The sequence below is a fragment of the Ruditapes philippinarum genome, unplaced genomic scaffold (genome assembly GCF_026571515.1).
Source record: "Ruditapes philippinarum isolate M1 unplaced genomic scaffold, ASM2657151v2 ctg7245_1_1_1_1, whole genome shotgun sequence".
NCBI lineage: Eukaryota > Metazoa > Mollusca > Bivalvia > Venerida > Veneridae > Ruditapes > Ruditapes philippinarum.
The window spans coordinates 1-72,089 of record NW_026860005.1 but is presented as its reverse complement, the minus strand read 5'-3'; the positions used below and the strand labels follow the sequence as shown (position 1 = coordinate 72,089).

Sequence of the window (72,089 nt, the reverse complement as noted above, 5' to 3'; positions counted from 1 at the left end):
TGTACAAGATATAATTAAATATTCATATGTGACCTTGACAGTCAAAGGTCATTTACAGATGAAAGCCATACTGAAACTGTTCAACATGATGGTGTTGTCATGAATATTCTTTGTCCAAGTATATAGTTTTACATTGAAACTGAGAAAATATTTTGTAAATATTTATCTAGCTAAATTATTTTAAGATTTTTATTTCCAGATTCCTTTCAATTTTCATGAAAATTTTGAAAATGTATAATAAAGTAAAATATTGTGAAGCTGACAAAGAAAATAACATCCACTTTGCAAAGGCACTTTCAACCCATGTAAATTACAAAAAATGGTCAAAATATGCAAAATCAACTCTTACTATGTTAGTAACGCAGTAGAAATATGGTGAAAATTATTGAAAAATCGGCCATTTATCTCAAATAGCATAGACATTATTACTTTTATCTTCAGTCTTTTTAATTTTCATAAAACCTCAATACATTTTTCTCAAGTTTGGTTTTCTTGAAATATTTGGCTCATCTTGATGCATGCAGCTTTAATGGATTTTCTCTGCTTTGAATTTGGAACAGTCCATTTGAATATATTTAACAATTTCAAAATACAAAAAATGACAACAGTATATAGCCTGATCAGTCTGCACATTTATGAAGGCTGGTAAGGCTTTATACTGGTGGAAAAGGGCTTATCACTTTCAGTTTTACATAGCAGGTTTAGTGTAAAAAAAGATATATCATGCACCAGTTGGATTTTTTAAATTATGTAGGATCATCTGAAGTTTCGTCTTCATCATTTGGTTTTCGCTGTTTTTTGTAGTAAGGTTGAAATTTCTGCCTTTTCTTCTTTCCTTTCTTAGGCCCTGTATGAGTACTATATGGACTTGGACAGTTTGTAACTGGGTGGTTTGCAGGTTCAAACCCTGCTGTTGAATTATTTGCAGATTGACTGTGTGCAATCCTGTCGCCTGCATATGGTTGGTTAAGGCTAGCAGGCACAAGCTGTTTTGATGTTGACGGATAAATAAATAAATCAGCCGGCTTTGGATCCTGATTTCCAATAGCAGTATTAGTAGCATTGACATCAGAGATGCTTCCCTCTTGTGACGTTTGACCAGTTCCTCCAAATGAATATTTAATTACTTGACCAACAGCTGGACGAACCTTGCCCAACCATAATTGTTCATCCGTAGGAGTGCCAGCAACCTGTGGTGCTGATCTTGAAGGAGACAGGACTCTTTGGTCATTATCTTTGGCCTTCTTTGTCAAGGAAACAATATTTCTTTGGGACTCAAACATAGTATCTCCATTCTCGAATTCAGTGTTATGACCCTTTATCATTACAGGTATCAAAACACCATCATTGTTTTTCACCCACTCAATACCAAGCATGCTTGTGGCTGCTACCAATTCTGACATTGCAATGGGGACATTAGGAGAAAACACTTTACCTCTAGCCTTCATATATGTGTTGATATGACCTGCGATATCAACAACTTGGGTCTTCCTGCTACCGTTCATATACTCTGGAAAGAAACAGTAATTATTAACTATGTAATTACTTTTCATCTTTAAGACGTTTAACCTGCATGCTTTAACCTGGTGAAATTTACTACAACTGGTCAAAACTTTTTATCTTTTTATGGATTTGAGAACATAAAATATATACAAGAGCGATCTGTAATCACATGTGTCGCCTCATGATGGCCAATTTCATGTTGGGACAAATTTTGTGACAGACGGACAGACAGACGGACAGTGCACAACTAGACTTGGTACTGATCATTCCTGTAAAGTTTGGATGAAATTGCACCTATAGTTTTTGAGGAGTAGTCCGGACAAGCTTTTGTGTATCTGGCAACACACAGAAAAAAAACACCTTTTTATCAAAGGGCAATGACTCGGCCAAAAATCATTCAACCGGAAAACCCGTGCAATATGCGCAAGAACTTGAGCTACAGATCAATCCTGTAAAGTTTCATTGAAATTGCATTAGTGGTATAAGAGAAGTAGTCCGGACAAAACTTTAAAAATTAAAAATTATTAAAGGGCCATAACTCTGACAAAAATCATTGAACCGGAAAATGCTGACAATATGCACAACTAGACTTCATGCTGATCATTTCTGTAAAGTTTAAATGAAATTGCATCAGTAGTTTATGAGGAGTAGTCCGGACAAGCTTTTGTGTATCTGGCAACACACAGAAAAAAACACCTTTTTATCAAAGGGCCATAACTCGGCCAAAAATCATTCAACCGGAAAACCCGTGCAATATGCGCAAGGACTTGAGCTAAAGATCAATCCTGTAAAGTTTCATTGAAATTGCATTAGTGGTGTAAGAGAAGTAGTCCGGACAAACTTTAAAATTAAAAATTATTAAAGGGCCATAACTCTGACAAAAATCATTGAACCGGAAAATGCTGACAATATGCACAACTAGACTTGGTACTGATCATTTCTGTAAAGTTTGGATGAAATTGCACCAGTAGTTTATTAGGAGTAGTCCAGACAAGTTTTGTGACAGACGGATGGACAGACAGACAGACGACGGAGAAGTGATCCCTATATGTCGCCACTACTCCGTAGAGGCGACACAAAAATTGATAACAAAATATGCAGATTTGTTTTGACTAAGTCTGAATTTTAATGACATATAAACAACAACAACAAAAAAATGAAACAATTAGGATATGTTGCCCTGCTTTTTTTAACTTTGTCTTTTGACGTCTTATCTGTGATATGCAGGCTTCATAACCTCTGGGGCCCTTTTCATAATTTCATTTTATTTAGTTCCGCCCAGTGTTTTCTCGTTTAGAGCACACGCTTTTTATAACATGGGGACCATACGCCCCTTTTCATGGAATGGCACTACTGTGTTACATTGAAGGTTCCATGATAACCACCGTATGAACAAATCTGCGGATGTTTCCAAATTTAAAATTTAACCATTTCATGTTTAAATGATGAATTCTGTTTAAGCCGGTGCTAGGGGGCGTGGACGGTAGTTAGCACTTGACAGTACTGTCCATGAACAGGCTCAATCATACCTAGCCTGCAAAATCTAATTTTGCTGTTTTTGGCCTTTCTTTAGGGATTCATATTTTCTCTATTTGATATATATTCAGACCAAACAATCACTTATAACCAAACTGACATTGTTAGTAATCAAAATATGACCTTAGCCTTTAATGACCATGACTGTTTCTGTCAAATATTGGATGTAGCTGAATTTATGTAAGGCTTATATTGTCATAACTTTGTTATTTATATAGGATATGATTTATACTGATGATCATTTTATTGATTCAAAATCTCAAATCTTCTTTATAACTAAGAGTTTACTGCTACAGGCATGGGAGTTGTTGCTTCTGTTTCTTTTGTGTGTGTGTTTGTTTTTTGTTTGTTTTTTGTTGGGTTTTTTTTTTTTTTTTTTTTGGGGGGGGGGGGGTTTCGTTGTTTATATTGGTCATATAAATTCAGACTCAGTCAAACCAAATCTGCATTTTTTTGTTATAAAATTTATTTTTGCTGCTGTTAACAAGAGTTTCAAGTTAACGTATTTTACAATTTCAGTCTTTTTAATGATATACTGAATATCAGTTGAAATATACAAAAACGTACAAAACAGAACAAACCTTCTTCCATGTCCAATACATCATTTAGAATGTCAGGTGATGTTTCAAACTGTATTCTTGTTGTTACATTTACATCTGGTAACAGATCAATATCACCATTGCTTTCTACCTGTTAAAAATACATGTAAATCACATGAATTATGAATATACTATGTCAATATTTTAGTGATTTTTAACTATTCCAAAAGATTGTTAAAACTAATGTTTAAGAATTCTATAAATAAATGCACGCATATCGGCTTGGATAAATGTATACTTATTTATATAAACAAGTCTCATTTTTAGAGGCCCATTGTGCTCAGAAACACTTTTATTTTATTTTAAAAAAACTTTTCATTTTTGGTGTCCTGTTATATTTCCCAGAAAGTTATTAATTGGTCAATTACCTTAATCATATTTTGCTTCAAGTGCCTTTTGGCAGTAAGTACATTTATAGTGACTAGTGACATGTGGGTTTTGTTTATCAAATAGTAAAGTAAGTTACAAAGTTATGACAATTTTAGCTAAATTCAATAATTTGACCTGGACAGTCAATGTCATGTAATGGTTAGAGTTGGTATTAAAAACAAAAACGTTATTTCATATTAAGCATTCTTATGTTATAAATAAATCAAATTTGTAAATTATTAACAAAGTTATGACAATTAAACAAAACACTGTAAAAATGAATACAATGTTTAAATAAATAATTGATGGTCGATTTAAGGTCAAGGTTCTTTTTTATTTTTCAAAAGTTAGTTTTGTCCCCAATAAAAATATAAGTATGTATCTAAATAACAAAGTTATGACAATTATTTTCAGCAATCTGACATTGACTTGCTATTTCTATGTATGAAGATCTGCAATTACAAAGTTATATACAGCCAAATGTTGCAAAAACAATGAAATTTCAATTATTTGACCTTCAAGGTCATTTATAAGTCAAGGTCAAAGTTTTATTAGCTCTATTTTCAAAACATTTTCCTAATGAAAGAATTTATAGTCAAATATTGCAATAATCAAGAAAAATTCAAGTTCAAGGTCATTTATGAGTACAGGTCACGGCCAATTTGGTTTATTATATTGAAAGTCTTGTCCAAAAGATTGTTGTGGCCAGGTATGAAGACAACTTATTCATAAATTACAAAGTTATAGTCAATTTTGAAAAATAAATCATGCAAAATTAAAAAAAAATTGACCTTGGAGGTTAAAATTATTTATGAGTCATGGTCAAGTTAGGTCTAGTCTTTTTAATGGGAGACACAGGCAAAATTTTCATTTCTTGGTTTTGAATGTTTCATTCATTATTCTGTTAATGTCCTCAAAACAAATACTCTAGGCAGTCACAGGAACAAAACTTTTCTCCTAATAAAAAATAAAATTTCACCAAAGTTGTCAAAGTGAACTCTGGAAACGTTAAAGAACATGTCAATTGAACGACTTAGACTTGTTTCAATCATATAATAAGCAACATATCTGTTATTGTAACATCCATGGTTTTTCAAGTCAAACTAGAAATGTGTCACTGTTTTGTCAATCTTATGATTCTAGGTCAAATATTTTTTGAAAACTAAAAATCTTTTACTAAGTTAAGGGCAAGAACTTTACAAATACTGAATAAATCCACAAGCAAACCCCAAGGTGCATAAGTACACATGCTGACCAACATTCTTGTAAACTTTCAGGCTTACAAGTGAAATACTTTTTGAGCTATGCAAGTTGAAAATTGCAAATTTATACTACTGTAAGACAAGGGCAATAACTCTAACAAAACTGAAAAAAATCCACATGCAAAGTCCCAGGTGCATAGCTTCACAGTGATGTGAATCATTATTCCTGTAATTTAGTGATGTTGATCATAATTCCTGTAAAGTTGGTTGATTCTAACTTAAGCACTCAAGGAACAAATAACAACATAATGAAACGGTTTTTACTAAGTCAAGGGCAATAACTCTAAAAATACTAAATAAATCCAGACAAAAATACCCAGGTGCACAACTACACATGCTGATCAACATTCCTGTAAAGTTTCATGACTCTATGTCAAATCCTTTTTGAGTTACATGCGACACAAGTTGAAAATTGCAAAATTTTACTAAGTCAAGGGTGATAACTCTAAAAATACTAAAAATATCCAGACAAAAATACCCAGGTGCACAACTACACATGCTGATCAACATTCTTGTAAAGTTTCATGACTCTAGGTCAAATACTTTTTGAGTCACATGCGACACAAGTTGAAAATTGCAAAATTTTACTAAGTCAAGGGCAATAAATCTAAAAATACTAAAAATATCCAGACAAAAATACCCAGGTGCACAACTACACATGCTGATCAACATTCCTGTAAAGTTTCATGACTCTAGGTCAAACACTTTTTGAGTTACGTGCGACACAAAAAAGAACGGACGGACGGAAGGACAAAAATTAAGACCTTGACCTTGAACCTAGTGACCCCAAATTCCACCCAAACTTAAAGAACCACATGAATTATGTTCTTCTAAAATGAGACATGAAACAAAATACAAAGGCTGTATAAGAAAAAGTGTAAAAATTCTATTGTTAGCACAATTAAGTGACCTTGACCGTGTGACTCCCAACACTAGGCCATCCAAGGTATATTAGTAGTGGATTCTCACCATTATATACTACTTATGTTCCTTCCAAGTAAGACAAATATCAGTCTTTAAATAAAGGCTGTATAAGAAAATGTTTAGAAATCTATTTTGGCACCCCTGACCTTGACCCACTCACTCCTTACTCAATATATACGAATAAGGTCATACAAGTTATCTTACTTAATACGAAAGAAATATGTCCTTCAAAAGGATGTCTTCATGTAAAAGTGTAAAAATCAATTTTTAGCACTGGTTACCTTGGCCTAACTGACCCCTAACTCAATCTAAAGGAAGTGCATGTATACCATGCAAGTTATTATCCTACCAAATGTGAAAAACATCAGTCAAACAAGTTATTTTTAAAATCCTACAATGCATGACAAAGTTGCAGAGTGGACACAAATGTGTGCCTTCAAACTCTTTACTGTATGTGTGAATTTGACCTTGGAGGTAGGGACATGGGTCTTTGACGCAACATGTGGTCTTGATGTGGCAGACATTCATGCCAAGTTATTTTAAAATCCTTCAATGCTTAACAAAAATACAGTCCGGGCACAAATGTGTACTTTCAACCTTTAAGTGTGACCTTGACTTTTTAGGTAGTGTCATGGGCCTGAGATGTGACATGTCACCTTGATGTGGCAGTTTTTTATGCCAAGTTATTTCAAAATCTTTACACTGCATGACAGAGCTACAGTCCCGACACAAATGTGTACCTTCAAACTCTTCTTGTGAGAGTAAGTACCTAAAAACTGTAAGTGTGACCTTGGAGGTGGATCTTGGATAAGACATGTCCCCTTGATGTGGTAGGCATATATGCTTGGTTATTTACAGTCCGGACACAAATGTGTGTACCTTTAAACACTAATTGTGGGAACTCGCAGTCAGTGTGACCTTGACTTTTGCGGTACACATCATCATGATGTAGGCGATATTTGTGCACGACAGACAGTCGGACTGTGCGATTACTTGGCAGACTTACCTGCCCTTCACAGTGAACTAGTTTGAACCGAGTATTCTATATAACTGGGCCAAAAATTATTATAAGGTTATATGGGTGTTTACAATGCATTCTTATTTTGATAGTGAACAGGTATTTCAAAACCTTTGATAGATTTTACCAAAACATTAACCTGGCGAATATAGTAAAAATTAGATACATGTACTTGCAAAAAAATGATATACTGGTTACAAATATGTTTTGAAAATAATCTTTGTTAAATCTACAATACATTATTAATTTTGTTTTGTTTGCTTGATTGGGTTTTATGCTACACTAACACAGTATCTAATTATAGGTCATAATGGCGACTCACCAGTTTTAAGTACATTATTATATCAAAATATCATCAAGGTTGTAATTGTTAAAGTCCATTCAGAGATTAAACAGTTTGTTAAAATCAATAACCATAAACAATTACTTATCATACCATCCTATTGATTTCTGTTGACATTGTGCATGTCTGATAAATTTAACTTTATCAGTAACTTAATCAGACACCTCATGGCAAAATGTAAGAATGGAATATTTTTACCTAAACATATTATATACATGTATTTATTCATAACAACTCAAAAGTTCATACAAAACTTAACAAACATATGTTTATAAACCAGTTATGCATGTCAAACTTTTATAACATTTCTTTACATTTGCATATGTCAACAGGGATGATTCTGATTTTAAAGGAACTCACCTTTGTGTGGGACTTTCCAGTTGTTCGCTCTATCAATCTGGTTTCCATTCTGGAAAAAATAACAGTAAAAATTTTCATCTATTTTTTACTATTCATGATTTGTTCATATGTTGATGTCCCAAAACCATACTGATGCTTTTGATAAATTTATCTGCCTATTTAAATCAAAAAAATAAAAATCAATAATTACCTTGTCCTTCAGGCCTTAAACCAAGGGACCAAAGTTAGAAGACCATCCTATGTATGTGTCTACCAAATACGAAAAACATTAGTCAACGACTAATTTAGGTTATAAATTTAACAAGTATTATTAAGTATTATAAAGGGAGGTAATTAAAGAATCAAACAAGGTGGCATTATAGATCTTAGTCAGCACACAATTATCACTGTATGACCTGTTCATAAAATTGTTTGATACATATCAAGTTATTCCCGGGAAATGAATTATTATGTATTATAAAGGTAGATAATTATCAAACAGAGTTATTGTTCTTTAACATTGCACTTTCTCTAACTAGATTCTATAACCATATGTGGTTTCAATAAGATTTTATTGACAGTTTTGAAATTTTTCAATGAGATATCATTCATAGTTTAGAAGTTATAATCCAGACATTATTTAACATTTTTCTGTATCATCAAGGGACATAATCCAAAACTCTAAAAAGGTAGAATTATGGTTCTTTAATGCTGCACTTCCTTAGTACACAGTTATATATTACAGAGTGACATTTAAATCAAATTCCTTCAAAACTAAGTCTTGTCTAACTTGATACTTAATGATAAGGCTTTTGTACTGAACAAATGTATTAAAATTGCAGATATTTGGTTATGTATTTGTTACATATTGTTAGCATATGAATTTCTATGAATTTAGATATGAAAAACCAAAGCTTCAAAGATCTGCAGTATGATACATGCATGTACTAATTTATTCAGCATAATTATAAAATTTTGTCCCTGACTGGCCATTGTTTGAGGAAAATGTAGATGTTCTAAAAGGTTTCATAACAAGAGCTGTCACAGGAGACAGCCAAGCTTGACTAATAACATACTGGACGCAGTAAAGAAGGACAAAACTATGAAAGAAAAACCAATTACGGTATGTATAATTATGTATTAAGTTATAGTAAAAAAATTTCATTTGTTAACATAAATTCCAAGATCAAGGGGAATAATTCTAGAAATAGTAATGCTAAAGTTATGAACCTTGTCACACAACATGTGTGTAATGAAAAGAAATATATATTTGAAGTTTGAAGTAGATACCTTAAAAAGTAAAGAAGTTATAATATTTCTTAAAGAAAATCCTAAGATCAAAGAAAGATAAATCTGTAAATATTGCTTCAAGAGTTATGAACATTGTCACATAAAATGTAATTGATGATAAGGAATAAGTATTTGAAGTTTGAGGTAGATACCTTTAAAACTAAAAATGTTACAGTAAAAAATAACATTTTTCTAGTAAAAAAATCTAAGTTTATGGGGAGATAATTCTTGCAATATTAGTGCTAGAGTTATGAACCTTGTCACATGAGATGTGGATGATGATAAGTTACAGATGTATATTTGAAGTATGAAGTTGATCCCTTTAGAAATAAATAAGTAACAGTAAAAAATAATATTTTTTAAGGTTAAATTCTTAGTTCAAGGGGAGATAAATCTGAAAATATTTGTGCTAGAGTTATGAACCTTGTCACATAATATGGGGATGATGATAAGGTACATATATTTGAAGTATGAGGTTGATCCCTTAAGAAATAAAGAAGTAACAGTAAAAAGTAGTATTTTTTTAGGAAAATTCTAAGTTCAAGGGTAGATAAATCTGAAAATATTTGTGCTAGAGTTATGACCCTTGTCACATAAGACGGGGATGATGATAAGATACATATATTTGAAGTATGAGGTTGATCCCTTAAGAAATAAAGAAGTAACAGGAAAAAATAGTATTTTTTGAGGAAAATTCTAAGTTCAAGGGGAGATAAATCTGAAAATATTTGTGCTAGAGTTATGACCCTTGTCACATAAGATGGGGATGATGATAAGGTACATATATTTGAAGTATGAGGTTGATCCCTTAAGAAATAAAGAAGTAACAGTAAAAAATAGTATTTTTTGAGGAAAATTCTAAGTTCAAGGGGAGATAAATCTGAAAATATTGGTGCTAGAGTTATGAACCTTGTCACATAAGATGTGGTTGATGATAAGGAACATATATTTGAAGTTTGAAGTTGATACCTTAAGATTTGACAAAGTTATAGTGAAAAATATTTTACTGAACCAAAACTTTAATCTGAAATCTGGACGGAGACGTGGACGCCGACGCCGGGGCGAGTAGGACAGCTCTCCATATACTTCGTATAGTCGAGCTAAAAAACCAAGTAGCCAGTGAAAACCTCCTAACTATCATGTTGTCTTAGCAATGCTCTTTATTGCTCATTTGTGACTGGTACTTATTTACCAGCCAATTTTAACTCATTGATTCAGCTTTTTGCATGTACACGTGCAGAACAATCTCCCCACCCTGACATCCCAAAAGTCATCTTTATTTATTCATTTTTATTTATACATTCAGGAACATAGCACATAATACAAATAAAAATCACGCAGTTAAGAAAAAACATATAAATTTATATAATTATATAAAATGAAATCATAAAACAGCATAAAAGAGCACACTTTAATCAGATGTCATATGCACCTTTGGATAGCCTATTAAGCTAAAAGTTAAGTATCAATCTCATATTTGTGCAAACTGGCAAGTAATTTCCTGTTCAGTATCCATTTTATAAATCTAGGACCTCAAGACCTAAGCTTAAAGCAGCATGCATCCAGATTCATAATTTTCATGAGAAAAAAAAACGAATCAAAAAATAAATTACTGTCAAGTGAACAAAGCAAGTATTTTACACATAAAATTGAAGAAATATACCAAAAAACGGTCAGAATATGCAAAATTAGCCCATACTGCTTTAGCCACACAGTACAAATGTGGTGTAAAAGTGCAAAATCATTCATAAATTGCATAAATTGCATATTACATGTTTTATTATATAAATGTCACAATTATAAATGATTTGTTACACACATATCATACCAAATGACAGAATTTTTTTAAAGGATCAAGTAATAAAATACAAAGCTATTTGAAAAGAAAAGAACACAGTCTATCCCAGTAAATAAACCTTCCCCTTTCACTAATTTAAAGTTCAATTGACCTAGATAGTGAAGATTGTCTCACAGATATTTAACTTCTTTAAAAAAAAAAAAAAAACATTTGGCAAAATTCCAAAACTGTTTTGTGTATAATATTGAACATTTTTTCAATCATTAATGCTGAATTGAAAACATTACTTAAAAAATAATATTATGAAATTTACAAATTTCATAAAGAAATAAATGTACATAGATGAATCTAACAGCTAAGATTTTTTTTCATGTACACGTAACATTTTTTATAATAATATTTCAATGACTAAGACTAAGCTACGGCCACCTCAGAGCTCTTTCATTGTACATGTACATTATATAAGTTTGATAAGTTTGATAACTTTATTATTCAAATTCCATAAGGTCGAGGATATACAATACAACATAAATTTGGCGTGAGTGAGTGAGTGAAGTGAGTGAGTTGGTGAGTTGGAGAGAGTCTCAGTGAGTCAGTGTGAATTAACAAATTAAAATGGCAGGGGTGCAAAACAAAAAAGCACGCTAATTAGCGGGGTCACGGTACAAAGTTAAATAAATAAACCTTCGTCCCACATGGGCACGGAGCAAGATTTATAAAATAAAACATTGGGGTCACAAAGCAAACAAGTGCTAATTAGCAGGACGTGGGCAATTTTTTTATAAATAAAACTTCGCCCCGCACCCCCCCTAATTATTGTTTTCATCCCGCGACGCCATAAAGCAAAAAATCAAGAATAAACAAGTTAAAACAGCAGGCCCTGTAGCAAAAACATGCAAATTAGCGGAGGCGCTTATTAGCATTTTTTTGCTCTGCGCCCCTGCCTTTTTTATTCCTTAAACCTTGATCCAAGACCCTAATGAATAAAACTTCGAAAACAAAAGGGCCATGATGGCCCCGAGGTCGCTCACCTGTATTTAGCCCCCCCCCCCCACACACACACACCCATAAGAAGATGTTTCATGCTAAACATCTAAGCTCTAGCTCATTAGGCTCTTTAAAAGAAGATTTTTTTAAGTTTTTACTATACACATATAGTTAAAAACAATGACACCCCTGGGGCGGGGCCAATTTTGACCCCAGGGCTTTTATTTGAACAAACTTTGTAGACACTTACAAGAAGATGTTTCATGCTTAAGATCTAAACTCTAGCTATTTGGGTTTTTTCAAAGAAGATTTTAAGTTTTTGCTATACACATATAAGGAAAATCAATGACCCCCCGGGCAGGGCCAATTTTGACCCCAGGGCTTTTATTTGAACAAACTTTGTAGACACTCACTAGAAGATGTTTCATGCTTAATATCTAAACTCTAGCTATTTGGGTTTTTTCAAAGAAGATTTTTTTAAGTTTTTCCTATACACATATAAGGAAAATCAATGACCCCCGGGGCGGGCCAATTTGACCCCAGGGCTTTTATTTGAACAAACTTGGTAGACACCTATTAGAACATGTTTGATGCTAAATATCTTAGCTCTAGCTCTTTGAGTTCTTTAACCCTTTCACTGCCATATATAGGGACGGCTTATGCCGTCCCTGTTAATTTCGGCATATTTGCCATATGGACGGCTTTAGCCGTTTCTATAATAATAGTAGTAATAATAATAAATCAATTATAATAATAATAAAAATAATAATAAATATAAAGAAAATTATACCATCGACAATAATTATTATTTTACTCACAGATTTGGAAACATATAATTATTATAATACTAATAACAAATAATAATAATTATATTAATTAATAATATAGTAATTTCTTAGAAAACCCTCTGGCAAATATTATACGTAATCAATAAAACAATAACCCTCTGGCAGCGAAAGGGTTAACAGAAGATTTTTAAAGTTTTTACTATATGCATATAGGGAAAATCAATGACCCCCTGGGACAGGGCCAATTTTGACCCCAGGGCTTTTATTTGAACAAACTTGGTAGACACTCATTAGAACATGTTTCATGCTAAATATCTTAGCTATTTGGCTTCTTTAAAAGAAGATTTTTTAAGTTTTTACTATATGCATATAGGGAAAAACAATGACCCTCTGGGGCGGGGCCAATTTTGACCCCAGGGCTTTTGTTTGAACAAACTTGGTAGACACTCACTAGAAGAGGTGTCATGCCAAATATCTAAGCTCTAGCTCTTAGGGTTTTTTAAAAGAAGATATTTTAAGTTTTTTCTTTCGGTTGCCATGGCAACCAGAGTTTTGCATGGAATTAAATTCTTTGAACAATTTTTAAAGGTGACCACCAAAGGAACATTCCTGTGAAGTTTGGATGAAATTGGCCTAGTGGTTTATGAGGAGATGTCATTTAAAGTAAAAGTTTACGGACGACGGCCGGACGCCGGACGAAAAGCGATCACAAAAGCTCACCCTGTCACTTTGTGACAGGTGAGCTAAAAATTGGATGCTGTTTTTATGTCCCAACCACATAGGGATAGGGTATGTAATGCAGAATTTACTTTTGTTTGTCCATCCACCAGTCATATTGTCTTGCAAAAAAAATGCTGTACCTCTGAAATAGACAGTAGTGTGTGGGGGCGGGGGCACCTGTTTCATATGGATACATTTCTAGTTTAATTCCTACATCAAAATATCTGTTGGGCTTAATTCATATAAAGAATTATTTTCTGTTTTTATGTGGTTGGATTTTACTTAACACTAACACAGTATAGGTCAAATGGCAACTTTCCAGCTTTATTGGTGGAGGGAGTCCTTAGGAGCCTTTCCCTTCATTATTCATGCACAAATTGGCACCTACCTAGAATAACCAATGTTTCATTATCCTAGCTGGATAAATTCCTTACAAGTCATGAAAGAATACAACGTATTATCTGGTGGCCACAACATATTAATTTGTGGCCATGACATATTATTTTTTGGCCTCAAGATATTATCATGTGGCCACAACTTATTCTGTTATTTTAGCCAATGAAAATAGTTATTTCAACTTGAACGAAAGTTAATATCACACAAGCCATAGTTTTTGCAGAAATGGTGGGTCAAATGCTGCAGCAGTGGGACATTAAATGCCACAGAAGCAGTGGAAAAATTATGACTTCTTCATTGGCTACGGAATAAGTTGTGGCCAAAAGATAATATCCTTCAGCATATGATTACAGCCAACTTATGATAGGTCAGAAAAGTTGCAGTATGATATTATTAAATGTCAGTTAAGACTCATAACTTTAACAAAACAATATGTTACTAATTGTCATTGTACATGACTGTATTTATCAGATTATGTCAATGCCCTGGTTGAAGTGCTTCCTGATTTTGAACACTGTGTATTTTCAATATCATGTGACATGATTGTATAGATCTACATCGTATTTATATTAAAAAAAAGCAAAAACAAAAACTTACTGTGCTTAGTTTATCCAATTATAACAAATATCATTCATTAATTGAATAAAATATTGAAAATAAAATTTAACGGAATCAAGCTTCCTTCTAAATTCAATATGTCTGCCAACAAAGAGTTCATTTATATATTTGTCATGTTCTGGTTCCGGTCTTATACAAACATAATTATAATACAATCATGTATTTAATAAGGGAACCAACCCAAAAAAATGCTAATACAACTGTTTTGTAAGTTCTTATGTTACAGAAAACATTTAAGTGATAAGACACGGGCTAAATTATTGAATAAATGAAACTTGATACTTTATACATTTTAATGATCAAAAGAGAGATAGTTACATGTACAGATGAGCATAAAATTACAATATTGGCTAAATTTATGTAAAAAGGATTTGACATGCATTTAATTAGGAAATTCTCCCTTTCTTACCATAATATTCAAAGTCAGCAAACCCCCAGAACTTAGTATCTGTAAAGGTTGATAGTCATGATCTACATTGTTATCCCCCTTTGACCATAAAAAGCTTTTGTTTACTTATGTCCATTTGGGTTGTCCCCCTTGCTTGTAAATGCCAGTAAAAGGAGTTCAAAACTATCTGTTATACCCAGGCATATAGTTGTAAAATGGAATGCAATAACCTATGTTCTAAGTATCATTCCTGTTAGGTTCCACAGCAAAAATTATTTTTGAAAAAAGATATTTAGTTGCAATAAACCTGGTTTGATGTTGTTGCAGTTTGGGTGGTTCCTGGGTATTTCTACCTGAATACTGTATAATCAACCTAAGGATATGTTGCTCGTCTTTTATATGCAGGCTTTATAACTTCTGATCCCCTTTAAAATTCCATTTTATTCGGTTCTGCTCATTGTTTTTTAAACCAGGGCAAACATGGTCTTAAAATTACTTGGAAACCATACGTCACCTTTCATGAAATGGCACTTACGTGTCACATTGACCATGATAACCTCATATAAACACATCTGCTGATGTTTTTTTGTTCAGAAATAAACCATGTTCATAATTAAATGTTGAATCCTGCATTAGCTGGTGGTAGACGGGGTGGACAGTTAAACTTGCAATTACCAGTACTTTCCATGAACAAGCTCAAACTGAGTCTGCAACATTTTCAATTTTGCCATTTTGGGAGTCTTTTGGAATTTGTTTTTCTCTTTTTAACTGTTACTCTGTAAATTATACTTGCCCTGGTAAACCTAGTTGAATTTATTATTGGTTGTGGCAGACCAGATTCAACTGTTGCTCTTAAATTTATAATTGGTTGTGGTGAACCTAGTTTAACTGATACTCTGTAAATTAGTTGTGGTCTATTTCTAGGTTCTTTTGTGCAAATTTAGGGTCAACCAGTCAATTTATATGATCCTAGATATTGGATAACCAGTTAGCCAATTTGCATATAAAATTGTTAACACTGGAAAGAACTATAATCTATAAATAGGAATTGCTACCAGTTTTTGCAATGGGGATATTGTCACCAGGGTTTATGTCAAGACTTTTAAAGTCCTGAGTTTGAACTGGAAATATAATGAAGAAGAATATAACATATTTACAATGTTTTAATGCTGATTACAGAATTGAAATATGAAAATGATGATTTAACACATGAGAAAAATAATGAATAAACATGATTTAACCAACACAACAATGATAATGAAAATGTAAAAGTGTTGGGTTTACAGTTCTGGGTGAGACTAACAGAACAAAAATTTGAAATGATAGTTAATAGAAAATGAACTTCTCAAATTGTTTAACAAATATTTCTTCCGCACCAAGATATAATTAGTATTTGAATCATTCACAAATAATGAACTTTTTTTTTGTGAGCCTAGATGGTTGATGACCCAGGACTGTTGAGACCACTGTAGTATAGAGCCAGGTCAGTCTGCATGGTTGTACAGGCTGGTCTAGCACTACGCTGGTAGAGCCAGGTCAGTCTGCATGGTTGTACATGCTGGTCTAGCACTACGCTGGTAGAGCCAGGTCGGTCTGCATGGTTGTACAGGCTGGTCTAGCACTACGCTGGTAGAGCCAGGTCGGTCTGCATGGTTGTACAGGCTGGTCTAGCACTACGCTGGTAGAGCCAGGTCGGTCTGCATGGTTGTACAGGCTGGTCTAGCACTACGCTGGTAGAGCCAGGTCGGTCTGCATGGTTGTACAGGCTGGTCTAGCACTACGCTGGTAGAGCCAGGTCGGTCTGCATGGTTGTACAGGCTGGTCTAGCACTACGCTGGTAGAGCCAGGTCAGTCTGCATGGTTTTACAGGCTGGTCTAGCACTATGCTGGTAGAGCCAGGTCAGTCTGCATGGTTTTACAGGCTGGTCTAGCACTACGCTGGTAGAGCCAGGTCGGTCTGCATGGTTGTACAGGCTGGTCTAGCACTACGCTGGTAGAGCCAGGTCAGTCTGCATGGTTTTTACAGGCTGGTCTAGCAACTACGCTGGTAGAGCCAGGTCAGTCTGCATGGTTTTACAGGCTGGTCTAGCACTACGCTGGTAGAGCCAGGTCAGTCTGCATGGTTGTACAGGCTGGTCTAGCACTACGCTGGTAGAGCCAGGTCAGTCTGCATGGTTTTACAGGCTGGTCTAGCACTACGCTGGTAGAGCCAGGTCGGTCTGCATGGTTGTACAGGCTGGTCTAGTCCAGGTAGCAGCACTAGCTGTAGAGCCAGGTCGGTCTACGCTGGTAGAGCCAGGTCGGTCTGCATGGTTTTACAGGCTGGTCTAGCACTACGCTGGTAGAGCCAGGTCGGTCTGCATGGTTGTACAGGCTGGTCTAGCACTGCGCTGGTAGAGCCAGGTCGGTCTGCATGGTTGTACAGGCTGGTCTAGCACTGCGCTGGTAGAGCCAGGTCGGTCTGCATGGTTGTACAGGCTGGTCTAGCACTGCGCTGGTAGAGCCAGGTCGGTCTGCATGGTTTGTACAGGCTGGTCTAGCACTGCGCTGGTAGAGCCAGGTCGGTCTGCATGGTTGTACAGGCTGGTCTAGCACTGGTAGAGCCAGGTCGCTGGTAGAGCACTACGCCAGGTCGGTCTGCATGGTTGTACAGGCTGGTCTAGTGCGCTGGTAGAGCCAGGTCGGTCTGCATGTGGGTCTAGCACTGCGCTGGTAGAGCCAGGTCGGTCTGCATGCCACTGGTCTGGTAGCAGCCAGGTCGGCATGGTACAGGCTGGTCTAGCATAGAGCAGGTCGTGCATGGTTGTACAGGCTGGTCTAGCACTACGCTGTAGAGCCAGGTCGGTCTGCATGGTTGTACAGGCTGGTCTAGCACTACGCTGGTAGAGCCAGGTCGGTCAGCATGGTTGTACAGGCTGGTCTAGCACTACGCTGGTAGAGCAGGTCGGTCAGCATGGTTGTACAGGCTGGTCTAGCACTACGCTGGTAGAGCCAGGTCGGTCAGCATGGTTGTACAGGCTGGTCTAGCATTACGCTGGTAGAGCCAGGTCGGTCAGCATGTTGTACAGGCTGGTCTAGCACTACGCTGGTAGAGCCAGGTCGGTCTGCATGGTTGTACAGGCTGGTCTAGCACTAGCCAGGCTGGTCCAGGTCGGTCTGCATGGTTGTACAGGCTGGCCTGCACTACGCTGGTAGAGCGCAGGTCGGTCTGCATGGTTGTACAGGCTGGCCTAGCACTACGCTGGTAGAGCCAGGTCAGTCAGCATGGTTGTACAGGCTGGCCTAGCACTACGCTGGTAGAGCCAGGTCGGTCTGCATGGTTGTACATGCTGGTCTAGCACTACGCTGGTAGAGCCAGGTCGGTCTGCATGGTTGTACCAGGCTAGCACTACGCTGGTAGAGCCAGGTCGGTCAGCATGGTTGTACAGGCTGGCCTAGCACTACGCTGGTAGAGCCAGGTCGGTCTGCATGGTTGTACAGGCTGGCCTAGCACTACGCTGGTAGAGCCAGGTCGGTCTGCATGGTTGTACAGGCTGGTCTAGCACTACGCTGGTAGAGCCAGGTCGGTCTGCATGGTTGTACAGGCTGGTCTAGCACTACGCTGGTAAAGCCAGGTCGGTCTGCATGGTTGTACAGGCTGGTCTAGCACTACGCTGGTAAAAGCCAGGTCGGTCTGCATGATTGTACAGGCTGGTCTAGCACTACGCTGGTAGAAGCCAGGTCGGTCTGCATGGTTGTACAGGCTGGTCTAGCACTACGCTGGTAGAGCCAGGTCGGTCTGCATGGTTGTACAGGCTGGCCTAGCACTACGCTGGTAGAGCCAGGTCGGTCTGCATGGTTGTACAGGCTGGCCTAGCACTACGCTGGTAGAGCCAGGTCGGTCTGCATGGTTGTACAGGCTGGCCTAGCACTACGCTGGTAGAGCCAGGTCGGTCTGCATGGTTGTACATGCTGGTCTAGCACTACGCTGGTAGAGCCAGGTCGGTCTGCATGGTTGTACATGCTGGTCTAGCACTACGCTGGTAGAGCCAGGTCGGTCTGCATGGTTGTACAGGCTGGTCTAGCACTACGCTGGTAGAGCCAGGTCGGTCTGCATGGTTTTACAGGCTGGTCTAGCACTACGCTGGTAGAGCCAGGTCAGTCTGCATGGTTTTACAGGCTGGTCTAGCACTGCGCTGGTAGAGCCAGGTCAGTCTGCATGGTTTTACAGGCTGGTCTAGCACTACGCTGGTAGAGCCAGGTCGGTCTGCATGATTGTACAGGCTGGTCTAGCACTACGCTGGTAGAGCCAGGTCAGTCTGCATGGTTGTACAGGCTGGTCTAGCACTATGCTGGTAGAGCCAGGTCGGTCTGCATGGTTGTACAGGCTGGTCTAGCACTATGCTGGTAGAGCCAGGTCGGTCTGCATGGTTGTACAGGCTGGTCTAGCACTACGCTGGTAGAGCCAGGTCGGTCTGCATGGTTTTACAGGCTGGTCTAGCACTACGCTGGTAGAGCCAGGTCAGTCTGCATGGTTTTACAGGCTGGTCTAGCACTACGCTGGTAGAGCCAGGTCAGTCTGCATGGTTGTACAGGCTGGTCTAGCACTACGCTGGTGTCAAAGGGTTACAGCAGTTTACGGGTTAAAACTGTTCTATTTGTTGATGCTTTTCGTTTAATTGTTGAATTTTTCATTAAAAAATGCTGAAATTAAACTATAAGACTACTCAAAGACAAGTTGTAAACATGCAAAGATTTTACTTAAAATAAATAAACAGTAGTTAGAAAGAAATTTCTTACTCAGAACTGGTAAATAACAATGGTACTTTGACAGTGACAATACATTAGATTTTTCTCTAGAGTAAGGTAGACATCTTATATAATAGACATTGTACAAGTACAATATAATTCAATACCAATACATTTTACAATACCAGTTCAATACAATACCAATGCAATTATACAATGCAAATATAATACAATACCAATGCAATGCAATACAATACATTACCAATGAATTATACAATACCAATGCATTCTAATGCAATGCAATACAATTCAATGAAATACATGTATAATACAATACCAAGCATTGCAATACCACTACAATACAATACAATATCCTTATTGCTTCATGTATTGGACACAAGCCCAAAACATAAACATTTTTTTCAAGTAATTTGTTCTTTATAAATGCAATGGTAATATCAAATATGGCTTCATGTGAATATACATGCATAATAAAAATTCACCACAATTGTGTATTATAAAGTTCATAGTTATTAATGAATATAGGAATGTGTCATTTCATGCTAAACCTTACCCGAAACGAAATGCAAGGCAAAACAAACCAAAAATGTTAACAAATATATATAAACTTAATTTAAATTTCAAAAATATTTATTACTTCCCTTTAATAAAAGTTTTATTATACACATGTTTCAAACAATTCAATTCTTGTGATATAAATACAAGAATAGTTTATTTGCAGTGCAATGTCGTATTTAAAGAAACTGTAAGCACACAGAAAAGCCCATCTTAACTCATTGGCTGCTGGCAGTAACAGATTCTGATCATTGTCTGTGCTATTAAGTCAATAACTATATGTTTTGAAACTGTCCCTAAAAATGATGAATGGTTTTGTCAAGATTGCAAGATGGGGCAGTCCAAATAAGATATTTGAGCCGTGTCATGACAAAACCAACATAATGGGTTTGCGACCAGCATGAATCCAGACCAGCCTACACATCCGTGCAGTCTGATCAGGATCCATGCTGTTCGCTTACAAACTCTATAACAGAAACTGGTGGCGAACAGCATGGATCCTGATCAGACTGCTCGGATGCGCAGGCTGGTCTGGATCCATGCTGGTCGCAAACGCATTATGTTGGTTTTGTCATGGCACGGCTCATTTAGTGGGATAAAATCTCAGCTTTATATCACATCATGCTGACATGAGCTAACAACACTGTCCTTATATGATCTTGATCTGTGTACTCTCTGACAATGAAACTTGTCACACCAAAAATATACAATATATATCCAAATGAAAACAATCATACATAATATAATAGCAATGATACAAATTCACTTGAAATATTTTACATGTGTTGATGTTTAGATAGTCTTACTGTAATGCTTTCCCGCCAACAAATTTCTAACATTGGCCAATGTCGTTATAAGTCGGTCTTTTCTGGAATGTTATTTTTCACAATTTACAGTATTCAATAACCATTTATAAGCTGAATTTAGTACATATCAATAAGGAATGAGTGATTGTAAATAATCTAATATCCAAGTCTTGAAAAAATAATGTTCCGGAATATACGATTTGCAACGATATGGGCCAATGTTAGAATTTTTTGGCAGGAAAGTGTTACAGTATGACTACCTTAAAGGAACTCCACTGAGAGCCTGAAACCTAAAGACATAAAAGTTTAATTTCTTACATAGATCAGCTGGAGCACTTAAAACAGAAAGATATATAAAAGATTAGGAAATATACTCAGAAAAAAATGAAAATCATATTTTTGTGCCATATCTAGCCAGATTTGAGTGAAAACACAACCTGGGCTAATTTTCCACAATTAGAATAATTATTCTGGAAAACAACCTGAAATTTCACAACATTTATTATAACGTTTATCTCTAAAAAGTTTTTTAATGTCCCACCATATCAAAAAATGTCAAAATAGTTAGAAAGTCACTCATTACTCTTTACTATTACACAAATTTTTATTTATAATTCATTTCAGCTCCTTGTTCTTTTAAGCTTATTAATGTTTAAAGTACAAAATGTAAAACATATCTCAGGAAAACTAGTCACTCAAGATCACAATTATCAATACTTTTTTTCTTCCTTTAAATAAGATATACAATGTTACATTTTATAAAGAAATTTAATACAGTATCTATCAGTGTGGATTGGTAAGCAATTCTGCCACCATATGACAAATTTTCGTTGGTAGTTTAGCACAGAGGAAGGTAGTCTAGTACGGGTGTAACTCTCCAGGAACGATGGTTAATAAACTACCCGTCTATATGACTGAAATACTGTTGGGAAAAGGCGTAAAATGAAACAAACAAACAAACAAATCATGTTCAAAAACTATGCTTGTTATAATTTAATAATGGTTAAAATGCAAAAGTTCTTTTTTTAAAGCACAATTAAAAGAGTTTCTCCCCTTTAATTTTCAAATTCTGGAAGATTTGGAAGTAAGTGCTGATCATTTTGGTAGGGGTGGTGTCTAGAATAAAGTTCATAAACTTGCGAGTTTGTTATTTTTTGTTTAATTTTTAACTGCAAATCCCTTTTAATCTTACAATGGTTTGCGTCCCTTGGCTCTTCCATGATGGAATCCATGGGATTTTGAGGGAAAGATGTATTTTGATTTTCAGAGAGGGAAGCTACGTCACTTTCTGTAGATAACATTGTCCCTGATGTGTGAGAACTTGTTATTTGGGACTGACAGGTTGTATTTACAGAAAAAGTATCGTGTATTGCCCCATATCCAGAACAAGACTCTGCTGCTGTATAATGTTGGACAGGTCTGTGAATATCATTATCATTCACAGAACTGTTATTATCATCATAGGTGTATGTGGACATTTCAAGAGGTGCTTCTGATTTTAGAATGCTATTACTCCCTTGAACCATCTTAAATTGTTGATTCTGAAGGAAGTTGGCCTTAGCATTTCGTTTTTCAAGATTCAAGTTGATTGCTAATCCATTGCTTTTATAACCAGGATATCCAAAACCAGCAGGTTCGGCAAGTTTCTTAGGATAAGCATTTGTATCTGCAAATGACCTCATAGAATCATCAGATTCTGAAGTTGTAAAAAGTAAAACACCCTCCAGTGAGCCATTTTTTTTGGCAGCTAAAAGAGAAGAAAGTTTTATAACGGGGATGACTGTTGGTTGTGAATCTGTTTTATTTATAGAATAACAAACTTCAGCAGGAGAAATTTTACCTCCTGCAGAGATACAACAATCAGAAACATTGCTTTGACCATTGTTAATCCTCCTATTACCATCAAAAGCATTGCTTTCACCATTTAAACAACTGTTTTGAACATGAAAAGCTTGGTTTTGGCCATTAAAAGCATTGCTTTCACCATTTAAACCACTGTTTTGAACATGAAAAGCTTGGTTTTGGCCATTAAAAGCATTGCTTTCACCATTTAAACCACTGTTTTGAACATGAAAAGTGTCATTTTGGCCATTAAAAGCATTGCTTTCACCATTTAAACCACTGTTTTGAGTATCAAAAGATTGATTTTGGCCATCAAAAGCATGAACACAAATTGAATCATTTTGACCAACTAAGTCATTACTATGATCATTAAAAGTTTTGCGCCGAACATCAAAAGTGTTGTTCTTACTACCAAAAGCTTTGCTTTGACCATTGGAGGAGTAACATAGGCCTCCAAAAATTTTGCGTTGATCATTTAAAGATTTACATTTACAGAAACCATCAAAAGCTTTGCTTTGACCATAACAAGTGTTGCATGAACCATTTAATGTATTGACTTGATCATAATCAACCCTAGTATTTTTACCATCAAAAGCTTTGCTTTGATCATCAAATGTGTTTCTTTGACCATGAAAAACATTTCTATGATCATCAAAACCTTGGCTTTGACAATCAAACACTTTGCTTTGACCATCAACCGAAATGCTATTACTAAAGGGAAAATTCCCTTCATTTAACCAAGATAACAAAGACTGCAAATCATCTAATTCATCTTCAACTTTCTTGTCATTACTGTTTGCACCCTTCATTTCCCTTAAATTGACATATGATGTGTTATTTAAGGAAATACTGTAGTTCTCTTGACTAGTATCATTTGTGTTTGCACAAACACTGTTCTGTAATGAGAAAGTGTTTGCCACATGGAGATGCATCTGATTTTCCATGTTGAAATTGTCTTTCCCTTTTGATTCCATCTGTTCCTCCTCAACTTGTAATTTCTTCTGAACATCTGTTTTCTTTTTTAGATCAATATCACCGTTTTCGTCAATGATATCTGAAACAAAATCTGAAATCTGTACAAAATGTTCACACAGAAACACAAACATATACCTTGTAAATGATTCACATGGTAAGGTTTTTTTTGTATTAACTTATATGTATTATATAAACAATGCTATGCACCACTGACGAGGACTATAAACAAAGTTATCTTTTGGCAGCAAAAAGCAACACAATACAATGTAAGCCGTATAATAATGGATGTTTGATACTTTCACTGTCAAGAGTGGCAGTTGTTTATCATAATGCATGCCAGCTTAAATACATGACAAACTAAAGCAGTCCTCTCTCTCTCTCAATTAGTTCTACAGGCTGACAATGTAAGCTCCAGAGGCTGACAATGAAAGCTCAAGAAGATTGTCAGCCCCAGAGGCTGACAATGAAAGCTTCACAGGTTGACAACATATCAGACTGGTGTTTCTGTTAGTTTAACCATGCTGGAAATTTCATCTGGCATGGGGGTGCCAGATGAGTCACATGCCATACAACACCTTTATTTCAGCGCAATTTATGAATTTAACTGCATGCCTTAAAGATGATGTCATTTTCGCCGTTATGAATGAGAAAATAGTTACGGAAATGACATTAATTTCCACATGAAAATTTATTTAATTGAGGTTAAGCATTAGAAATATGATAGAATATGGTAAGATATGCAAGAAAACATATCTGGCATGTGTTTGCGGTTCAGAACAGAAGATCTATCCCTTGGGTACCCACCCATGGGCTGTAACTTGGCAAGCCTTGTTATCACCCAAATGGTGGGTACACTCTGGACTGACATTCTGCTTCAAACAGCAACACATGGCAGATGTTATTTGTATGGAATGGCTTATTGTTACATTTTTTTAAATACAAAAGGCAAGGTAATTTTAATATTTCATACCTTTACTTGTCATTAAGGAGCCATGGTTTAATTTTATTCCTCCTAATCCAGTGACAGGTATATATGGATCATCATATGGCCTGAAAGTGTATTTAACATTATTATATAATGATATGTGTGGATAACTTCATTTAAATAAGCTAAAGTCGGTGGTATATTAAACCTGACAACATAGTTTGCCAAATACTCTTATTTCTTGTCTTTTTTAAAAAATTTGATGGCCTCCTGCAACATAATCTCTGTTTCCCCTATTAAACTGACCCTTTGTTGTATTCACAAGTGTTAGGAATCAGTTTCAATGCTGCAGTATTTTGAAGAGTTAAGGAAAGAGGTGGCCTATAGATGGCCAGTTAGTTTATGTGTTTTCCTCTCAACTGCCAGTGGGTTTGATACCTACTGCTGTAAAATAAATATTACTTCTTGATTTATTCTGAACTGTCATATTAAACCTACCATGAGTATGTTTTGTTTTAGGCTGATGGAGCAATAAAGATATTGTATTGTATTGTATTAAGTTGCGTTCTGTTGTGCTGCACGGTGCTGTGCTGACGTGGTGTTGTGCTGTATTGTACTGTACTGTGCTGTGCTGTATTGAGTTAATTAGAATCCTACATTTTGCTGCATATGCAATAATTTCAAAAAACGTCAGTGCCTTGGTCACCAGTACTAGTTAAATTTTAGACACATTCTGTAAGAGATGATTTAAGGGACTCCACTGAGGTTCAAAAGCCTAAAAACATAAAATTTGAAATTTTTACACAGATCAGATGGGACAGGTTAATTAGAAGTATACTCATGCAGACATAAATTTAAATTGTATTTTTGTCGTATTCTTGGTCCTTTTTAAGTGAAAAACATTGCAAAAATTTTCAGTTTTGTGGGTTTTTTTCACAACAAGAATAATCATTCTGGAAAAACAGAGTGTGCAAATGATTTGAAATTTTGCACACAAGTTATTAGTTGAAACCTTCATCAAAAAGAACATTAATCACAAAAAATTATTTCCAGACTGGCATCATGTCAAAAATCCTCAGTGGAGTCCCTTTAAGTGAATAACATATACCATTCAGTTTAAATATCGTACCTATGAATATCTATGCATTGGGAAGCACATACTGTGTTTTTTGGCTTGTATGATGTGTCTGAATCAATAATCTCCATCACCATTTCAAAACTTTCATCTAAAACAAAATACAAAATATTCATTGCAAATATAAATATGGAATTACTTTTCCATTACAAAGTAATCATGGTTTGTCATTTTTTACTCAGGCTGCATTTTTTCCCCATATATTTGTAGATATCTTGTTATGCATCTGACTACAAACAATTTATATAACCTTTGAAGAGTGCCGCCTACTTCAGACCATTCCTGCGATTAAGTTTGGTCAAATTCCATTAGTAGTTAAGGAGAAGACATTGTTTAAAGAAATGTGGACAACAACGACAAATGATACACACAATGCCATCAGTAAAGAAAAGCTAACCTCTGAGCATTTTATGCCTAGGTGAGCTAAAAAGAATGAGTGTTGAAGTATTATTATACGAGTATGAAGTAAACACAAAATAAAGAGAACAAAAATGATCGTGATGGACTAAAATTATAAAATAATAACCTGTATAGTATGTTTTAACAAGAGCTGTCTGTAGAACAGCTTGCTCAACTATTATCAGCTCTTGAAAGTAAAATAAGAGTTGTGATAACTTGTAGGATTTGTAGAATTTTCATACTGCTAAAAAGGGCCATAATTCTGTCAATTTCCATGTAAGAGTTATGAGCCTATAACAGTGACCTCCTACTATGCTTTCAAATAAGTGTGAAAAGTTTCAACCCATTCCCTTTTGTAGTTTTGGAGAAAACTTCCATGCAAAAACTCAACCAAAGTGTGAAGCCAACACTGACACCGAAGCCCGGTGAGTACAATACAGCTCTCCTTATTCTTCAAATAGTCAAGCTAAAAAATATTCCGTAATATTTAAGGATTATAATATATAATTATAATTTAGGAATGATACATACTATAATCTGGTCCGATGCTAAAATTACCACAATGTTTGGCATTTAACAACTCAGCATTCTGTTTCTCATGTTGCCTCATACTTGTAGATATAACATTTTCCCCTTTAATGTTTCCAGGAAAGTGCTACAAAAATTATAGACAAGACATATTAGAAGATAATCTTTATGATGTAAGAAATGTGTAAAAGATAATTTGGTCTGCCATGACACAAGTTATATTCATTATGAAAATAATTCTAATAAATGTGCATAGAACTATGTTTCAATCTTATTTTTTATTGTACCTCACATAAATGTTTTACTATATAGCCTAATGTGACGTCACTTTGTGTTATTTCGATATAAATCATCCTGGAAATTAATATCACCAAGTCAATAATTTTTTTGCAATATTCCCCAGGGGAGAGTAATCTATACAGACTTAAGAAAAAAACAACATAATGTTCTAGTTCTCTCCCCTAATAAAAATCTATGATGAATGGCTTTCAGAGCAATAATGCATAGCGGTGAAAAAATTACATTAAAATGTTGGTTTGGTATAGAAAAGAAATAATGCATGTCTCTCAGAGTAACAGTGCATATTAGCAACCGTTGAACTAAATATCTCAGCTCTCGGGTTGCTTATATGCACTATTTCCCTGAGAGACGTGTTATTTATCTTATTTTACCAAATCTTTAATCAAATTTTGTTCTAAATTAACAGTGTATAACTCACAAAAGTAAACTCACTATTTCCTTTTAAGATACAACTTATACCATAAAGGGAATAGAAATTGTTACAAGAAAATAAATTAACCAATTAAAACAACACTTAAAAACCAATGTGCCATACTACATAAGGTTTTATGAACAATTGATGATCCCACTTTTCAAATATTTTATTATTTTTAATGGGAAAAGTGTATCTTTGCAGTGAATACATTTTTAGGGGGAAAAGGCAGTATCATTTACAAAAAGAGAAAAATCATGTGTTTGTACAATATGATATTCAAGTCATTTCACTTTATGAAAAAAAAAATTGCCTGGGAAACAATCTATGTAAGGGTTCCTCATTTATTTCATATTAAAATGATTGTTAGGCAACCACTCATTCTCAGGTGATAATGGCCGATGTTTCAGATCAACATTGGCAAGTAGCTTTCATTTTAAAATCTCATCTGATGATAATAATTATCTTACCTCTAGAGCCATATTTTGAGGAAAGTTTTCTTGTGAACTTGTAAGTCCCGTATTTACAGGCAACCTGTTGTATAAACCAATTTTTTTATGTTAATATATTACAAATATATACATTATACACAAAAAGACACTTTGATTTACTTAATTAATTTTAAGTAAGCAAACAGAGGCACAGAGGTGATATGTGTGTGTTTTTATTTATCTTGAGGGCACAAGATACAAAATCATGCACACACAATACTATGTCATGCACACTAGATTATATGTCATGCTCACAAGTTACTATGTCATGCACACAAGATACTGTGTCATGCACACAAGATACTATGTCATGCACACTAGATTATATGTCATGCTCACAAGTTACTATGTCATGCACACAAGATACTGTGTCATGCACACAAGATACTGTGTCATGCACACAAGATACTATGTCATGCACACAAGTTACAATGTCATGTGCACAAGTAACTATGTCATGTGCACAAGTTACTATGTCATGCACACAAGTTATTACATCATGCACACAAGTAACTTTGTCATGTGCACAAGATACTATGCCATGCACACAAATTACTATGTCATGCACACAAATTGTTATGTCATGCACACATAATACATTGTACTATGTCATGCACACAAAGTACTATGACATGCACACAAGTTACTATGTCATGCAAACAATTTATTATGTCATGCACACAAGTAACTATGTCATGCAAACAATTTATTATGTCATGCACACAAGTAACTATGTCATGCACAAAATATACTATGTCATGTGCACAAGATAATATGTCATGCACACAAATTACTATGTCATGCACACAAAGTACTATGTCATGCACACAAGTTACTATGTCATGCACACAAATTACAATGTCATGCACACAATTTATTGTCATGTACACAATATACAATGTCATGGGCACAAAATACTATGTCATGCACACAAGTTACTATGACTTTGTGGTGCAAACCAGATTATTCAGTTTAAGATAAATTGTTTCTGCCTTCAGCAATTTTTGAAATTATAAAAACATTCATGTAAGTGTTTTCTGATCGACTAATTATCTTGTGCCCACAACATAGTAACACATGCACACAAATTAATTATCTCGTGCTCATGACATAGTAACTTGTGTGCATTACTTATCTTGTGCACACAACATTGATAGTATTTCGTGAGCACAACAAAGATTTTATGCACAGTGCTTGAAACAAACATTTTTTATAGGCTATCTTAATATACATATTCATGCATGCACACAAGTCAATTATGTAAAATATTTGATAACATGTAAAACTATGTGACTAGCGCCTGTGATTTTATACAAGGAAATTAAAATATACTTTACATGTCAAAATCTTCCATTTCTCAAACTGTTGTGGTTATCTTTAATTTCCTGGTACCACAGGCAGAACTGGTTGAACTATCTTTATATGGTCTGCTTTAAAATTTCCGCAATTAACAGTGAACCAGTGCGAGTCACTTTGTCTGGTGTAAACCTGGTGACAGAAGCGATTTTTCTACTCAAATAAATAGCTTGCCTTGTTTCAATGTCTGAAAAAGAAATGAAAAGAGAAACTATAATGTATGTTTTTTACATGATGTAAAATTTTGAAATTCCAGAGTATTGCAAGAACTTTCCTTGAGCAGGGGCATTATAATTTAACTTAATCTTTCCTGAGGCAAATTCAGCAAATCAAATACATTGTCGACTTGTAGAAAACATTATTTTCTGATACAAGATAAAAAATTTAATTAAAATTTCATATTTGACCTTGACTGTCAAGGTCATTTGCAGATCAAGGTCATACTTAAAATATTCAACATTTCTGTATTGTTAAATGTCATGGTCAATTTCATATTAGAATGTCAGTTATGCCTTAAGTGTAGTATTATGCCCATATATAAATCCCTAAAAAATAACAAAGATATAACAAATAAGTTTCAATGTTTATATACTTTTTGGTCATGAAAATTAAATAGAAACAATCATAAATCAATCAACAGTCATCATCAGAAATTGTTGGATTGATGTAGATTCAATTACTGTGAGATATGCACATATTCAAATCTAGACCAGTAGTCTAACATATATATGAGCCGCGTCATGACAAAACCAACATAATGGGTTTGCGACCAGCATGGATCCAGACCAGCCTGCGCATCCGTGCAGTGTGATCAGGATCCATGCTGTTCGCTATCAGTTTCTCTACTTGTTATAGGGTTTGTAAGCGAACAGCATGGATCCTGATCAGACTGCGCGGATGCGCAGGCTTGTCTGGATCCATGCTGGTCGCAAACCCATTATGTTGACTTTGTCGTGACGCGGCTCATATATATATTTTGAGAGAGATTTGTTACCATCTGATGTCTTAAATCAGCATATCTCCTGAAGATAACAGAAAATCTAACAAAGTACTAATGTTTCAAAATGACTCATTAAATACATAAAATAGTTGAAAGAAATCAAAATACAAATGTATTTCTTTAAAATGTTAATATTTTGACAATTCTGGTCAAATTTTGTCCATCATATATATAATGAACAGCAAAGTGCTCAAGTCCATGATAACCTTTGACCTTAAATTCATAAGTGGCCATCTGCTAGTCATGACCAAACTCCACACCATATCATTGGATTGTAACTTATGTTTCCTTGTTATTGGTCAGACAAGCAATTAATGGTCAAGGCCAACATGGCCTTGACCTTTGACCTCAATATCAATAGGGGTCATGTACTGGCCATGGGCTTCTAAAGTTATTGATCAAACATTTTAGGAAGGAGCAACCAATAGACTGATACCCAATCCCAATATGGGTATATATCATATTTTTATATAGAACTGTCATAGAGTTTTTCCTGTACTTATTAAAACTTTCTCTGAAACAGTACATTGTAATTTTATAATAAAAATTTCTGGCATGTAGTGAAAGAGTTAACAGGAAAAGCTTACCTTAACTCATACTTTCTGTAAAGTTCCACAATATATTAATAGTCTTTTTTTTACTGACTGTCCATCCTTTAACAATTCTAATATTTTAATCACAATTTTCTTAAAATTTAAGTAATTAAAAATTAAAATTTAATTTAATAAAAAAGTACCCTTTCCGATCTATATAGTCTGGTTGACTGTTCTTTGAAGTTAAGGTAACTTGAACAAATACAGATCAAAATACTACATGACCTACATTTAAATAAAGGAGTGTTTATCTTGTATCTATACACAATGGCAGATATCCATAAAGGAAATGACTCAACTTTAAAAAACCTTTTTAAAAAAATGTGTGCAGGTTTATAAAATTTTATAAAGTTTTTATTAAATAAATTTGTTCTCAAATTATATTTTAAATTTTACTTTCTTTTAATGTAACTTTGTTCTTCACCATATATTATCATTAATTATAATAGTTAACGGTTTATTCAATCATTGAATCTTACTATTTATTGTTATATAAGCGGACAGTACGCTCTTCAAATATAATAAGGACAGTATGGCCTTCCATATAACAAGGACTGTAAGCTCTTCAAATTATATCAAAGGAAAGAATGGCCTTCCATATAACAAGGATAGTAAGCTCTTCCATATAACTCTGCCCTAATTAATTTCTTAATATCACCAACATGAATTAAATTTAATTCTGACTTTAACTTTTATCCCAAATAACTCTAATGTTTTATAATTCAAGTCGACCCTCTAAAAATAAATCTGCATTGACCTCTCAATAACTCTGACTTAAAATTCTTCCATTAGAAAAACTCTGACCCTACAAAAACTCTTGACTAAAAATTATCTCTATTTCTAAAAAAATTGTTACCTCTATGACCAATAACTCTTTCTCTTACTTCCAAAAACTCTGACCTTATTTTTACTTCTGATAACTCTGACCTTACCCCTTCTTCCAATAATATAACCTTACTTCTGCTCTAGTCTTACTTTTACTTCAAATAACATTGACCTTACTTCTTCATCAATTACTCTGACCTTATTTCTACATCAATTTCTCTGACCTTATTTCTACTTCCAATTTCTCTGACCTTACTTCTACATCAATTACTCTGAACTTATTTCTACTTCCAAATTCTCTTACCTAACGTCTACATCAATAACTCTGACCTTATTTCTACTTCCAACAACTCTGACCTTTGTTCAACATAAATTACTACCAAATAACCTTTCTTACTAAATTATAAACAAACCCAGTATCAGTCCAGTTCTTAGATCTCTCACTATGACCAGATCTTTTGCATACAAATGATAAAATATGGAGAACTTTTGTTTAAATACCATCCACTAAGCTTAATGCTCAGGGCTGGACTGTGAATTGAACAACCTGAGTTCAATTACAGGATGGTGCAGGTCACTTTTGTTGTGATTAATCATAAAATCCTTTCTAACATCATTTGCACTATACCTCTACTCTGACATGTACTGGAATTATCAGTTTCTTGTGTAAGTGAAGGCATTACTAAGTACTGGTTAAATTAATTACAGCTTGACAGCCAGTCCAGTATGACGCGGTGGCTGACCTGTGCTCTGGTGAATTCAAAGTAGCTAATACTATCATGATCTGAAGTGTGAACTACCAGCACAACTACTTCTTGTTTAAAAATTATCTGTTGTCATCCAAAATCTAAGTCCAGTCAGTTACAGATATGTTCCATCCAAGATGTATGTATTTTTAGTACACAAGAAAATACATTTATTATATACTTATAAATGAAATATTGAGAAACATTGATGAAATAAATTGTGTATTTTCATTTTCAGTATTTTTACTGGTGTCTTGCCGGACTGCTTTCTTCTAAATTCAGCCAAATACACAACATTTAAGGGAAAATCTTTAAAATTGTAATATCAAAAAGAAAAATATATATAATAAACAGAAAATTCAAATTTTTTCTATAAATACATGATTTATTTTCATCTTGTGGCATAAAAAATTTATACCATATTTCACTCGTGGCTACCGCCACTCATGAAATATTTATTTTCATACCACTTGATGAAAATAAATCATGTATTCATAGAAAAACTTGAATATCCTCTATGTATTAAAATTTAAAACTCAGCCTAACTTTTATAAACTTCTTGTATACGTCTATTTTTTCTTTATTTTTTTTCTTACTTTTTTTACCTTTTTTCTTACATTTTTGTAACATTTTTTTCCCTTACACTTTTTAGACATTATTGGGAGATAATAAAAAAAATCTGTCTTCAACAATCCAAAAACAGACAATATTAGTCATTCTTAAAATGTGACGTCAGAGCACAGGTACAAAATTATTTTATCATTTGTATTATTCATGTAGAGCTCAAATATAAAATATATAAAATACAATGTTGACGTCAAAAACATTTTTACTTATAAAATGATTATTCAGTGCTTAATACACAAACCTTTTGTCATAAAAAAAGTATTAATAATGCATAAATACCTAGTAAAAAGACTTGGGGGGGGGGGGGGGGGGGTAAAAAAAATAAACAAATCATCAATCAAAATATTACCTCAGATTTATCCACACACTTAATATCGTCTGTTTTTAATGATTGAAAAACTGTTTTAAAAATGTATTTGTTTGAAATACAATCTATCTCGCTAAAATGAAGTTCTTGTTAAGAATCAAGTTACGAATGAAGTAAGTTACTATAATTATCTCTTGGCTGCTGTATAATCATTTCATTGGTTATCGTATCATTATGTCAAATTGTAAGAAACGCCCACTTTACAGTAGCAATTCAGCAAAATCTTCAGCGAGTTTTAAACTTCCTAATCGGTGACGCACTAATGTAATATGACACTATTCAAGGGTTAGTCATATTTACATTAGATACAACAAACATGTGGTTTCTACATTTAAGTACTTTAAAGTGACTAAGCTTATTTTTTCATGTTAATCATTCTTAAGTTCAGCTGAATTGACAATATACATTATTTCAAAAGATTGACAGTTATATTGATATACTTAATGGTCATTGACCTACAGTTGATATTGGAAAATGTTTATAAATGATAAAATATAAATCTGTGTAAAATATAAAAAGACTGCCCAACTCTTTTAGTATAGGTTAAAGTTTATTAGTACACATTTTCAAATTAAATTGGTCAGGCACAGCAAAGCCATATGCCACCAATTTAATTTTGTTAATATATATCTGTACTAGTAAATTTTAACCAGCTTTGTGTTTTAGATTATTTTTATAAACAGTCAATTTATTATTTGGTTTTATTAACCTGTCAATTACATACTGATTACACGGTCGATGCACACAATATATTAATCCTCGGTAGATTTTTTGGAAAGTTCCGTGAGATGTACGCTGTACGATGGAATTTAATTTAATTTGTATCTGAACTAAGTTAACTGATCGTTATTATTTCGCAATAGGGTAAAGCACGAGTTTATAATCTAAGTGCCATAGATGTTTTAAGTTCGAGACTGCGTTGGTACATGTTTCTTTTTCTTATTAATACTTTCAACATTATTAAAGCTACACATGATTATTTTTTATGTTATTCGTTTTGTTTTATTATGTTTTACTTAATTTTGTAAAGTCTATACATTTTTAAATAACAATGTTTTAAGAATTCATGTTTAAAATTAAAACGGATTAAAATCAGTAAATGTCTTTTCAATGCCGTAAAACACACTACAAATCGGGTCCATTAAAATATACTGCAAAAATAAAGAGAGAGTAAAGCCTAAAAGAATGTCATCAGTAAGGATCGAACCACAGACCTCTCAATTATCAGGCATTCTCGTAACCGAGTGCGCTATTGCGAATTAACGAAAACCTTCACATTAAGTTGGCCTGACTTTCAAAATATGACTTATATACTCCACATTAATTCTCGTAAACTACACGGACCAAACCGAACTGGGGTTGAATATTTAAATGAGTGCTATAATGTATTCATAATTGACAGGTCAATAAAATCAGACTATACTGGACTCAAAGATTAACAGTTTGTCAATTTACCAAAGTAAATGTGTAACCATTCATTTGAAATACTGCAATCCTGTTGGACAAAAAATACTATGAAGATGCTAAAATTGTGTAGCCAACTGCTCCTATATAAATATTTTTGTGAATTGATATTATTTCGCAAATATTGGATCACGCAAAAATTATTTCTTTTTTAGGCAAACTTTCTTCTATCACTTGAAAACTCATTTTCATACGGCATCTTACGTAAATAAGTTTGACTGTTCTGATACTGAGATTAATTTTTCTCATTGTTTGTTTGCCTAACTTTGGTCATAACAATTCACAAATGTTTAAATGAAACAATATCTGTGTTGAAAACACAACACGTACTTCATATAACAAAAGAATGTTTCAAAATATGTCTAAGGTATTGTGTGTTTAGGTCCTTTATAAAACTAAAAATGAATATTTGAGCCGTGTCATGACAAAACCAACATAATGGGTTTGCAACCAGCATGGATCCAGACCAACCTGCACATCCGCGCAATCTGATTAGGGTCCATGCTGTTCGCTTACAAACCCTAATACAAGTGGAGAAACTGACAGCGAACAGCATGGATCCTGATCAGACTGCACTGATGCCCAGGCTGGTCTGTATCCATGCTGGTTGCAAAACCACTATGTTGGTTTTGTCATGACACAGCTCATTTCAAAACACAGCCACTTATAACCAAAAATATTTTGGTATAAATTAGGGATTTGCAATTGGATTTTGTTCACCATTAAGCCATACAAAATTCAACATATCATACTTCCTATTATTAAGTACTTAGAATTTTATTTACAATTCATTAACAAGAAAATAGAGAAAATAACAAAACAAATATATAGGTGTTAATTTTGTTATAGCCAATTGGAAGGACATACAAAGTATTAGAACTGGTTAACATACAGATTAAGTGGGATTCAGAGACTGTTCATTTTGTCATGATTTTTACAGTCTTTCTGTGATTTTTCATTTTACAGAAGCCTATTTGTTTTTTATTTTTTCTGTTTTCTTACCGATGAATTGTAAATATAATTCTAATTAGTTAGTTTGATATATGGAATTTTGTATGGTCTAAATTTGAACAAACTTACCGTCCACAAATAACCGATTTACAGAAAAATGTAAGTGTCTGCCTCCGAGTGTATTAATAATTAAGGTATTAAACAACTGAATAGAACGATTACAATAACCGCATATTCTAACATGTACCTGTTTAATTAATGGTATCACAAAAACAATATTAAATTCAAGAAATCATATTTTTCGTAAATATTTCGCTACGCAAAGTCTACTTTTAAACATTCGCTAAATTTTTCACTACGGTATTTCTTTTCTGGATACACTACTAAATGCCTCTTTTAGTTTAACACTACATGTATGGTGAACTTGTCCTGATTTAATTAAGGAACAGTCCATTTACAGTCTAAGGGATTTCATCATGAAGATGTTTGTTCGGTTTTACGGCACATCAACACAATTTAGGTCATGTGGCACTGAAGTAGGAACTTACCTTTGGGTGTTCCTAGTGGTTAGTGGTACTGGCTATTGGAATATTTGAATCAGAAAAACAAGATTTTTTGTTGTTATTCTCCCATCATTTTATTAACAAGTAAGACTTTATAATGATATCAAAACAATAAAAAGGTACACACGTATACTTTATTACATACATCATATGTATATCATAATCTAAGAAAACAAGTAACATGAAACAATTTCTACACAGAAGCACAAAAAAGAAAACCTAAAACTTATTTTGTACCTAGATTTTCTCGTGTGGACAAACTTTTCAAGCCATATAAGGCATACAATAGAATCATAATAACTTCTTAACGTCTTAAATGTCCTGTACACATGTCAGTTTCTACCACAAGTCTTTCGATACGTAATTCAATGCAAAGTTAATATTTGATTTTTACATGATAAACCTCTTCCCACGTAAAACTATCAAAACAATCAAACCTCCCACACAAATGCCATATTTATCATAATGACAAAAATTTCATACTAGAAAAACTGAAGAAATGATTAAAACATAGGCAGGGGGGGGGGGGGGGGGTTGGCATTTTACAAACTATATACTGCTTTAAATCAACTCTTGACAATATAAATTTTTGTTTATCAAAGGCAAAGCCAATGGATGCTACCCTAATATAAACATATCTAAATGTACTTCAATAAATAATTTTAGTTTCTATGAGCCAAAGTGTAAAAAAGAAGCTATTTCAAGCACATGTGACCTTGAACATGACCCCAGCGACCCTTAACTTGACCCATAGTTAGAGGACAATCAAATCAACCTATTTTTAAAAAATATTGAAGATATTGGTCCATAATAAAGAAGTTGCTAGGAAACACTATTAATGTGTGACAAAACTAATGAAGAACGAATGGGCTTCTGCATCTCCCCGATTTTTTTCAGGGAGCATAAAAATGGGGACCGTGTGCCATCATGTTGGATAAAAATAGGGCAAAAAGATTTAAACTGATTATTTGTATAGCACTTAAGTCAATACATAAGTATGTTGCTGATAAATATCCCCTGCTAGAACCCCTCACTCCTCCTAAGGTAAGAAATATTACATATCCCCTCCCCAACCTCCTTACCACGCCCCAGCTAGAAAATATTACATATCTCCTCCCAGACCAGGTCATTTCTCCCCAGGGAGGAAATATTACATATTCCATCCCCGACCCCTCACTCTTTCCCAGCTAGGAAATATTACATATTCCATCCCCGACCCCTCACTCCTTCCCAGCTAGGAAATATTACATATTCCATCCCCGACCCCTCACTCTTTCCCAGCTAGGAAATATTACATATTCCATCCCCGACCCCTCACTCTTTCCCAGCTAGGAAATATTACATATTCCATCCCCGACCCCTCACTCTTTCCCAGCTAGGAAATATTACATATTCCATCCCCGACCCCTCACTCTTTCCCAGCTAGGAAATATTACAGTTACCTATCCCCTCCAAGAGATCCTTACTCCTCCCAGCTAGGAAATATTACATATTTCCTCCCCGAACCCCCGCTCCTCTTGTTTATTAAGCTGAGTCATGATAAAATGTGTCACTTCTACAGTACTCAGTACTGCTTTATCCAAACTAAAAAAAAAATTTATCAAAATATAAATTAAAAACTAGATTGCATTTGAGTAAAATGCTATGCCACCGCATGGTTCAAATTTCATAGCTGTACATCAAAGGACAAGAAAGTAGGTCACTGTCCCCTTGGGCAAGGCATAATTTTGACCCAAGGGTTTAATTCAAAACAATTTTGATACAGGTCCACCTAACAACATTTCAAGTCAAATATCTAAGCTATAGCTTTCTCCCATTAAGAAAACATTTGTTTTATTTTCTGTTTTTACTATGTGTACATAATGAGAATCACTGCCCCCGGGCAGGGCCAATTTTGACACCAGGGGAAAATTTTGAACAACTTTGGTAGAGGACCTATAAATGATATTATATATCAAACATCAAAGCTCTATGCCTTGTACCTTCAGACAAAAATATTTTTTATTTTTTCACTATATGTACATAATGAAAATCAATGACCCCCGGGGTGGAACCAATTTTGACCCCAGGGCTATAATTTAAACAATCTTGCAAGAGGTTCACTACACAATGTTTCATGCAAAATATCTTAACTCTAGCCTTTGTAAATTTAGAGAAGATGATTTTTTAAGTTTTTACTATATACATATAAGGAAAACCTATGGCCACCGGGGGCGGGGCTAATTTTGACACAAGAGGCAAAATTTGAATAACTTTTGTAGATTACCTTTAGATGATATTATTTAACAAATATTAAAGCTCTAAGCCTTGTACCTTCAGACAATAAGATTGATTTATTTTTTACTATATGTATATATTGAAATCAATGACCCCAAGGGTGGGGGCAATTTTGACCCCAGGGCTATAATTTGAACAATCTTGCTTACTACAGGTTTACTACACAATGTTTCATGCAAAATATCTAACCTCTAGCATTTGTCAATTACTAGAAGAATTTTTTTTTAAGTTTTTACTATAAGGAAAACCAATGACCCCTGGAGCGGGGCCGATTTGACCCCAGGGCTATAATTTGAACAATCTGGGTAGAGGTCTACCAGACAATGCCTTATGCAAAATATATAAGCTCTAGGCCTTTTGGGTCTTAACAAGAAGATTTTTAAATTTATTCTTATAATTCCTTTTGGTTGCCATGGCAACCAGATTTCTGCATGGAATGAAATTTTTTGAACAACTTTGGAAGCCCTTCACCCAAGGAACAATCCTGCCAAGTTTGGTAGAAATTGGACTAGTGGTTTTTCACAAGAAGATTTTTTAAGTTCACTATATAATCTATATAACACACACACAAACACACGCACACACACACAGGTGAATCGCTATATGCCACCGCATCACAGATGCTGCGGTGGCATAAAAAACAAAAACTTACAGAATACTCGTTTCAGAATACTACTTTTTTTAACTGACTGCTCTATGTGCATCAAATGTTTTCCAGTTAATGTTCTATTTCACTTAATTCCTTTTTCTGTTAATAGTTTGAGTTATCTTTTCCTTGAATTATGATTGTACATGTATATATTTAAAACCCTGTTATCCTATATCCTATAACTTCATTACACATGACTGTATTTTCATTGTTAATGCTCTGATTTCATTACAATGCCAATATGAATTAATTGTATGCAATATTATCTTAAAATGTGTTGTTGTTTTTTTTCTTTTTATTATTATTATCTTTTTGTTCATGTCAGATACAAGCTTAAAGCTTATGTTTTGTACTGTTAATCATAACTGAATATAAATATAGTTTGTCTTACTGTCTTAAATACCACTTTAACTTTTACCAGTTGCTCTCAAGAGCTAACCTAATTTTTCCACTTATAACAGCTACCGTTATGTTCATTTGTTTGATTGGGTTTTACGTCACACTGACACACTACATTGTATAGGTCATATTAGGGCGAAACAGTTATGTTAAATACTATACAATGAAGACATAAGTTGTTTTTTCCGTTTTTAATCGATTTCTGTGGAATGCTGAAGATAATGATTATAAACTACTTCACACATAATGATATACTTGACTGCCGGTAGGAAAAAAGAAATTTTACCCATGACATCATTAATGTTTGATTAATGATTGGTATTGCAGTATTCGCCATATTTCTACAATTTAAAGGCTATTTTTGCGTATTTTGACCTCTTTTTTTTAATTTATGTGGATTGTAAGCACCGTTTACAATGTATAAATAAGTATCTTTGATCACTTCACAATATTTTACTTTTAAATACATTTTTAAAATTTATTAAAATGGACTTGGAGACATGCTGCTTTAAAATCTAAACAAAATAGGTAAACACCATATGAATACATAGTACCATTTAATATAATAGGAGTTAATCTGTTACTGCTCTAAGGGGACACTTATGGCCACTATACATTTTCATTAATCAAGGAAAATCTCTAGTGTAATTATGTACATTACAATGTTATCCTCGTACTTACATGTACAACAAAATACATGGGGTTTAAAGTCATTAAAATATACTGGCATTATCTTCCACTGACATATTATTTCTTGATCTTTCCATAAACTCCTATCCCTCCCCTGTTTCACCCTTTTGCATTCTCATCTACCCTAACAATCCACGCCTCTATTCTTGCATTCAACCTAGATCTTCCCTGCCCTCAAATTGCTTCATTTCCACTACTTTCTGTTTTCCAGCCCATAATTTACTTCACACCTGCCCTCTTCCCTGCGTCAACCACCATACTCTTCTTCTGACCAAGCCTACTCTCCTCCCCTCATTCCTGTATCCCTTCATTACCCTCTTCCCTGCATCACCCCATACTCTTCTTCCAACCACCCCTCCTCTCAACCCCTCATTCCTGTATCCCTTCATTACCCTCTTCCCTGCATCACCCCCATACTCTTCTTCCAACCACCCCTCCTCTTAACCCCTCATTCCTGTATCCCTTCATTACCCTCTTCCCTGCATCACCCCCATACTCTTCTTCCAACCACCCCTCCTCTTAACCCCTCATTCCTGTATCCCTTCTTTACCCTCTTCCCTGCGTCACCCCATACTCTTCTTCCAACCATCCCTCTTCTCCTCCCTTCATTCCTGTATCCCTTTCCTACCCTCCTCCCTTCATACCCTCCTTCATTCACCCCTACCCTCCTCACTACACTCATACCCTCCTCCCTACACCCTTACCCTCCTCCTTACACCCCTACCCTCCTTCACATGTCCCCTCCAAATGTATTTTACATATTCCAAGAGTTAAAGCTCTATTTTTTTTTTATATAAACCTGAAACAATATTTCTTCAACAAACAAAAATACACACAAAAACACTCATAAAGAAAAATGATTTAACAAATCTTATTCCACTATTGTAAATAAATCACATTTTATAATGCAGTACTTATTTACTAATTTTAAAAAAAAACATACTGAGCAAAAATTAGAACATGATTGTGCTATTAAACAAAACAATACTACAAAAATGTGACTTTTGCAATTATACATAATAAAAAATAAATAAAATTTCAGGGAAATTAGTAATTATTAATGACCATTAAAACAATTCCAATATCAAAAGACATTTTCCCCCATTTTCTTGTGGAAAGCATATGATATACAAAACTGTCGGAGGACAATTCTCAGAACTTCCCGTTCAACCCTCGTATTGCACTAAAGGGCCAGGCAATATTAGCCAATACGCAAATTTGTTTAAGGAATGAAAAATAATCTTTCAGCTACGGTAGTCATTACAGAGTGTTCTCCCTTTGATAAAAACTGTAATAAGGATTTTTAAATGACTTAGTATACCCATAGTCTGAGTCAGCCTTAACCTATTGAAATGATCTTAAAAAGCATTCCTGTCAAACAATTTTAATTCTTCCCATCGGTTTAAAATATAATGGCCATAAAAATTTGAAATCAATACATTATGACCTTGATCCAAGGACTCTGTACAATTTACATCATCTATTTATGGTTGATATTTCAGCCAAACAGTTTCCAGTTTAAAATACACAAAGTGGAAACAAAATTACTAATTGATGGATAGCCGGGTTCATAACTTTAAATGCCAAAGTTCTTTCGGTCATCAAATATAAACATATTTTCACTGGCATATTCAAAACAATAAAAAGAAAACATTTTACATTTATTTCATGTTGAATGGTAAGTATGTAACTTCAGATATCTTATAAAATTGATAAGCCATAATTAAGTGATGTATATTTTATTTCTAATTTATCAAGTTCAGTAAAACCTTAGTTAATATGACATCATGGAAGGAAGACTAAATATAGACAAACTCAGAACCAACTGATTCAAAGTTAGGAACGCAACCTAAACAATTTGGGCACCAAGGATTCTTAAAATACACGTTTCAAGATATTGGAAGTAAAAATAAGACTACATTTTTTTCAATACAGAAATCTAGTTCTTACAGACATGTTTGACTGTACTGTATAACATACAAGTGAAATATAATATTTGATCAGTGAAATATAACCATGACTTAAATTTCTCATTTTTTGTCATTCACTACCAACGCTTTTAAGGTTTTCAGTACAAAATAGCAAAAATAAAAATACTACATAGCAAACAAATAATCTCTTTTTATATCAACCAAATTTTTAAAGGGGCTCCACTGAGGTCAAAAAGCTTAAAAATGTAAATTTGAATTTCTTATATGTAGATCAAGTAAAGCACTTAAGATAGAAAAATCTGCAAAAGATTTTTTTTCTATGCAATTCTAGCCCAATTTGAGAGAAAAGTGTTGCATTTGGGTCATTTTGGCACAACAAATTTGATTATTCTGGAAAAACAGCATGACAGAATTATCTGGAAATTTGCATACAAGTTATTGATCCAAATTTACATCAAATCATACACAAATCTTGAACAAATCATACACAAATCATGAACAAATATGTCCAGTCCCATCATGTCCTGAAAACCTCAGTGAAGTCCCTTTCAGTTTTTTAAACTTAATTTCAATTAACAAGTGTCAACAAATATATAACTGTCATGAGACAGCATAACAACATAGACTGACATTCTTTGGAGTTATTTTAAAAAATCAATAAAATTGCTATCATTTTTATTCCCCCTGTTTCAGTCAGACACCAGGAAATATTTCACCCTGTAAGATAATATCAAATAATTCTCGTGAAATGTATCCTTGTTCAGTCATTTCCTTCTCAGCTATTATACAATAACGGCGAACGACCTGCATTAGTTTCGAGACGTCCCATCCTCTGTCAATCACAGTATCCACTACATCCTGTAACTGTGAATATATAATACATAAACTTTACAGGCCCATTATGCCTCAGATATACATATTTTTTTAATTTGTTAGAAATATCAAACATGTTTAATAATGTTTCAATAATGGATTCATAGCAAATAAGATGTTAAACAACTGAAGAAAGTAGCCCTAAACATGCAGTAATGTGTCATAAAGGTAGCAAAATGTAAACTATGTAGTATTTTGACTTCCATACAAAATTCTCATTCACTATACTTATACTACTTGCAAAGACCTTAAGAAGCAAAAGATAGTTCATCTGTATGGCAATATGAGTAATTTTTTGAAAACTGTAACAAGATACCAAAGATTTTGAGAAATAAAAATGATAGCAATTCTAAGGCATAATGGGCCTATAACAATACTGTCAAATGATGTAATTGATTTCCAAAAGTAAAGTATTTTTGTAGTATTTAGAACCCAGAAACACTAGAGATATAAAATACATGTCCGTACAAGACGGGGTGCATAAATCTTGCTTCCATTTAATATGAAGTATGCAACTTTATATATAGTTGTTCATCTCATGATGCGTGTGAAGGTGATTTGTAAGAGATCTTTTTTAACTTGTCAGTTTCTAAGACAAAGTCGAGCTATTAAGAAATGTGCAGCAAAATCTTCGTTGTTGCAATTGACATGCATAAACTTTAATGTAGCCCACTTACATTTTCAAAGATATCAACATGAAACTTGGAATACATGCTGATCATAACAAAGTTCAGCTGTAAGACAAAATGCATAATTTTGAAAGCAAAATTTATGCAATTATGCCCATTTTTAACTAAGAATTTTCAACAGATGAGCTTTAACACCGCATTCTGTGCTCTTGTTTGTTCAGTATTCATTGACATATAGAATACCATAAAAATACATCAGTATCCGTTGTTCTATGTGATACCTTAGAATATGAGCAAGTGACCTTAATTAATTCCTTGCTTACTGATAACTTATGCCCAGTAGCATTAGCATGACTTATATGCATAGATCATACAGACAAATGATTTTGATAATTCTTTAATAATATGTCAAATAGTCAAGCTAATAATTTGCGGGGCTTCCATTAAATTCCAAAACTTGGAAGCCAGAGACTGCAAAATGTCTGACATTGGAAGTTATATTATACAGGTAAAGAAGGAAAAGCATTATATTTTAGAAGTCACTAAATTGACTTCCAAACTTCCACCAATGGAAGCCCTGTAAATATTTGTATCTGAATCACACAAAAAGTGAAATACCTTGTCCATTTGTGGATTTCTGAATGTGTAATACAACAAACAGGGACATCCAGCGTAACTTGCTGCCATCCACTGTAGTAGGGACTTTAAGTGAGGATCTCCACCAAATGCTCCACAACCCCAGTTACCTGTAGCAACTGGTCTACCATATTGTCTCTGTAAACAATTACACATTAAATTATGCTTTAACTTGTGATATAAAACACATTAAAACAAATGGATAACATATAAGTGAAATATAATATTTGATCAGGGAGTATTTCTCTGGGAACATGTCACTTAATGCCGGCATTTTAGTTCAACTTTTTTAATCTAGGTAGTATTGGTTTTAACGGTTTACCGTACAGATCATAGCAGTAAGCCACTTTTAATTCACCAGAGCACAATTCAGCCACTGCATCAGTATACTTTCAATATGTACTTATATTTTACAACAAAGTTCTTACACTAGATCAAAACTTAATCCTTGGTTTATTTCAACTCATTACATGATAATAACATTGCAATACTGCCAGAAAAGGTATTTAGTCCTCCAATTCATTTGATATCTTTAGATCTTAAGAAAAGTAACTCAATGTAAATTTGTAAGTGTTCTTTCCTTGGCAGGCTGTTAAACTGTTTACCAGTACAAAATGCCCTAACATTAGCAAAGAAAGCTATAACTTCTGTATTTGCCAGAGCAGAAGTACAGTGTTCATGATTGAAGAAAGGATTTCATGATAAATCACAACAAATGTGACCTGCATCATACGGGAATCAAACCCGGGTCACGCGATTAAAAGACCAACAGTGATACTTTCATACTGTTTAGTAACTACATCTTTCAAAATTTCAAATTACTTTCATGTAGCTTATTATAATACTTGTAGGTAACTTGCCTTGAAAACAAGAGCTGTCACTGAAAAGTGACTTATGCCCCCGAAAGGAAGCTTTGACATTATGTCCAAAAAAAATAAAGCGGAAAATCAAGATGCTATGCACAACTAAGCATAGTGCCAAACAATCCTGTGAAGTTTCATTGACATCCCCCAAGCTGTTTTGTAGCATCAACAAGCTTATTTTACTCAAAAATAGACAATTAAGGTGCCATAACTGAGCTAAAAAAATCATGAAGAATACCAAGAGAGTATGCACACCTAGACATGATGAAAAACAATCCTGTGAAGTTTCACTGAAATCCACCCAGCGCTTTTGGAGATGTAGTGTTTACAAGCTTATTTTACTCAAAAATGGACCATTAAGGGGCCAGAACTGTGCCAAAAGAAATTCAAGCAGACATCAAGAGAGTACGCAAAACAAGGCTTGGTGACAAACAATCCTGTAAAATTTCACTGAAATTCACCCAGCGCTTTTGGAGATTTATCATTGACAAGCTTATTTTACTCAAAAATAGACCATGAAGGGGGCCATAACTAAACAAAAAAAATCATGCAGAATACCAAGAGAGTATGCACACCTAGACATGGTGAAAAACGATCCTGTGAAGTTTCTCTGAAATACCCCCAGCGGTTTTGGTGTTGTAGCGCGGACAAGCTTATTTTACTCGAATAGCCCGGACAAGCTTAATTTACTCGAAAATTGACAATTAAGGGGCCATAACTGTGTCAAGCATGAAATCAAAGAAGTATGCACAACTAGGTTTGGTGATATACAATCCTGTAAAGTTTCACTGAAATGCTCCCATCGGTTTTGGTGATAAAGACAGAGACCGAGGGACAGTGTAATTATAAAATTCCACCCTTCAGGGGCATAAAAAAAATGAAATAGTGTTGGTTGCTTGGTCTTATGAAAATTAATGTACCTCAAATAACCAATTTTAACAAGGATGTTAATTTGTTTCTCATGTAAGTAATAACACACCTACCCTCATTGAACACATATTTTCTCGTTTTGATATTGCCACGGAATTGATGAGCACTTTAGAAGCAAGAACATCAGCAAACTCCTCTAAACGTTGATATGGAATGTCTAACGCATCTTCATAATCACCCGAACTTCTAGCAGACTCTGTACAACTTCCAACTCTAAAATGAGAAAAACAAAAGCTGTCAGTAGGACAGCATCCTTCACTATTCTCAGTAAATTGCTAGTAAAACAAGTTCAAAACGGGCCTTAATTCTGTCAACATCTATGTCAGAGTTATGGGCCAAGGAAAGTGACCTCAATTATGTACTCAAAAAGTGTAACATCCTTTCAGTAGTTCTTGAGGTACCAACTTGTAACCAAAGTTAACCAAAACTCTGACGGCTATGCCGGTGCTGATGCCTACATTTGGGCAAGTACAACAAGATACAATCACTAAACATTAACTTAATTATATACAAAGCATAGTAAGTATGTTTAGGTATAATCAATTTATCACATGCAGCATTTATATAATATATATTACCCTTCTTTAAAATCATAATGTACATCATTTAATACACACATAAAAAAATGGTCCTAATCTGCCTGCATTCTGCCTATGTTTTTCCTGATCAAATAACCAGGTTTTTTTACCACTGCAAAATGTGACTACAAAGTGCGATAAACAAAAAACAATTTTTCTTCCAAGCAGTAAAACACTTTACCTTTCTGGACTGCTACTTTGGTCAGAGCTATCCAAATTGTCATCTTCACTATAATGAACACAATTAGTTTCCTCTGACCATGTGACCACTCTATTTTGGTCCAACCAATCAGGGCCAAGCATATCTGCCGTCTGCAGAGCCGACTTTAAAATACTAACAGCCAGCATACTGCTGTACAAATCAACAAATAATGGAACATCCTCCAGATCAAAGTCACCGGAACTTGATGAGGCCCTGTAAACAACTGTCAAAGCTTCGCACACAATTCTCCGTGACAGCGTATCAGCAAAGTCAGATACAGATCGTGATTGCACTGCGTTGTTTGATCTATTTGACATCCAACTTGTTTCACTATCCATAGAAATGCTAATACCAAGCTGTTTCTTACTCTCTCTGCTACTTGAACTGTTACTATTTCCACCAAGACGCGGCGAACACATAGAGCCCCGGGTCCTTGACCACGACGTCTGCGTTTTGGCAGATTTCTTATCGGCAGAATTTAAAAGTTCTTCTTCAAATGAAGCAAGTAAAGGGTCTCTAAATGAGCTGATAGTGCTGCACACAGAGTGACTTGAACCACTGATACTGACGTTGTCCCCGGCAACTGTGAGTTGAAGTGCCGGAACAGATACATTTGCTTTCATAAGTTCTTCTGCAAACCTGAAATAAATAATAAAATGTCAATACACACCATTCATATTTAGACCAAATTAAGAACTTTGGTGGTATTTATTTTTAGAAATTTAACATTTTAAAAACAAACAAATTTTTGTTTTGAAAAAGAGCTTTACAAAAGTTTTCCAAATTTAGAATTTTTATCCACCAGTTACACAAGTCTTTTTAACATTTAAAAATCCATATTGTTACCTTAGTGCAGTAACGGGATAACTCATTATATAATTTAATAGGAGTTAACCTGTTACTGCACTAAGATGATTGACAATATGTAAACTATTTTCTCAATTTATAATAACCAGTATTATCACTAAGAAATGCATTTTTTAGATTTTAACAATAAAAGAGAAAAATTGTTTTCTATAATATGCACAGTTTCAGATGTTGATAATATTTGCTAAACATCATTACCTTACAATTATACATATTCTGTTGAGCTTCATTACAATGTAACTACTAACTACTTGTAAAATATGAGTCAATAGGGTACTAGTATATTCCCTAAAAAATGCCCTTTTAATGTAACAAAGGGCTATAACTCAGAAACCTCTGGATGGATTTTGATAAATCTTGGTAATCATCTGCCAAAATTCAAGAACATTTGACAAAATTTTCTTAAAAAATAGCTCCCAAAAGACATTCTGAAGGTATTTTACTTCTGTGTTATTCCTTATTCACTTAGCCACAAAAACATTTTAGCCACAGAATCCCTTTACTTAATGTTTATTATGAAATGATGTTATTTATAATTCAGTAACTTTTTTCAGAACAAACTAATGAATAAATAACATATATGAAAACATGTAGACGAGGGCAACAGACTATAGATGCCACTTTCGGTTCAGAAGATTTACAAAATAATAAAAAAATACACAATCATAAAAATCAGAATATTTGCAAAATTTTGTTGTCATGAAATAAGGTGTTTTTACATTATTTGAAACATAATATAAAACAATTAGACTGATACCTTTGACTAAATCATAAATAATACAAGGACAACTAAAGCCCTAATTGAAGTGTAACCCAATTGAAGTGTAACTAAAACAAGGACAACTAAAGCCCTAATTGAAGTGTTACTAAAACAAGGACAACTTAAGCCCTAATTGAAGTGTAGCTAAAACATGAAAACTGGATACCTAAGTGAAGCATAGCTAAAACACTGACAACTTGGCCCTATGTAAAGGCTTAAGCACAAATAAAACACTTACAAATAAAGTCCTGACTGAACATGACCTAAAATATTCCAAACTAAGGCATAATTAAAACACTGACAACGAAAGCCCTAAATGAAGCATAAATAAAACACTGACCTAGATAAAACTGGATCTCTGAAGCCACTAGAAGAAGTTGAAGGATACTGCTGCATCCAGTCAGCTTCAAACTGTGAGATATCTTCATCAGTCTTGCTTTTCTTGCTTCGTTTTCCATTTATCGTGTGGAAAGAATGCTCATATCTCTGAAGCGCTGCACCATTGGATATCTGCATTGGCTCGCTACTTCGACGTGGATATGCTACTGGTTCATTGTGCTCTTGTACTTGAAGGAAAGCATTTGTCAACAGATCACGTGAAAGACTGTTTGCAAACTGATCGTAATTCTTTTTATTGCCGGTAGAAAAGTATTGACCAGGTTTCATCACAAGTCGAGCATGCTGTGGCGTTAAGTGATGTAATTTATTTGTTTTTGTGCCCGTCTGACTCTTTAACCCACTTCTCGATAGACCAGGGCCTGAATCTTGACCGAGTACCTCAGAATTATGTAAATCCTTGCGAGTAGAGGATTTCAAATCATTTATTTTACCTCTATCACTGCTATCCAATGATTTCTGGGGAAACAGAGTTGGTACTGAACGTCTCTCTGATATATTGTGTGAAATGGGATATTTTTTAGGAGAAAGTGATTTTGACACTTTTAGATCAGTTTTAGAAGAGTTCTTAATTGCAATACTGTCGGACGATTTGGAATCTGATGACTTTGACTCACTGCTACTTGATTTCTTTCTGAACTCAGCCCAATTAGTGGGGCTCTTTGACTTAGACTGACTAGAACTTTCTTTATAATCACAGTGTGCTGGTGAGGATGACAAGAGTTGTCTACCTAAGCTTGAATCACTTTGTGAGGAATCTGATGACAGGTTTAAAGAACAGGTTAAATTATCATTGCACGAATGTTCATCACTTTCTAGTTGTGTGGTTAGACCACTGGATAATTCTTTATCAGCTATCCTACTGAACATTTCCCGCCTTTTCGCCGCGGAGAGTTCACTATCGTCTGAATTTGTGGAATGTGACTTTGGAGAAATACTCTCTACAACCAATAATTTAGTATCACAGATTTCTTGTTTAGGAATATTGCTTTGGGGCTCAGCTAATGAAGGGTTAATGTTTGAAGGTAATTCTGTTTCTTTCTTACTAAAAAGTCCTGATAGCACTTTTTCTGCTACTCTATATGCTGGATCTAAATTTGAATTTGAATTCAAATTTTTCTTACTCCTCGATTGGTTACTTTCTGATGAGCTTAATTCTGATTGGTCCTTAGCATCAATGGAATGATCTGATTGGCTACTCTCAGAAATCTGAAGCATGTTCTTATCAAAAGTACTCATTAAATAGCGATATTCAAATAAAGCTTCTTGAAAAGCTATAGTAACCATTCGGTCTGCAACAGCTACTAGCAGACGCTCGTCAATTTCATTTTGCTCATCTTCAACTTTATCATTTTCACCTTCGCCATCATTTATTCTATCCCTTAGCACATTGATTTTAATGTTGTTAAAATAGTCACTTTTGTATTCTAATATCCTCTGTTTTATTTCGGCACCAGGTGTGGTACCATCATCTACCTCTATATCATTGTCAGAAAATGGCCAAATTATTTCAAACATTTCATCTACATATTGTCTTATACAGTCTTCCCTTACAATGGCTTCTTCATTTTCAATTGAGTCCAAAGTGGATAAACTTGCTGTTGAAACTCTAACTGGTAATGGTCGCTGAATGTCATAACTTGGTTGACTTCCATGAAAATTATGTGGTATGAAACCAGAAGCCTCCTCCGCACCCTGCCTTAGTAAACTGGCAGCCAAAGTTGAAGCGAATTCACTGACAGTCGTAGAGCCCACTTCTTCTTTAATGGTATGATATTTGTACTTTTGTTCCTGTTGTTGAAAATTATCGTAATATTCCTCAAACTCGGAGCTGTACTCGGAACTATATCCCCTTGCACTACAAGCACTGCTTCTGCGTGAAGCTAGATCATAACTACTACGCCGCGAACTTAAGTCACTCAAATTGGAGCTTCTACGTCGGTAGTTGGCATACCAGTCTCTAAAATTAACCTCTAAATGATCCATACTAGATTGTCTGTGTAAATAATGTTCTCCGCCACTAGTTGGCAGTTCATGTTCATGGCGCTCTTCTCTGCTGGAGATAACTTTGGAAGCATCTAACAGAGCATGAGTCATTGCCCCTTGAAGAAGCTCTTCAACAAAAACATCAATCTGTCGATTGCCCATCAAATCTGAAATTCAACAACAATAAACAATGTCTGTCTTCCTTTTCTATGACAACCATCTCTAAAAAAGACCACATTAAAACAGTTCTAAATAGTTAATACTAACTACCTTGAAGGTTCAATATAACAGATAAATATAATAAACTTGGCCTGCTTTAAATTTGGAAAATTCCATTGTAAGTTTAGGGGATTTCAATACCAAAATTCAACAAGAGTTGTCGGCAGGACAGCGTGCTTGACTACACTCAGTACTTGATAATAAAACAAGAGCCTGAATAATGTAAAATTTTCCAAGTTCAAACAAGAGCTGTCAGTAGGACAGCAACGCTCGACTATTCTTAGTGCTTGATAGTAAAAAAAATGCTTGATACAGTTACCTCCTCCTGTTTACAGGTTGGGGTCATGATGGTGAACAAGTGTGCAAAGTTTCAAAGCCATATGTCAATGGACTCTGAAAATATTTGAACTATTACAAAAACTTTAACATAAATTCTAAGTCGAAAAAGGGGCATAATTCTGTCAAAATGCTTGATAGAGTTACCTCCTCCTGTTTACAGGTTGGGGTCATGATGTTGAACAAGTGTGCAAAGTTTAAAAGCCATATATCAATGGACTTTGAAAATATTTGAACAATTACAAAAACTTTAACGTAAATTCTAAGTCGAAAAAGGGGCATAATTCTGTCAAAATGCTTGATAGAGTTACCTCCTCCTGTTTACAGGTTGGGGTCATGATGTTGAACAAGTGTGCAAAGTTTCAAAGCCATATGTCAATGGACTTTGAAAATATTTGAACTATTACAAAAACTTTAACATAAATTCTAAGTCGAAAAAGGGGCATAATTCTGTCAAAATGCTTGATAGAGTTACCTCCTCCTGTTTACAGGTTGGGGTCATGATGTTGAACAAGTGTGCAAAGTTTCAAAGCCATATGTCAATGGACTTTGAAAATATTTGAACTATTACAAAAACTTTAACAGTAAATTCTAAGTTGAAAAAGGGGCATAATTCTGTCAAAATGCTTGATAGAGTTACCTCCTCCTGTTTACAGGTTGGGGTCATGATGTTGAACAAGTGTGCAAAGTTTCAAAGCCATATGTCAATGGACTTTGAAAATATTTGAACTATTACAAAAACTTTAACATAAATTCTAAGTCGAAAAAGGGGCATAATTCTGTCAAAATGCTTGATAGAGTTACCTCCTCCTGTTTACAGGTTGGGGTCATGATGTTGAACAAGTGTGCAAAGTTTCAAAGCCATATGTCAATGGACTTTGAAAATATTTGAACTATTACAAAAACTTTAACATAAATTCCAAGTCGAAAAAGGGGCATAATTCTGTCAAAATGCTTGATAGAGTTACCTCCTCCTGTTTACAGGTTGGGGTCATGATGTTGAACAAGTGTGCAAAGTTTCAAAGCCATATGTCAATGGACTTTGAAAATATTTGAACTATTACAAAAACTTTAACATAAATTCTAAGTCGAAAAAGGGGCATAATTCTGTCAAAATGCTTGATAGAGTTACCTCCTCCTGTCTACAGGTTGGGGTCATGATGGTGAACAAGTGTGCAAAGTTTCAAAGCCATATGTCAATGGACTTTGAAAATATTTGAACTATTACAAAAACTTTAACATAAGTGGTTACGCCGACGCCGACGCTCGGGTGACTGCAATAGCTCTACTTATTCTTATCGAATAGTCGAGCTAAAAAGGGTCATAATTCTGCAAAAACAGAGCCATCAACAGTATAGACCCAGGCCATATTTCACAGATGTGCCGGCTGGCTTGGCTCTAGACAAAGGCTAATCACTTCTAGTTCCAGCAGGTTAAAAGGTTAACAAACCTTGTTCTTGTACACTATCAGTTTCATCTACATCACTTTCTCTGGCAGTGAAGTAACTTTCTTCACTTAAACTTCTAGCACAAACACCAGGTGGCAGTGTAAATGGTGTGTTAAATCCTGAAAATATCGAGTATTTTTATAAAATGTAAAGTAGATATTGTCACTATAGTGCAGCAATGGACTAACTCCTGTTGAATTCAAAAGGAATTAACATGTTAATGCATTAAGGTAACAATATGGTTTAAATTTCTCTGATCTGTTTAAAGCAGCACGCCTCAAGATTCATGCTAATTTTCATGAAAATTTGAAAATGTATTTAACAATATAACATTGTAAAGTTACTAAAAGAATGCAATTTACACATTATCAATGGCACTTACAACCTATGTAAATTACTTTAAAGAGGTCAAAACTTGAAAAAAATTGCCCTAACTGTGTTACACCATGTTACGTAACGTCATTAATTGCACATAACTTGTAAATTTTTACAAGAATTTTGAATCTTTATACCTTTCCTAAAATCTTTGTACATTTTTCTCAGGAATGATATATTTTTGCTCATCTGGAGGCATGCAGCTTTAAAAATATAACTTTTAAATGCAACTTTTTGTAGAAAATTGCAGCAATATAAATTCATTTTCTGGAAATCTGCATAACTTTATAAGGGTGTGACATTTGATATTATGATTTGACATCAAATCAGTGTTATTCATCTACAAAGTTTGACAAAGTTTGTTCCATTGGGTTTTATGTTGCACAGACACAGTATAGGTCATTTGGCATTTTTTCAGCTTTAATGGTAGAGGAAGACCTCAGGTGCCCTTCTGTGCATGCCCCTGAGTAAACCACTGATGTTCAGTAAGCTAGCTGAATAGCTTCCTCACATGAAAGACTCCAAAGTACCTGTTTGATTAAGATTTGCGATGATTATTTGGAGGAACAAATTAATTTGGCACAATATTATGAGAATATCATATGATACCTGTAAAAGCCTTATTAAGATCTCTGAGGACATTATCATCTTGGTATTGATTTTTATTGCTATGTTTGTATGAGACCGCATCTATAGCTGTCAACATGTTCTTTAAATTACCCTTCTCATCAACCTGAAAACAACATACAGTATATAAACTAGATTGTTTATTTAGTTTGGTTTTGTTTGGTTTTACAGTGCTTCAATACAATTTATGGCACTGAAACAGAAAAGTTGATTTTGGCTTACCTTGGGTGTTACAAACTTAAAGGGCTGATACAGCAGTGACAAATACACCCACTATCTCTACCACACAATATTCTATTTAAGTTTCTATATCACTATATTTGAAGGTGAACATTGAAGCAAAGTTTAAAGAACGTCTTTCAAGAGGTATAGGGTTTATAAAACTGAAACTTAAAATTGTGTAACATTTGATTTCCAAGGATGATCTTGACCTTTAGTTGGCAGAACATCAGCATGGGTTCTGCACATCATCCTGTTAAAGTGGATACTGTAAAATCATTATTATTCGTGGGGCACGAATTTTCGTAGTTAGGTCAATCTACGAATTTAAGATCCGACGAACTTTTATCCTAACAAATACTTCTTACCCTGTCTCTGTTCTATATATTACAAACATGCGTCAGCTCTTTTCCGGCCTATATTTCGTGATGTGGATGTAAGTACAGACAGATAACCAGGTTAGTGACATATTAAATCCGTTTGCAATATTTAAGAAACTTGAAAGAAAACTCGATTATATGTCCTAAATTTACTGTCACAAATGTCGCATATACATACTCGATCGTTGTAGTCTACTAAGACTTGATTGTGTTAACAAGAACACTTGACATAATCGAGTAAATATGGGAACCCAGGCAGTGCAATAATTAGCGCTGATAAAAATTGTCAGTTTGCTCTTATTAATTTAAAAAAAAAAGACTTTGATATTAATGTCGTAAGTACACAAAACTATAAAAAAATACGATCGCTAAAACAGATTTATTGTACTTTCCTTTGTCGTTTTTAAATGATCCAGTTTATATGAATTTTAATCGGTATTTGTGCGAATGCTATTCTGTAAACATCAAAGACGCCACCAACTTTACATATACTTGTGTTATTTACCGAGAATAATTCATATGCATGTAAATTTACACAGTCGCTGTGACGTTGCGTGTAGTTACTGTCAAATATGTTAAGACCAATTCAGGGTGTAAACTTTAACACTCGCTGGTTCAAACGTGCCAGGTGTCGTATAAATTATATGATGTTTACATCGGCGAATTACAGGGACAGTGTGTCCAATGGAGGTGCATATCATGTCACATAAATGTGTTAATTGCAGTCAATTATCGGCAGTAACTGTGCTATATTAGAGTTATGCCCAGAGGCAAGGATTAAATTTATTGACAACCGCTGTGTGACAAGTAAAGATATGTACATGTTGTAAGTAAAAATGTTCAACAATTAAGTTTAAGATTACTTTGCATTAGGTTACTGAATTTTTTTTTTAAACAAGAAAACGAAAATCCACGAATTTAAGAACCCACGAACATGCCCGTTTTGATAAAAACACGAAATTCATGCCCACGAATATAAGTGAATTCACAGTATGAGAAAAAAACTTTTGGGGGGACTTAAAAGATGAAAAGATACACCTTCAAAGGGACATAAATTAGTAGACATATAGATTGACAGGACAAAGTGATTCAAGTATAGAACAACTTTAAACTTTCTATTATTGACCAATGTCTTGTAAATGTACAGATCTCAGTTTGATGTCATAAAAGAGTATCATAACTGTGTTTGATGATTTTAGACATAATCTCCTGTAGGACCACATATCTTCCGTATTCTCTGATACATCAACTAAGTTTTTTTCAACGAGAAACAGTAAGAATTTTCTATACACTCATGTGAGGCGGTCATTTGCCTGTACCACAAGTATTAACTTTATACTTGTCTACTTAATCTTATTAATGTCAAAACCCATTACATCAGACAGTTGCATGTCTACAACTGGACAAAGGTTAATATTTTGGACAGCAACTTTGTCAGCCAATAAACTAAAATTTTTATATCAATATTTAATGTAAAGTTTTAACCTCTGAAAGACATTATAAATTACCTCAGCCTTATCTTTATGGTCTCCGACATATTTCAGAGAGGCAGCATAACCTTCTACAGCTGAAAATTGCTCAAAACCTTGTATAATAATAGCCTCGTTCTCTTCCATTACTTCCATAAAAAGCATGGACACAATTAGCTCTGGACATACAGTGAACCGTATCTCTTCTTGCACACGCCCTCGACTCAAAGCTCCACCCCCAATATACCGATTTGCAAAGTCAACCTGAAACAAGCCAATAAATATTCATTACTTTCAATATTTCCCAAATATAACATGTAGCATAAAACATTATGTTTATATCATACAATGATTCAATGATTCCATAGCTAATAATATAATAATATTAATATATGAGCCAATATATTAAATTCAATAACTTTAATATTAATCAATAGAAATGATTACTTTAATATAAATCAATACAAATGATTTATTTAATATAAATCAATACAAATGATTATTTTAATATATATTAATACAAATGATTTACCAAACAAATGATTTCTAAAATACTTTGATCTACAATACCATGACTATTTGATATTATAAAAGACACCAACACAAGTACAGGTCAACCAGGTCAACTTGGCACAACAAATATTCAAAGATCAAAAAGAAGATTCATGTGAAGCGCAGCCGCTCACTTGGTTAAATATCTAGGTTTGTACTCGTTTTTTAATCCAGGAAAACTTGTAAAGGGATAAAAGACTGTTACAAACACATATTAAACTTAATCAATTAAAGAAGATAGATTTCAACACATTTATGACTTATGAAATCTGGGGAAAATGCAATAAACTTTTATTTTATAACTGAAAAGAACGTACCTCTACTGTATTACAGCCAGCATCTTCAATGAGACCATGTTGTCGTACGTCCACATGACACAGATCTGATGTACAGTTCAACCATGTATCCAAGGTAGGTAACTCTTCCCTCTTGATCACCTGATATATTGATTAAACTATAATATTACAGATAATTGACCTTTATTGCTAACAAGTTATATCCTTAAGATTAAGTTTTTTAAGTTAGGTATCATATTGTTGTTCACATAATGTCTTTTTTTATGGTTGAGATTTAAGTTACACTTACACTGTTAAGATCATATGGTGACTTTTCAGCTTTAATGGTAAAAGAAAACGTTAAGGTGTCTCTTTGCATTATTTTAGGTAGAAGCCAGCATCTGGGTAGAAATACCAACCTTCTGTAAGCTTTTTTTTTAGTTTAACGTCACACCAACACAGTATAAATCATACAGCCAATTTCCAGCTTTACTGGAAGAGAAGACCTAAGATGCCAGTCTGTACATTATTTCTGGCACAAACAGGTACCTGAGTAGAACCACCGACATTCCGTATGCTAGCCAGATAGCTTCCCCAAAGCAGAGGAGTCACTGACCAAAACTACTTAACTATGTCAGCCCTGACAAAATGTCATTAGCTAAATAATATACTTGATACAAGAAATGATGCTATATACATCATGAAATATATTATAGATGATACAAAATTGTAACTTCTGAGAATTTTCTCTCAAAAACATTTGTTTGTATTTAATCATATCAGAAATGGACAATTTCCTTCAAAATAAAAATTAAATTGTGCTATAAAATGTGTTATATTTAATGTGATCAGGTTTTTTTTCTAACATTTCTCATCAATTGTGCAGATCATCATTCCTACATGACATTTGTTCCCTATTTAGTAAAAGAAACACTAAAAGTAAAAGTGTGTTTTTTCCATCCAATTATAAAACAAACTTCACAACTAGTACCCATAGTTTATTAATTAAGAAACATGTATACCTAGTATTGTATTAACTTTTCAGAAATACAAGTGACTTGTACATTTGAAAACACTCTGCCTTTCCCTTAGAAGAAATGCATAGTATTTTATCTTTTTTTTTTTCAAAGGGAGTTCTTCATAAAATGATGAAATCAGACTCCCTACCTGTCTGGTAAACAGCAGTGCCCCATTCAGCGTGTTTCTCTCTGCCGTCACTCTCTCAAAGAAATGAAGAATACATCGCAACTTGGCATTCTGGGATGGTCTGAAATTTATGTAATAACAAAAGTGAGCAGAAGAATCCCAAATGTAGAAACTTATTTTTCTTTAAATTTCTACAAACTAGGAAAGTTATAGCTATAAGTCTATCAAATTTAATATAAAAAAACTTTCATCAGCCTCGAAACATGATAACATGATTTATAACAAGGATAAAATCATGATTCATAATTTAAGACATGAGACACCAATTTTATTCCCTTGTCTATCTTCAAACAAACTAAAAAAAACCTACAACAACATTTCACTTACACACTGTACAATTAATGTGACTTATACTCAATTAACTCTGTTCTTGCAAAAAGATAAAAGTTTCTTTTCTTTTTTTATTATTTCATATTAACTCCTCTTACAAAATTTAACTAAGACAGTTGGTTAACTACTTCTATCATCTCTGAATACCCACTTGTCCCTCACCACGGTGGGTTCGAATCCCCACAGGGACTTTGGATTCTTACATGTGAGGAAGCTATCTAGCTAGCTTACGGAACATTGGTGGTTCTACTCAGGTGCCGTCCATGCCTGAAATAATGCACGGAAGGGCACCTGAGGTCTTCCTCTACCAGTAAAGCTGCAGCGTCACCATATGACCTATACATGTCCGTGTGACATAAATCCCAAATCAAACAATAAAATACATCAAATACTCCCTTATTAAAAAGGGTTTCCCAATTTCATTTTTTCCCTTATTGGGGCCATTTTCACACTTCAATTACTCCCTTAAGTTATTAGCAGGTTTCACCACTTCAAATACTCACATTTTAGACATGTTTTACCCACTTCAATTACCCCTTATTAAAACTGATATCCCCACTGACTTCAATAACTCTTCTATAAGAAAGGGCTTAACCATTTCAATAACTCCTCTGTTAAAAATGGTTTCCCCCATTTCAATTACTCCCCTATTACAAGGGGTATACCACACTTTAATTACTCCCTTATTACAAGAGGTATCCCCCAATTCAATAACACCCTTAACTTCCTTATTACAAGCCTGGGTATTCCAACTTCAATTATTCCCTTATTACAAGGGGTATCCCCCACTTCAGTACAAGGGGAATCCCCCACTTCAATAACTTCCTTATTACAAGCCTGGGTATCCCCACTTCAATCACTCCCTTATTACAAGGGGTATCCCCACTTCAATAACTCCCTTTCTACAAGGGGTATCCCCCACTTCAATAACTCCCTTATTACAAGGGGTATTCCCCACTTCAATAACTCCCTTATTTACAAGAGGTATCCCCCACTTCAATAACTCCCTTATTACAAGAGGGCCATGATGGCCCTGAGGTTGCTCACCTGTATATAGGCCCCCCACCCCCGGGCCAATTTTTACCCAAGGGCTTTTATTTGTTTATTTGAACAGACTTGGTAGACACCCATAAGAAGATGTTTCATGCTAAACATCTAAGTTCTAGCTCATTGGCTTTTTTAAAAGAAGATTTTTAAAGTTTTTACTATACACATATAGTTAAAAACAATGTCACCCCTGGGGCAGGGCCAGTTTTGACCCCCGGGTGTTTATTTGAAACAAACTTTGTAGATATTTACTAAAAGATGTTTTCATGCTTAATATCTAAAACTCTAGCTATTTGGGTTTTTTCAAAGAAGATTTTTAAGTTTTTTGCTATACACATATGAGGAAAATCAATGACCCCCCCCCAGGCGGGGCCAGTTTTGACCCCAGGGCTTTTATTTGAACATACTTGGTAGACACCCATTAGAACATGTTTCATGCTAAATATCTAAGCTCTAGCTCTTTGAGTTCTTTAAAAGAAGATTTTTTAAGTTTTTACTATATGCATATAGGGAAAATCAATTCCCCCCCTGGGGCGGGGCCAATTTTGACCCCAGAGCTTTTATTTGAACAAACTTGGTAAACACTCATTAGAAGATGTTTCATGCTAAATATCTTAGCTCTAGCTCTTTGGGTTCTTTAAAAGAAGATTTTTTAAGTTTTTACTATATGCATATGGGGAAAATCTATGACCCCCTGGGGCAGGGTCAATTTTGACCCCAGGGCTTTTATTTGAACAAACTTGGTAGACATTCACTAGAAGATGTTTCATGCCAAATATCTAAAGCTCTAGCTCTTATGGTTCTTTAAAAGAAGATTTTTTTAAGTTTTTACCATATGCATATAGGGAAAATCAATGACCCTCGGGGCGGGCCAATTTTGACCCCAGGGCTTTAATTTGAACAAACTTGGTAGACACTCACTAGAAGATGTTTCATGCTTAATATCTTAGCTCTAGCTCTTTGGGTTCTTTAAAAAGAAGATTTTTTTTAAGTTTTTACTATATGCATATTGGGAAAAATCAATGACCCCCCCCCCCCCCCGGGCCAATTTTGACCCAGGGCTTTTATTTGAACAAACTTGGTAGACATTCACTAGAAGATGTTTCATGCCAAATATCTAAGCTCTAGCTCTTACGGTTCTTTAAAAGAAGATATTTAAAGTTTTTTCTTTTGGTTGCCATGGCAACCAGAGTTCTGCATGGAATTAAATTCTTTGAACAATTTTTAAAGGTGACCACCAAAGGAACATTCCTGTGAAGTTTGGATGAAATTGGCTCAGTGGTTTATGAGGAGATGTCATTTAAAGCAAAAGTTTACGGACGGACGGACGGACGCCGGACGAAAAGCGATCACAAAAGCTCACCCTGTCACTTTGTGACAGGTGAGCTAACAAGGGGTATCCCCACTTCAATAACTCAATTATTACAAGGTGTATCCCCCACTTCAATAACTCCCTTATTACAAGGGGTATCCCTCTATTCAATTACTCCCTTATTAGAAAGGGTTTCTCCACTTCAATAAATTACATATAAGAAAGATTTTCCCTACTTCAATTACAACAAGAAACATGGCAATGCCATGAAACCAGGTTTTCAATTATCACCATTGTAGATAAATATGTTGTATTTGAAATACAAATACAAGCAACAAACAATGTAACTATGTGCAATGTAAAACATGAATAATGTAGGAGGAATTGCCACTGAAGAAGTGTTCACTATAATATTATGTATAAGGAAAAAAACAAAGGGCCATAATTAGGTCAAAAAACTATCCAATCACAAAAACCCCGACAATATGTGCCAGGGTGCTTGATGACAAAGCTTCTGTGAAAGTTTTGAACAAAATCCGTTGAGAAATGTAGGACGAGTTCAGCACAGAAGAATTTGTTCACTATAATTATATTGATAATTCTGTATAATAAAAAACAAGTTTACAAAGTAGACATGAAATAATATATAATATCTTTTTTAAATTACCTCCAAAGATGATATGACCTTTGACTGCCAAATCAAGTTAAAATCATGTAAACAGGATTTTCAATGTTAATGTCACTGTGACCTTGACCTTGGAGCCAGCCATGCGGAACATGCGTTCTGCACGTCATCTTGATGTGGTAAACATTTGTCTGAAGTTTCATCAAAATTCTTCAAAAGGGTTGAAGAGTTACAGAGCGGACAGGATTTTCAATGTTAATGTCACTGTGACCTTGACCTTGGAAGCCAGCCATGCGGAACATGCGTTCTGCACGTCATCTTGATGTGGTAAACCATTTGTCTGAAGTTTCATCAAAATTCTTCAAAGGGTTGAAGAGTTACAGAGCGGACAGGATTTTCAATGTTAATGTCACTGTGACCTTGACCTTGGAGCCAGCCATGCGGAACATGCGTTCTGCACGTCATCTTGATGTGGTAAACATTTGTCTGAAGTTTCATCAAAATTCTTCAAAGGGTTGAAGAGTTACAGAGCGGACACAATTTCGTTTGACAGTTAAAATCATGTAAACAGGATTTTCAATGTTAATGTCACTGTGACCTTGACCTTGGAGCCAGCCATGCGGAACATGCGTTCTGCACGTCATCTTGATGTGGTAAACATTTGTCTGAAGTTTCATCAAAATTCTTCAAAGGGTTGAAGAGTTACAGAGCGGACAGGATTTTCAATGTTAATGTCACTGTGACCTTGACCTTGGAGCCAGCCATGCAGAACATGCGTTCTGCACGTCATCTTGATGTGGTAAACATTTGTCTGAAGTTTCATCAAAATTCTTCAAAGGGTTGAAGAGTTACAGAGCGGACAGGATTTTCAATGTTAATGTCACTGTGACCTTGACCTTGGAGCCAGCCATGCGGAACATGCGTTCTGCACGTCATCTTGATGTGGTAAACATTTGTCTGAAGTTTCATCAAAATTCTTCAAAGGGTTGAAGAGTTACAGAGCGGACACAATTTCGTTTGACAGTTAAAATCATGTAAACAGGATTTTCAATGTTAATGTCACTGTGACCTTGACCTTGGAGCCAGCCATGCGGAACAATGCGTTCTGCACGTCATCTTGATGTGGTAAACATTTGTCTGAAGTTTCATCAAAATTCTTCAAAGGGTTGAAGAGTTACAGAGCGGACAGGATTTTCAATGTTAATGTCACTGTGACCTTGACCTTGGAGCCAGCCATGCGGAACATGCGTTCTGCACGTCATCTTGATGTGGTAAACATTTGTCTGAAGTTTCATCAAAATTCTTCAAAGGGTTGAAGAGTTACAGAGCGGACACAATTTCGTTTGACGCCCGCCCATCCGCCCAGCCGCCCATCCGCCCGCCATACCCCAATCTAATAACCAGGATTTTCAAAATTGAAAACCTGGTTAATAAACTTGGTCTAATAAATGATCATTTTATATCTTCAGAACAAAAAATATGACGGTCAATCTTAAACACAACTGACAATGAAAACAATAAAACCTGTCTAATAATCCATCTTACAGGAAGATAGACAACACAGTATCAGTCGCGGATTGACAAAACTGCAGTAACATATATGAAATAAAGAAGGACTTAAATAAGTTTTGCGGTCAATCCGCAATCTCTTACAATCATTTCAAACACCATTTAATATGTTTAAGAAGCTGTCACTGATAGCTGATATATAATTTACTAAACATGGTAAAACTTAATCTACACTGCATAATACTTACATAGGTAAGTTTGAAAAGAATTTGTTAAAGTTAATCTTGTTCAGTTTGGTTCCCCAGCCAACTGGGAACAAGCAGAGAAACCCACATGCCACAATAGAACAACATAATTTTCTACTGATTTCACATGTTCCACCTGCAAACAAAAAACAACAACAAAAAACCATGAAATAAGCAAGCCAGGACAGAGACACTATATATCAAACATTTATACCTTTAAAGCAATTATCATAGAAAATTCATTTTAGAATGTGCATGGTAAAAAAAGTTTCAATGAGAATTCTGAAAAAAAAGTTAGAATTCACATTCATCTTAACTTTGAACACATGTACATTTTGTATGATATATCATATGTTTTTATAGTGAATAAATCATGTTTGATACAAATGATTTTAGTACCACATTTTATGACATGTAGCTAATCAATAAGATCCTATATATATATGAGCCGCGTCACAACAAAACCAACATAGTGCGCAGCTGAATGACGCGGCTCATATGCAGTTTTATTCCTCCTATAGCATGGATGCATAAAAGGTATCTTCTGCTCAAGAAAATTCTTTAAAACAGTTTTCCCCTAAACTTCAATTTATATATCACATTTTTTTCTTCCCCTTTAGCAAACATGCAGTTTAATTCCCCCATGCACCTTTTCCTGCTAAATACTCGCCTTTTTGCTGTTCACTTATGTCAATTCCATCTGTAGGAAGAAGGGCCTCAATATCAAGTGCAAGGTCAATAATGGATGGAAACGTTATTTTTACAAATTGATTCTGTTCTTCAGCAGTTGCATGTTTTCTGAAGTATTTTACAAGCCCATAGTACACAGTTTCTCCCCAGTTTACATGCTCTGTTACAAAAATACCCTGATTTACATCCACCACTATCTGATGATCCTGAGCAATTGTTTTAACATCAAAGTCTTCCTGAAAATGGAATAAAACCCAAATTTTTGGTAACAATATATCTGAATTAGTCATTAATTATATTTAAAGTTGATTAAAGTGACATTTTCTGATTTTTTTACCTTATCAATGTGAACAAAATTGACTACATATTTTTTCAAAAGATTGACTGTCATAATGGTGATTGACTAACAGTAGATATTTGAAAAATTTTAGGATAAAATATAAATTTGTCTTAAATATAAAAAACTTACTCTTTTTATAAATTGAACATTACAGGTAATTTCCAATGGATGCTTACAGATATTTCCATGGGCCATATCAGTTATATATTGTTCATGTGAAGTAAAACCTAAGATTTAAAAGAATTATGGCAAAAAAGAAACTTATTTTGACAAAATAGAAACTTATTTTGACTTTCATCTATTAACTCACTAATGTCACTTTTGTATTTTTAATACTATTTGAAATCACTGTAATGTGTTTTGTGATTTTATAATAACTTTTATGTAAAATTTCGGACAGCAGCTGTAGCCCCCATTTCAAATAAGACTGACAGGCTTTACCATTCTCTAATGAAGAACAGCAGTGTGGGACAAGAAGTTTAAAATACAGTGTAACTTCTGATACCGAACACCTGTGGGACTAGCCAAATTGTTCGGTATTTGGAAGTTTCCGGAATTCAGAAGTTCGGAATTATCTGAACAACTAGAAACATTACACATCAATTGTTTTAGTAAGACATGTTGAAAAAAATATGAGGATGATTAAAATCATAAAATGGCAAAATATTAGGAATGTAAAAGTGTCTAACTAATTTAAATTTCATTGTCACCTATCACAAAATTGGCTGATACAATAGCATAATGATCATTTTTATCACAATTTATCCTTTAGTACATTTCATGTAGTACCTGCCTGCTATAACCTGTAATATTTTTTTAATATCCATTACATTATACCACTTTCACTAACTCCACTTTCACACTTTAATTAAGCATTTGACATGCTTGACAGGTTGTGATTCCAAAAGGTGTCAAGATGACATTGTTAAAGTTTTACAAGTATAATATTCTTTCACCCCGTTTTCAATTTCCGGATTTTGGAAGTAAATTTGAATTGATAAAACCTAAATTTTACCAGAAAATCGTTCAGAAGTTCCGTAATTCAGAAGTTTTCATTACATGGAAAACAGAAGGAGAAATTTCGGGACTCTGAAAAATGTTCGGATTTCAGAAGTTTCCGGATTTTAGAAGTTCCGGAATTCGGAAGTTACACTGTACTGCACTTTTAATTCTTGTTTTGGTAATTGACAACAATTAACAACAAAAATAATGTGTTTATTTACTGAACATCTATAGAACAAACCCTTAGTTGGCAGTCTTTCTTTAGTTGATGTAGCTTGTCTTTTACACGCCACCAGTGATCCAAGTCACATGGAAACAAAACTTTTGGCATCCTGCCAGGTTTTTACTTCACCCAGGTATTTCAGGCATTTTCTGTACCTAGAAAAGACAAATATAAAGATATAATAGATATTTTTGAAAATCTTATCATAATTTTCTCTAAAATTTAGATATAAAAGAGATATTATTTCAAGGCACTTGATAACCTTCCCTTGCATATATCATATAGGACTTTCAAGTGCTTGGCACTGCCATCTTTCATTTGAAGACTTGCTAGTAAGTTAAATAATTTGCAGAATTTGAAAAATGCCATCCCACCTCCATTTTAGATGAAAAAGTTTTAAATCATAAGCTTCCATTTGGCAAATTATGCTCAATTCAAGAGCTATTCTATTACTTTGTATAATATGCCAAAAAAAACAGAAAAAGAAACAAAACAAAAAATCTAACAGTGGTCTAATATATAGAAATGAATTAGGCTTAGTTCATATAACAGTTTATCACACACCTGTGCTTATTTTGCAACTCCGTAACATTGGTATTGCACCGCCATGCATATGTTTTGACGTGACATCATTAGCGTTATACAAACATAGTGTAAAGACGCGCTAAATGTTAGCTTTATACTATAGGTGCGTCAATGAAAAATGACTCTTATTTCACTTTAAACGGTCTTTATTTTGGGTATGTGATAAATAGAATATTAAATTCATTTAAGATCATTACTGAATTTATTGCACTCGTTGAATAAAATAATTATATGCTCGCCAGAGGCTCGCATAATATAATTTTATTTAACTCCTGCAATAAATTCAGTATTGAACTTACATTCATTCAATATCCTCTATTAAATGCTACAGAATGTTGTTAGTGCCTTAAACAGTTACATGCATCTATACCACAATGGTTGTCAACGAGTTGATATACCCATCTGTATCAGCAGCCAACTGGTGTAAGATTCTTATACATTTTATAATACTTTTGATTCCAATAGCATTACATATTGATATACATAAGGATTTTGTGACCTTTCAAAACAACACAACAGATACCAAACTAGTCTTTTCTTTTCAGGGATTTGTAATATCACTTATCTTGCATAACAATTGGCAGAATCACTATCATTAAATAACTATGTACCTACATACCCATTTCCATCAAATAGCATTGGACCAAACATACTTGATCTATCTTTATAATACTCTATCTTTATGACTTTAAGAGTTTATGGGAAATTTTGGACTGGATAAAATAGAGGAGTGGGGAATCCCAAGTTTGATTAGTGTTGAAGCAGTTTTTATAGTATTATAGCAATTTGAACTTGTAACGGGAGACTTTTCAATGAAAACAGCCATTTTTCACAAAATGCTCATGAAGTAATGGGTTAATTAAGTTTAATTTTCGACAACTTTTAAATGAAAAATTATTGTTGTTGGGCTCTGATAATAATATTGCGTCAATTACCGACGGTATAGAAGTTTGTCCATCATTAAGGAAAGGTTGCATGTTCCGTGAAATGCATTTTAAAATCGTATTGTCAGTCCCTGGTTAGGCTTTAATTAAGGCTTATTAATTGATAGTGCTTTTATGTTCGATATTTATCTACTGTATTTGAAAATGATACAATTATTTTTGCTTTTCACCATTGTTTTTTGTTTATTTTTTTTTGTTTTTTCAATGTTCTTTTTATTTATTCCACTTGGATCATTATTTATTCGATCCAAGTGCTTAATTAACAAAAATTCACCTTTCATACAAATAAAACAACATATCATAATCATGAGGCACAAAATAACATATATATGCATGTTCGAATCCGGGTCAGCCCGGCCCTAAAACATACTCGGCCCCCGAGTCAGCTCGGCCCTATTCCAACTCGGCACGGGTCAACTCGGCCCACTTTTAAAAATGGGTAAAGGACATCAAAGGACTCCTATTGTCACGGGCTATCATTATCAATCAATGTGTATGTTAAATATATATACCGATTAATTATTATTAATGATAATTATGATTGACTTATTCATTCAAATTTGATTAGTGACCACCTGCAATTAATTAGAAGCTTATGCTATTAAGTAAACACGTTTTTGTTTCATATTTTTGCAAGACAAATAAATAATTTTTTTTTTCTAAATATACTTTATTTCAGCAGAGGTACAATGTATAATTATATAATAATAATAAGATATTTCTTATCATTCATTTACCTTAACAACATGCAAAGCAAAGTAAATACGTTATAGGCCTATATATTTTTGTAAAGTGGGCCGAGTTGACCCGTGCTGAGTTGACCCGTGCCGAGTTGGTATAGGGCCGAGTTGACTCTTTTCCTGCATGTTCGACTTCCATATAATTTTAAAAAGTGCCGTACGACTAGACAATACAGTGAGTCCTGGCTACTCGTACATGACTCACGTACAGCTAGAACTTTTGGCTAGCCGTACGGCTAACCACTTCCTTTTTTTTTTACTTTTTTTTTAACAAAATTAAAATCTAATTAATAAAAATTACACCTAAATAGTTCACAAAAAGTAACGAAATTTTTCTCAATAATTCTATTTAAAAAATTATTTTGTACATACTGTATGATACAAAATAATAATGACTGTAAAAAAAATAGACTAAACGAGTTTATCCGGAAATATTGTTATATCCGATTTTACTGACGGTTTGTCAGTGATCTGGCTGTCAAATGATGGTTTATTGTGTGTACCTTGAAACAATTCGGATATAGGACATATCAAAGATATCAGTTAACAAACTCATTTATGCAATAAAATACTTTAACCCACTGAAATGAAAAATAAGTATAACCTTTCACATCTGTTTCCACGCTGCGTGCGCAGCAGCTGTCAAAACTATTAAGCCAAACAAGTTTAAATACCAAAAAGAAGTTGAATAGCGGCACGAATTTCACTATCTCTTTTATCACATTTTGGCACGGAGTTGAATAGTATGCATATCTGTGATTTTGGTAACAGTAAAAAATATATAAAAAAAATAGCATAACGGTAGACGTACGTTTATTAAACCGTATAATTATACGTATCCTAATGCATTGAAATTTGAAGATCTTATGAATAGTAAAAATCACATTAGAAAAACTTGCTTTGTTTTGTAAAGAAATAATTACAACATGCAAATAAAAGTATTATGTGGTATCATTAGTCTCATAGAAATTTTGTTAATGGGGCATAAATTTCGATTAGATTTAAGAATCTAGTCATAACTTTATTTCATTTTCATAGAAAAAATATAATTGTCACTCATTCTCCTTTTTATGTATATTTTTCTGTGTCCCGCATGTTACATGTTCACAATTTGTATTTTGTCACATGTTCTAATGAACCATGGCAGTAATTGAATAAATAAAGGAAAATAAAGTTTGTAGACATAATATTTTTGTAAGTATAAATTATTTTATATATATTTCATATTTCATTGACATTGTCAAAACCGATTTTCGCTTGGACTACTAATTTTCCATAGATTTTTTTGAGGTTGTTCAGCCGAATTTCTGGGGCTCTATATTCAAATCGTAACTTTCATACTATTCTAGAAATCACAACCCCTGTATAAGATATTTACTACTTATCAAGGCATTTCTGTAAAATAGTCCCCCTTTTCCACAGAGTCAAGATCAAATGGCACGTCTGTTCCAACAACTAAAACCAGTACCCGTTCACGGGATGTGCGGGACATTGGCAAACTATTATGCTTTGTTGGGTCAGAGTTTTTACTAAGTCCATGTAAAATAAAATCATTTACGTTTTTATATTTTTGAACCACGTGCATGACTTTAGTTGTCGTTTTTCTTTTCTTCTTCTTTTTCCATATCTCGGCTATTTGATACATGTTTCCACGTGACCTTAATTTTAAAGTCTCGTCCGAAAGAGAGATTAATTATTTTAATTGGCAAGTCCAAGTTTCAAAATGTAAGAATTCTTTTTGACATTTTTTATTATTTCACTACAACATTTGTTTAAAATTTTATATTTAGTGTTGTCTTCTTTTAATGTTTCCTCACAAAAATACCCAATCACGTTTAATATGAAGTTGATTAACCAAGGATGTACGGCTTACAGACAGCACTGCTCCATGTACCACAACAAGTCACGTGACCCTCAATGTCTTCCAATATCCCTTCGGGCATCTGTGGCAAGAAGTAGCAGTTGGAGAGATACTGAGAGATATTATGTACTTTATATCTTTAGATAAATTTATGCAAACACATTTCATTCAATTTTTTTACACAAATGAAATATCCAGACTACCATCATATTTTCGCTAATAGCCATAGTTTAATTGATACAATGTTTCAGCTTGCCCAAAGTAATTTCTGCTGTTGTTCATCAACGTCAAATACATTATCACGGTCGCCGTCATCATCATAAAAGAAAGTAACTTAAATTAATTACTATAATTATTACACCAGAGACATAGATATCTATGTCTCTGATTACACATGTACCATTGTTTTTTTCTTCTAGTGATCAAAAACTCATAATAATATTAAGATAAGGATGTACTTGCTATTTATATAAGTGGTCAAACTTTCAGACTTTTATTTCCATCTTAGGTTTACATCAAGTTCAAGTCAAGTTCAAATTCAAGTCAAGTTCAAGTCAATTACGGACAGGGCGGACCGTGAGACAGGGCGGACCGTACCAGGGCGGACCGTGTGTTTGGACGGGGTGGACCGTATTTTGGGACAGGGCGGACCGTGACTCGAGACGAGGCGGACCGCGCTTTAATGAAATAATAATATTTAAATATTGATGTTTCTTTGCTTTTGTGTGTGTCATTATCCGTCGGAATGTATCTGTAACTTTCAATTTATAGAAAGAGTGGGACAGTCTTTATATATTTAGAATTTAAAGGTGACCACCAAAGGAACATTCCTTTGAAATTTGGATGAAATTGACTAAGCAGTTTATGAGGAGTTGTCTTTTAAAGTAAAAGTTTACAGACGGACGCCGGACAGAGAGCGATCACAATAGCTCACCACGTCACTGTGATAGGTGAGCTGAAAAGGTTGTGTCACATCAATGCCATAAGGCTGCCAAGAATAATTTTATAACGCACTTTCAGGTTTTATTTGGCATGCTTATTAAATCTGTCTTTCTTATGAAGGTCAATAAATGGAATATAATATTATGTCTCTAAATTTTTTTACTGAAATTTTCAGCATGATCGTATCAAAGTAGACGCAAATATGAGACCATTTACACATGCACACTTATTAGTGCTGCAAATAGGGTAAAATGACAACGAAGTAAAAATAATGCTTCAAATATGGGTTCTTGTTGTGATAATCTCATCATCATATTCTAGCTAGGCCGGGGATATGGCGTGAGGATTATTGAAGGCTCAAGCCACAAGCAAAAGCCGGTTCACCATCCTCCATGCAAACAGGCCAATTTCCAGGATCCGAGTAGAGGGTATACATGCCAGGATGGTCTACTTAATGTTAAGGGCATACTTATTATCATGGCTACCATCCACCAATCGATCGTGAGGTACTCGGTGGAAGGTATACACCTTATACGCTAGGATTCTCTGACCGCTCAAGCCCAAGCAAGGCATATACAGTAAATATTTCGAAATCGAGCATGTTATTCGGTCAAGAAGTAGTAAAATCAAGAATAAAAGATCGATCCTTTATTAAACCCAGGTTTTAAAATAGTTTTTGAGATGCGTGTTTTTGAGAAGCCTGGATGCGTGCGTCACATTTATTATGTGACTGCCACCTGTGAGTAAATACACAAACACTGAAACTTAAAGTTCTTTGACCAATGTCATTGCAATAGACATAAAGCAATATGCAGTAGACAGGACTGACGTTATCACAGTATTTGGTATCACAATATTTGGATTTGATGCAGTAGCAGCAGGCAGCAGCAGTAGGAAATTTGAAGTTAGCAGTAACAGTAGCACAGCATTAGCAGTAGCAAAATTATAAAACGTGAAATTGGCAGTAGTAGTGGCACAGCAGTAACTGTAGCAAAATTATAAAACGTGAAATTGGCAGTAACAGTAGCACAGCAGTTAGCAATAGCACAGCAGTAGCACAGAAATAGCTGAGCAGTGACATGAATAATATATTTTCAACAATCATTTAGCTTTTACATGTATTACAACTCCACAATATGACGATTTTCAGTGTTCAATTTGTTATTCAACATCAATTACTAAAAAATAATACTAACGTTATTTAGAAAACCATTCATTCTAAATTATAGAGACATGTTAAGACAATTTTATATAAATTGTTTCATCAGATATGTAATTGTATTTTTATAGAAATTTTAATTTTACAATCGAATCGTTTGCTTTTGTAATGCTGGCTGGAACTTCTGAATATTTTCATATAACTGATTTCATGACCGAACATAACGTTGTAATTTATCATTTAAATGATCTGTATAATGATGTATATCTTTTTCCT

The 72,089-nt window shown here is 34.3% G+C and overlaps 3 protein-coding genes across 6 annotated transcripts in view; all 3 read right to left on the bottom strand.

Annotated features, from left to right (window-relative positions):
* LOC132758595 (uncharacterized) overlaps positions 1-8,041 on the bottom strand; it is an 11,493-nt gene extending 3,452 nt beyond the window's left edge. The window contains exons 1-3 of the mRNA XM_060750287.1: positions 7,915-8,041; positions 3,621-3,729; positions 1-1,510 (exon numbers count right to left, since the gene is read on the bottom strand). The exon at positions 1-1,510 is cut by the window's left edge and continues 3,452 nt beyond it. Of these exons, the coding sequence (XP_060606270.1) occupies positions 747-1,510; positions 3,621-3,729; positions 7,915-7,992 (951 nt within the window). The 5' untranslated portion in view covers positions 7,993-8,041 and the 3' untranslated portion in view covers positions 1-746. The remainder of the gene's footprint in view (positions 1,511-3,620; positions 3,730-7,914) is intronic.
* An 11,100-nt stretch (positions 8,042-19,141) lies between these two features.
* LOC132758594 (uncharacterized) lies at positions 19,142-40,286 on the bottom strand. Of its 3 annotated transcripts, none has more exons than XM_060750285.1 (7): positions 39,417-40,286; positions 29,333-29,538; positions 27,975-28,038; positions 26,796-26,919; positions 25,860-25,956; positions 24,776-24,855; positions 19,142-23,884 (listed from the first exon to the last, which is right to left on the bottom strand). In XM_060750285.1, exons 2-7 carry the CDS (start codon positions 29,347-29,349, stop codon positions 22,044-22,046), a joined length of 2,223 nt encoding a protein of 740 aa, XP_060606268.1. In that variant the 5' UTR covers positions 29,350-29,538; positions 39,417-40,286; the 3' UTR covers positions 19,142-22,043. The 3 variants fall into 3 exon arrangements, with proteins under 3 accessions (XP_060606268.1, XP_060606267.1, XP_060606269.1); XM_060750284.1 differs by lacking the exon at positions 39,417-40,286 and adding an exon at positions 33,492-33,991; XM_060750286.1 differs by lacking the exon at positions 39,417-40,286 and adding an exon at positions 30,939-31,250.
* Positions 40,287-40,599: 313 nt separating this feature from the next.
* Positions 40,600-68,579, bottom strand: LOC132758593 (uncharacterized). Of its 2 annotated transcripts, none has more exons than XM_060750281.1 (14): positions 68,456-68,579; positions 65,601-65,737; positions 63,998-64,253; positions 63,331-63,463; positions 58,221-58,320; positions 57,096-57,215; positions 56,266-56,490; positions 54,141-54,264; positions 53,159-53,275; positions 49,112-51,320; positions 47,124-47,783; positions 46,418-46,577; positions 44,554-44,709; positions 40,600-43,297 (listed from the first exon to the last, which is right to left on the bottom strand). In XM_060750281.1, exons 2-14 carry the CDS (start codon positions 65,688-65,690, stop codon positions 43,127-43,129), a joined length of 4,521 nt encoding a protein of 1,506 aa, XP_060606264.1. In that variant the 5' UTR covers positions 65,691-65,737; positions 68,456-68,579; the 3' UTR covers positions 40,600-43,126. The 2 variants fall into 2 exon arrangements, with proteins under 2 accessions (XP_060606264.1, XP_060606265.1); XM_060750282.1 differs by having other exon boundaries at positions 68,355-68,461.
* Positions 68,580-72,089: the final 3,510 nt, after the last annotated feature.

Excerpts from the sequence above, each read along its gene's own strand:
- LOC132758593 (XM_060750281.1), bottom strand. The coding sequence starts at position 65,690 with ATGCCAAAAGTTTTGTTTCCATGTGACTTGGATCACTGGTGGCGTGTA. Across the intron at positions 58,321-63,330 it reads TTCTTTTCAAACTTACCTAT|ACCATCCCAGAATGCCAAGT; the intron begins GTAAGTATTATG and ends CATAAATTTCAG. Across the intron at positions 47,784-49,111 it reads AGAGATCCAGTTTTATCTAG|GTTTGCAGAAGAACTTATGA; the intron begins GTCAGTGTTTTA and ends TATTTATTTCAG.
- LOC132758594 (XM_060750285.1), bottom strand. Across the intron at positions 25,957-26,795 it reads TAGCATCGGACCAGATTATA|ATGAAAGTTTTGAAATGGTG; the intron begins GTATGTATCATT and ends ATTTTGTTTTAG. Across the intron at positions 24,856-25,859 it reads CAATGCATAGATATTCATAG|GCCATATGATGATCCATATA; the intron begins GTACGATATTTA and ends ATACACTTTCAG.